Source organism: Patagioenas fasciata, chromosome 1, assembly GCF_037038585.1.
Source record: "Patagioenas fasciata isolate bPatFas1 chromosome 1, bPatFas1.hap1, whole genome shotgun sequence".
Taxonomy (NCBI): domain Eukaryota; kingdom Metazoa; phylum Chordata; class Aves; order Columbiformes; family Columbidae; genus Patagioenas; species Patagioenas fasciata.
Genome location: NC_092520.1, coordinates 189,658,875 through 189,730,963, shown reverse-complemented (window position 1 = coordinate 189,730,963; position 72,089 = coordinate 189,658,875).

Genomic DNA, 72,089 nt, shown 5'->3' with positions numbered 1-72,089 from the left:
GAGAGATCTGATACATCATGAGTACTCTTATAAACTGAGAGATACGATAGAATTCACAACTCTCAATATCACTTTTGTCCTTGCTATCTTGCTGAGTGCAAATGCCTTCATGCATTACATGCAATCAGCATCCCTTCCTTTTTCTAGCTTCAGGTCCTTACAATATACATTGATTGTCTTCTCATTTTCACAGATCTTTTTGTACTTTAACCCCTCATGAAAATATTTTTCTCTTCTTGTCATATTTCTGCTGCTGTAATTATGTATTTCTCTGCTTGGAAGCTCTTTATTATATTTCTGGTTAGTAGTATAGTCTGTCCATATTTTTACTGATTCCATGATTGTCTTAATTTCTAGTGACCTCACATTATCTTTCTCTTAAACTTTCTATCAATATTGGCACACACACAAAAAAAAAAAAAAAAAAAAAAAAAGTAATCCATGTAAAAACTGCAAGATCTCTTTACATGTCTTTACTTGCAGTCTTAGACATTTACAATGCAGAAAGTGCATCAGGAAGAGATAAAAAACACAAAGACATAGAGGTGTTCTGAGAGTAAAGAAAAGTATAATCATCTAAGAGTATATGGACATTTAGAAAATTAGAAAGAGGCAGACAAGGAGAAAGCAAAATGAAAACCACATGTTCAATAATTATTTCTAGGTTATTATATGAACACTGTAGTGTCAGCAGTTAGCATTCTCTATTGGAAAACATTTTGATACACTATTCACTGCATAAGAGGAGAGTTTAAGGGGATCAGGAAACTACATTTCTCCATATTTATGATGTGACTGGAATACTCCCTGTTTCTTTATAGTGATTTTCTGTTCATATATAAGGTTAGAGTTGACCTTTAGGTTTCTAGCTGTGTATACTTCTTATTTTTGTAATTTTCTACAAAATATACAACATTTATTTGGCTACAAAAACAGCAGTGGAAGCCGAGAGTTGAAAATCACTGTTTTAGTCTTCCATCATATGGTAGATACGCATAACTGCACAGTAACAGCATGGAACATCTATTGGAAATCCAATTTATTTTTTCTGTAATTTATCTAAATTCTCAAGTCAGTCAGCTACATGTGGTGTATCAAACTATTGACATGACATTTTTCCAGATTTCTTTATGTCAAAAGAAGCAGTTGTATTTGCTGCAAAATTGCCTGCATGTTAGAGTTACAAGACATTTTAGGAACTAAAAAGCTTTGTTTAAGCAGGTGTCCATTTCAAGGAAAAAGGGATCTGAGATTTTGGAGCTGTAAGGACTTTCAGATTTATTGTCCCTATAACTCATTAGACTGGCAAACAGAGACCTGGGCAGTCAAGGAAATTCATCATGTTTATTTAAGAAAAGAAAAAAATTAAAATGGAGTGCAGCTTCATTTTTTGGCAATAAAAGGTTTGAGTGGCTCCTAATACTCCAGACAATATAACATATTTTCATTTTAGTGCCTAAAGACATTTAGTTATTGCTATAAAAGTGAAAATTACATCCCAAAAGTCAAAATTCCAGTTTTCCTGCAACCTGAGTTTCTCTCCTTGAGATGACGATTTCTTACTCAAATTAGCTGCTTCACAATACTGTCATAGTGGAAAAGTACAAGAAGCAAACAAGTGCTGGCTCTGCTAACAATATGTGTTGTCTAGCCCTAATCCTTGCTTTCGTAGAGGATACAATAGAAAACCCATTTGGGCAAGAGTAGAATGAGGATCTTTTTTTATTAGCCTTGTTTTCATAATGTGTATGACTTAAGAAAGAAAGGTAACTGGTTTTAATTACAGCCAATATCTATTTACATGCTGAATAGGAAGTTAATGGAGAGATATTTGAGAACTCACATGTAGTTTTTCTCTCCAAACTATGACACCATGTAGGCATTTTAATTTTTTAAAGAGTTATCTCATGAAACCAGTGAACAAAATGTCCTACCACATCAAGAATAACCCCAGAGTCACCGAAACGTTCAAGTGACAAGCTATACTTATTGCAGAATTTAAAACACAATACGGAAATTACACACCCAAGGTGATAAGAAAACCCACCATTACACTTATTCATTGATCTGCCCTGTTATATTATGGTCAATTACTTTAATAATTTCTCAAATTAAGGTCTTCAAAACACAGCTACCATGGGTGTTACACTGACAGCAGAGGTCTGAGTTACCCTGGGCCAGACCAGGCACAGGAACAAGGTGAATTTCTTCTGTGTGGTTGTACAACAAACAGCCTTGCAGCAAACACTGTATTTCTTTCTGATGTGTGTCTGTGGTTTTGTGGACAACAACCTAAGTAATTGTTTCCTCCTCAGGTGCATTTAAAGTAATTTGCGAATGCCTCCCAAAAATTGATGTAGGCAAGATTCTAAACAAATATCACACTTCGAAGAAGTTCATAAAGGTGTCTGTTTTCAGAAATAGTATCAAATTAACCTCTGCCTTTCACTGGTCTCACTGATCATGAATGAGGATATTTTTTAAAAATTATTTCTATGCTATATATCTTGCATGTTTGAGTTGTCAAACAAAAATTTATTCATCATTGCTCCAGGATATCATTGAGCCAAGCACATTCATACTTTGAACATTTACTTGCAGCATTCTCAAAGCCTGTGTGACATATCTCTGTGTAAATTTATCTCTAAGCCCATATATGTACAACATACATACTAACATCATGGACATCAGCTTTTAATTATGCAGACAATGTCATGGAACTAAAAAATAAATTGGATTCGGCTGAGTAATGCAATAAGATATGAAGAATTTTCAAGTACAACAATGTAAACTAATTCACAGCTTTGTCCAGGAAGTAGCTGCACGAAGTAGATACTAATGCAAGAGGTCTTAAAATTCTAGCGGAATGCTGAAAAGTAATTATAAACAGAAGGTGTTTTGCCTGCTAAAATATAATGGCACATCTCTCATGTTCTTGAAAAAGAAAAAGAAAATGAAAAAATAGAAAAGAAACAAAACAAAATAAAACAAAACAAACACACAACAACTTTGCTTTTGAAATACCACCCAAGGCACAAAGGGATTTTTACAGATAATGATATTACGGGTGTATTTGCTCCTTGGAGATGCCTGGTGTCTCAGTCCTCATCAGTTAGGCAAGCAATGGCACCACCATATCTCACATATATCCCAAAGGTTATTGTGTGTTTTCTTCTCCCTGTTTCACAGTGAAGGGGAGTAAGTGGAAATAATTAATTTTGGTTGAATTGTCTAATAATGTCCTTCTGAATAATGCTCTAACACATGATGCAAAAGAAAACTAAAAGAAAAATGAGCAATGCCAGATTCTGATTACGCTAACAATGGGTTCTTAAGTATTGTCACCATATAATGGAATGTGAAAGTCTCTCTACTGGTTAATCACAACATTTATTTCAAATATGGATACTTGATAGATATGTCAGTATTCATTCTTTTATCTTGCCCTTGTCCTTGACCTTCTCCAGCATGAAACTGTTGCTTGTGTTGCACTGTCAGCAGCAAGATGACCAAAGTTATGAATGAAGTATGATGCCACCAGATGAGCTTCTATGGATTTTTCTTTGCAAAATGAAAGATGATCAATGCCTCACATCTTGATCAGAATCCCAGTATGAGACTACATGGCTGTTGCAGGTTGTATATTCCTTCTCTAAGCCAAAATAAACTCTGAGTCACTGAATTTAAAATAACTCTATTAAATTCAGTTCAATTGAATTTCTCCATATAAATACCTGGTGTAACTACAAGCAAAAATGAACTATATTTGATATATCTATCCTATATAGATCTGGCTGCCTGGTCCTCCTGTTTACTGCTTAATAGTTAACAGAAAGAAATTAATTTTCAAGGAATTTCAGTATGTCAGACTTTTTAGGACATCTCCACAAGACAAATACATCTACTGAGAAAGGTGCTTTTGATTTCAAAGGTACTATAGCTTCTCACTTTTTTTTTTTTTTGGTTATAATATATGTTATTGTTTCCAGTGGGAAACAATATTCATCCCATTTTAAATGAAAAGTGCCTCTGATATTTGAATGTATTTCTGAAACTGTGAATATAGAGCTGTGCTTACTGTTTCACAGTAATCTACTGAAAGATTATACTGAGGCACAAGATAAGTACAAGTGCCCGAAGTAATCTGGGCACATGAAATAAAAACAGCCAGAGGAAAATGAAAATAATAATAAGTAGCTCCTACTTTTTTTTTCTTCCTTCCTTTGATTAACCATACAGTTTGACTAACAAATCACCTTCTCTCAATTTTGTTGAGAATTTTTTGGATCAAAAATATAAGACGATACATTTTTTTTGTAAATTATTTTTGAGCAGTTAAAGGTAGTAACTATATTTATTCTTTCTTGGTAGCTATGCTTATTCTCATTTTCATACAAAACCACCGCATAATTTGAAACTAAACTGGCTGGCTAAAAGAACTGGATATCATAGACTGGACAGTGCTTCTTAAAATGACATTTTCACATGTGAAGTCAGCAGAGCAGTGGTTCATACAGTGACTGAAGGACAGCCACATTAATTGTTCACTTCTAACTAGATTTATGATATCTATTTTATCATTTATTGCTGACTCCTGTTCTTGATGAGACATTTTGAGCATTGGAAAAGCTGAATGAAGGGATAAAAGCACCTTTTTATCAATGTTTCTACTTTTTCTTCCTTCCGTTATGCATCTGCCCATGAAAGAAGAGATGGCAAATATTCCGTAAATAACACGAGAGGTGATTCAGCGCAGACTGGAGTGATGAAAACTGCCATCCAAGATGGAAAAAGCACATTTTGAAAGCTGTGATGGCTGTGTGGAAACCAAGTGTCAGAGCAGTCAAACAGTCCTGGAGCCACAAAGGAAGAGAAAGAAGTCAAGAACAATCACAACACTCATTGAAAGTACAGAAGGTATCCCAGCAACTTGCAATCCGGAGGATGGAGTCTACACCACTACCTGATTATCCAGGTGACTTGAATTCCAGTTTACTGCCTTAGCCCAGGAAAGAGGTAATATGAGTAGAAGATGATGTGCTTTTGATCTGTAACTTATTTAGCATTCTCCCTTTGGACACGACCTGGAATCTTTTCCCTTTGAAAACAATAAACAGTCTCTGAAAGAAGCTGTTACTTGAAATTCAGACCTAACTGGAGGAAACTCAAGACAATTCAGACAAAGGAAATCTGAGTTTTGCTGACATAATGAAAAAAATATTTTCAGGCATTAACAATGTGGATGCTTGTAAAATGATCAGTTTGGATCATTCTAGGAAATATTTTACTGACTCAAAGTCTTATCTTACAGACTAGGAACATGTGCATGTGTTCCTTAGATCACAAAGGTGAAAAAATAGAGGTCCTCACACTGGATCTGCACCAGAAAAAAACAGCTCAAAACCCCAGCTGAAGTAGTGATTTTCAGGGTCTGAGTTAAAAGGAAAAGAGCTAACCTGCTCACTAGCTAAGTGTACTATGTTGATTGCCCAGATGATTCAGGCAGCAGTCATCTGTGGCTCTGCCTATCTGCGCAATCAGTTACCTGCACAGTATCGTGAATGTACTGTCTCCAGGTTTGGCTCTGTAACAACAAACAAGGACAACTGTGCAGTGTAAATGTTACCCAATTCATCCTGCAGCCCTCAATGAAAATCCCATGGTCACAAAGCCTGGCTGCTAATGCTGAAGTGGTCCCAGTCAAAAGAAAAACAGTGTTGCTGTTCTCCCTTCTTACCAAGGTAAATAATACATTATACCTTCAACCTCACATACTGTGACTTGATGCAGGACTCATAGACAGTTCTCTCTCCTCATAGTGCTGGCAAAGGAAGCGATTCACGTGTGGAAGCGATTCACAATTGGAAGAGGGAGACCACAAGACAAATAATAATAATAAAAAAGTATTATTCTATAGTTTTCTTATATAGGACATGGGAATCGATTCCATAATGAGAGCTGAGGATTTACAGCCCTTTATGATACCACTCCCATTTTTATATATTGGCTTGTCCTTCCCCCTGATTCGTACTGCACATCACTGAGATCTCTGAGGAGTTACAAACTCACATTTGAGTATCCCAAGAGAAGGAAAGATGGACACTGTGAGGAGGACCAAGTGGTTGGATTACTAGTAGACAAATATAGAAACTGAATCCTGCCTTTTACAGTGGAGAGATGTTATGTTGCTTCTGATCATTCATCAACACCAAACATTGATCAACATCGACATCAACAACTATTAACACCAAAGCACTTGGGAAGTAGATGATGCAGGTTCAGTCACAAGCAAAACAGCTAAAATGATGAGATATTCTAGAATACATCTCCATGAATAAAGGTTTGTATTTTTGCATAGTTCACTACCATTGTGCTATTATTAAACACTGTTTCAATTTTATTGAATATTTTTGCATTTTATTTTTTCCTGATTATTAAACTGCTCATTGACAATCTTGTAGTCCATAATTTTAAAACAACTTGAAAGTTACTTACCGTGCAACAAACTATGTTCCCAAATTCTCCAGTTGTGTTACTCATGCATATAGAAACTTCTTGGCTGGTATCAAATCAGCTCTCATATATATATAGAAATGTAAATGCATGTATATAAATATATGTCTCTGAGAGATTATTTGGATATATCTGTGCATATTTCTATATTTAATTTTTAGTTGAACACAAGTCAATTACTATTGAAAGTATCATTGCCAACTTAAGGGAACAGCTGAATGTACCAGTGAAGGCTGGACATTCAAGACTATACATAACTTATGGTTTTTCTCTGTGGTCATGTAGAGAAAGTAGAAGAGAGAAAGCAGAGGAAAGAAAGCACTTTTTTATCTTCATTTGATAGTGAGACTGTCAGAGGTAAGGATGGTTATATGAAAAGATACTTTTTCCCCAGAGTAAGAGAGAAACAGACCTGTTTTACTGATAAAATAGCACGATTTTCTGTGTTTTGCAATGTAACATGACATGAAAAATATCAAATTTACTGGTCTAGTTCAAATGATTTCTGTTATGATGGACAAGCACGGAACAAGCCCACATGAATATTGCATTACCTATTGCAAGAAACCTTTAGGATTGCTAATTTAGTTGCTACTTCATTTGTTAATCAGAAAGCTGGGTTACAGCACATGTAAGTTGCAATGGTGGGTGAGTTGTTCTGCCAAAGAGAGGAAGATAACAAAATGCCTGAAGTCATTGGTATAAATACCATAGAGGTACAAACCTCCTTGATTGGGAACTCATTCCGAAAGTCAATAAAAACTAGATCTGCGATCCAGGAGACGAGAAATAAACAGTCCAGATGTATACCCTAAAGAAAATCTCACTGAGTGAGAGCCTTTCTCAGGAGGGGTGAAAGGTTCAAAAATGAGTAATCGAAATAACTTCTACAAAAGAAAAGGCAATATAGTACATGTTTTACCTTTTTTGAGTTTCTTTAGAGATCATGCAACTTCCCTTTACATCCTTCTTATATTTTCTTCCCCTCTAGAGGGGGAGATATGGTGGATGTGTGTAGGCTGAAAGAAAATAAATGCCATTTGAAGTACAATTTTATTTTAACAACATACACTATCTATCAAAGGTACATTCACAAAAAGGAGAAAAACATAAGCAAGCAAATAATATTCCCAAATGCGTACTTTTTACAATGCAGATAGAATTTATGGCAACATAAATCTATGCAATAGAAACATAAATTATACACAGAGTGCCCAATATCAAAGCTTTTAGAGAAGACATATAGGAAATTTGGAGTGAACTATTTAGTAATTGGTCATCCAAACTGTATAAATTTTAGGAAAAAAAAATACATCTGATGTAATCAAAACTAATACGCCTTGATTTTCCAGTCCAAGATCCTGGCTCAGAAAAAGTTACTTTCATACTTGGATTTCTTTACTTAATGTAGTGGTGAAAAGGTATGAAAGTGATCTGCTGCTGCCTAAGGATGTTCTGGGTTTGGGGATTTTCTCGGCCTGGAAGGGGACAGAAGTGATGGTACAGATTGTGGCTGGTACTAGTATGGACTTCCCTTTGTTGTCTTACATACCTTTTATGTACAAAAAAAAAAAATAATGTATGGATAACTCAGTGTTTGTTTGCTGTAATAATTACTTGCATTGAGTATTTAGTTTTCATAATTATTTTCATTGTATTCATTACTCCTGAATAAATTTTTATTTTGTAAACATAACAATCTGTTTACTTTGCCTTTCAAGACAGGCACACACCCTTCCAAATAAGTATCAACCTTAAGACACATTTGTTTAAAGTTACCATCTCTCCATTTATAAAAATCATAGTTTAACAAAGAGCAAATACTTGTGCGATTATGGTAAATTCTCCAGATGTGCTTCTTGGAGCTGCACCAGAGCAGAGATTCTTTCATGATCTCATGTTGCTTCTATCCTCTTCACTAAGATCTTTTGTCTTGTAACTATTGCAGAAAATAAAATTGTCAGCAACAGCTGTTAAAAATATGTATCACTGGGATCCATTCAAGTCATAAGATATCTTTAACAGTCATTTGCTCTACACAAACAGTGTAGAGCAAATCCTGCACTGCTTAATCAATAGGCAAATTCTTTCTTGCTAGTTTTGAGGGGAAGCAAATGCTTTCAGGAACCTATAGAACAAGGAGACTATATGGCAATACAAGGTGATCAGCATGACTGTATGCTCGGACAAACTTCTCATATTACAGTAGCACTCAGGCAGGCTTCCCTATCCTTTCAAAGTACACACTTTGCAAAGACCTTCTTTTCATAAGTTCAGAGACAAATCTTAACTTAAAAACATACTACTGAAAACAAAAAAAAAGTTTAATGAAGTCCAACAAATTAGAAAATACTAATTCAATAGAGTCATTGAAAAAAGTATGCAGGTTTCTTAGTTGTTAAAATACAATAAACATTTCAACAGCCGTAGGTATTTAGTGAAGTTGCCACATAATATCAAGGAATAAAATATAAGTTTTAAGTTGTGAAGAAGTATTACATTTGAATAAATAAACACTCATTGTTGAATTATGAAGCAGTTTAGAAAGAAGTTAAAATGTTGCTAAGAAAAATAGGTAGCCTAAGAGAATAAATACAAAATTTAGGAAGTAAAAGCTAGACTTTTTTTTTTTTTTTAATAAGCATAAGTAAGGATCATTCAGGTGCTTTTGAAAGCCATTGAATAGAGGAATTGTAATAAACAACTTTAATTATGACAAATGAAGCACAGAAAATATTTAAATGATTTATTCATGCTTTCCCTGAGTGTGGTGAAGTTAGCATTAATCCAGTCCTGTTCTTTTTACTTAAAAACCAAAACAATTAATTATTATATTATTTTTAATAATGATGTAAAATTGAGATCAGAAGATTTAAGAAGAATCAACAATTTCACAAGTAAAAAACACTTTAAGTTGGAAGTACTGATAGAAAATATTTACTAAAATTGTTAGCAGGAATGAAAGAAATATAATTTACATTTTTAACAAAGGAATTGTGTAGTTCCCAATACTCATGGTAACTGTATAATAATTCAAGTGGCCAATACATTTAAAACTAAACCAGAAGAAAAACATAAAACTCAACTCATCAAATGTTGATATCCAGGCTGTTGAAACCATTTGTTCAAGGTAAAGATCTCCTACAACACTCCAATGTTGTGGCTGTAGTGCCTGAGAGAAGCAGCCACCAAAAACCTCAGGTAGTGACACCTAAATGAGACTAAAACCTCCTGCACTAGATAGACATGGCAAGGTAAGTGTTTTAAAACCATCCTCCTTTACCATTCCAAATGGCCTGCCCAATTCTACACACTGGTAAACCAAAGTGAAGATAAGCAGTTCATAGAATCGTGGAATCATAGAATCATAGAATATCTGAAGTTGGAAGGGACACACAAATATCATCAAGTCCAACACTTTGCTCCTTGCACAACTACCTAAAACTAAACTGTATGACTAAGAGCAACGTTCAGATGTTCCTTAGACTCTGATAGCCTTGGTTCCATGACCGTTTCCTTGGGGAGCCTGTTCCAGTGACCAATAGTCATCTCACTGAAGAACCTTCTCCTAAAGTCCAATCCGAGCTTCCCTGATGTAGCTTCATTCGATTTCCTCATGTCCTACCATTGGTCACCAGAGAGAGCAGAACAGGTCCCCCTTGAGGAAGTTGTAGACTGTGATGAGGTCACCCCTCAGTCTTCTCAAGGTGGACAAATCAATTGACCTCAACTGCTCCTCATAAGTCTTGTGCTTTAGATCTTTTACCATCTTGGTAACCCTCCTCTGGATACACTGTAATAGTTTGATGTCCTTATATTGAGGCACTCAAAACTGCACACAGTACTTGAGGTGGGGCCGCACCAGTGCAGTGCAGAGTGAGACATTCACCTCCTTTGACCAGCCATCTATGCTGTGCATGGTGCACCCCAGAATGTGGTTGGCCCTTTTGAATGGCAGGGCACACTGCTGTCTCATGTTCAACTTGCCATCCACACAAACCCCTAGATCTCTTTCTGTGGGGCTACTCTTCAGCCTCTCATTCCCCAATTTATATGTATAACCAGAGTCATACTGCTCCAGATGGAGAAACCAGCACTTGTTCTAGTTAAATTTCTAATTTGATTCCCTCTTGCCATGCAGCAATTATCTAATGTCTTCCTGAATTTTAGTACATGTACAAAATCAGAAAAAAAAAAAAAAAGCTATGGAACCTAAGAAATGTCTACTGTTTCAGAATCAGTAGAAAGAAAAGTTGTACTAAATTTGGAATTTACTGTGAAATACTAAACGCTGTGTGGAATGATCTGCTCTTGGGTGTGAAAGGTAGAGCTTGATCATTGAACTTTTAATTTTCTCTGTGCTCAAGATTTCCTTTAATGTCTTATGTAATTGTATATCCTTTGTATTTTAAAATGGAGCCCCTAAAACTGATTTCTAAGTCACAACAATAAATAGGCTGTAGAAAAACAGTATTAGTTTCTAGAAAACACTGAATAGTTTCAGAAGAGATCTGCTTTTCATAAAAAATAGGAAAGAGACTCAGGAAAAAAAAATGGCAGGCAGAAACAGATAAACAGATATCTAATATGCAATAGATTCTGTATAAAACCAACTCTACAGCAAATTGTTGGTCAAATTTTGAGATCCACGCTGAGAGCTTGTTTATATGAAAAAGATACATCAAAATTGGTTGCAAATCTACCACTTATTTTTTTACTCCACAGAAAGTAGATGAAAGCCAGTTGAGATACACAAACAGCAGTTAAAACCATAAGCAAACCACTGTTAAATGCAGGCCATCTTTCACTCTTCAGTTTTTACCAATGAGAAAATTACACCACGTCCCATAAAAGTCTTTCTGAACTATCCTCCTGACATAACCCTGTGATGCTTAACCTTTCACTCTAACCTTCAATTTCACCTGCCTGGCTCGCAAGTGTTACTGCTGGAGAGAGTCTAGCACAGAGACACAAAGATGATTAAGGGAGTGGAGCATCTCCCTTATGAGGAAAGGTTGAGGGAGCTGGGTCTCCTTATCTCGGAGGAGACTGAGGGGTGACCTCATTCATGTTTACAAATATATAAAGGGTGAGTGTCACAAGGATGCAGCCAAGCTCTTCTTGGTGACAACCCATGGTACAACAAGGGGTAGTGGGTTCAAACGGAACACAAGAGGTTCCACTTAAATTTGAGAAGAAACTTCTTCTCAGTGAGGGTAGCAGAACACTGGAACAGGTTGCCCAGGAAGGTTGTGGAGTCTCCTACTCTGGAGATATTCAAATCCCGCCTGGACACCTTCCTGTGTAACCTCATCTAAGTGTTCCTGCTCCAGCAGGGGGATTGGACTGGATGATCTTTCGAGGTCCCTTTCAATCCCTAACATTCTGTCATTCTGTCTTTCTGTGACCATGAGTTTTGTTTTGTTCTCCTCCTATATTTTTGTTTCATTGGTTGTTTTGTTTGGTTGTTTATTTGTTTTTCTTTCTTTGTTGCTATCCAGTTTCTTGGTGTTTTGGTATTTTAATTCCTTTAACAATTCTGTGTTTTACAACGACCAATGCATTTTCTCATCTTTAATCCCCCCATGTGTCAACCAGCCTCCTGCTGGCTCTGGTTTTACCATTTAGGAATGAGATAATTGACAAGGAATCGATTATTTTTATAAACTAATGAAAAAGCTTTTTACTTTTTGTTTTTTCCTTTAAGAACATCCTTTTGATTTTTACAGTCCCAATGTGTGAAGACCAAATTTACTCGTTCAGATTACACTGAGAATGAATCTATTTTACATCCAATTCCAAGTTTTGGAGTCTGTTAACTGAAATTAAACTTCAATTAATCAGAAATATTGAATATTTTAAAAACAAACAAACAACACAAAACAAAACAATCCCCAAACATTTAGGTTACAGTTAGCAGTTTCTGAAAAATACATATCATAATTACAATTATTTTTTAATTAGAAATTGAACAGCAGGAGGAAGATGGGGACACTTCCTACCAGTAAAAGATCTGTGGTATCTTTTTTTTCCTCTGTCCCTTGTCTTCTAGTTGCCTTGTTTAAACAAATCCATCCACAGAAAAAAGATCTTGAGCAGAGCTCAAGTATGAGGACCTCCAGACATTACTAGTAAAGGTCTCAGCAGTTACACTTCCAATGAACTTACTTGCCTTTGCTGTAGTTCTGAACGGTACAGCACTGTTGGACATACACTGAGATTTCTTATCAGTGTAATTCATCCTGTAGTGCATTTGGCTTCAGGAAAGGTTGACTGAGGTGCTTCTGCACTGCAAAGTCAGACAGACCTGCCAAAACCATAGATTTCCTCAGAGACTATAAGATTTTCTCATCACAATTTGTTTCCAGAGAAATCCTCATCACCTTGCCTGATAAAACTGAGCCATTACTAATACCTAGACTTTTGATACTGCCTCATCTTCTCAGATGTTTGGATGATATTGAACAATGTAATTCTTCAGCCTCTGTGCTTCCTGAAGACCTGCAGTCCTCATGCTCTCTCATGACTAGAACAGAAGGCAGCAGAGGAGCAGAAGCCTTTGACTTTGGGGATGGAGTAGAGTGGTGCCTACGTGTGGGAACAGAGTGGAAACAAGAAGGTAGGATTGGCCACCACAAGGGTACAAACATGGGTGAGGTGGCATTCACAGTCTAGTGACAAAAGGCACATCACCACCTAGTAATTGCACTCTGATTCAGTTTTCTATGTCTGAGAATTCTTTATCAGTTGAAGCAACACTATAATATGTGAACAATATTTAAATATTTAGATTTTTGTATCCAAATACTGGTAGGTAGCTTAGTACAAGCTAAAATTTCAGATCCTGTAAATGCTGAAGTACTGAGTATTTATGAAAAGAGAGGAGTGCAAACTGATATGTTTCTTGGATAAAAACTTTGAAGTTGATTTTTTTTTTTTTTTAGAGAACATCAGTAACAGGTTCCATAATGTACTAGATGTACTAATTTTTTCTTTGTTTTTTTTTTTTTCCACCCCCCCCCCCCCATATGCATAAAACAAATAAAACCAAAAAAACAAAGCTCAGTATAAATCATGTTGCATTGGGCCAAGTAGTTCTTTCGAAGTTTGTTTTACACATTACAAGTTTTATGAAATGGTTTTAAAAAGCCTTTCTGGGCCTTATTGTTGGGACAAGAGAAGAGCTTCCCTGCGATTATCATCAACCAATGGCAGATAGGAGGACCTTATCCTTGTACCTTTTACCAGAATCACAGAATGTTAGGGATTGGAAGGGACCTCGAAATATCATCTAGTCCAATCCCAGATTCTAGTAAGTGCTGTCATTTAAACATCTCTAAAGGAACAAGGATATTCTTCTTCTGATAAGGTGAGTCAGAGTAGTTGTTCCCCATTTATTTGTTACATATATAAAAAAAAAATTGTTTACTTCATCCATCTAAGAAAAAACATTTTAATTAAGTGCCAGCTATAATTTCTTTTTAAACTATCAAAATAGCCATGAACTAGCTCAGCAATGTAATTAATACAATTTTTTTTTTTTTTTTTTTTTTTCTGTCATTTCAAACTATATTTTTAACTTATGGGGACGTTTATCCAGACTTCTATTTACCTGTATACCTACCACTACATTTTTTTTTCTTCTATTTGTATTTCAATCAGATATTTCAGGATGAGAAGAACAAGGAGTTTATCAGGGAGTTAAGGGAACTTTAGTGCCTCTCTGACCTTTGTTAGCTGGGTACAGTGTGGCATACAGAATTGTACAGAAATGTAATGCAGCAGCATCCCTACCACTGTGCTGTTCCTTTTTTCCTCTCACATCGCCATCACAGCTGATTCGGTAAGACATGCCAGATCTCACTGTCAGAAGCAGCCTCCAGTGAGTAGATTTCCAGGAGCCAGCCATTTTGGGTGGCTGTGTCCAAATTCTGACAAAATGTCAAGGAAGGCTGAAGTCAGGAGCCAGCTCAAACCTACACCTTTACAATTAGAATGCTCTAAAACAATTAGAAATAAGCTATTTGTATGTAGTGGGCAAGGAAGGCAGACAATGCTGCTTGCTACCCATTCTTCTTCTGGTGAAGTTGTGCAAAGTTCATATGGTCAAAACTCAGAAAGCCATTCTTCTAACAGAAGAATCCTGCTACTGTCATCTAAAGTATTTTTCAGTTAAAAATACTGCATTCTGTTTCCAGGACTGTTTCTGGGTTGGATAATGCACACAGATGAAAACACAACTGTGGCACACTGATAGAGCATGGGGACAGACACACTTGCTCTGCTTGACCCATTTTTTTGGATAAGATCCTTTGGGAACCACATGGTGTCTTGAAAGAAAATCCTGTCCAACAAGATCAAAAAACCCACATTTTTCTCCTAAATGGACAGAGTCTAGGCACTGGAGGTCTGGAGATGACCTGAAGAGACGACCTAAAGAACACTATATTTAGCATTTCTTATCAGTTAGTGCTGAACTTTTAAAAAGTGCTAGACTAGAATTCAGACTGAAAGTCAAGCCTCTACAATTTCAGCACTGTGATATCTAGCACTTCTACACTTCAGTCTTCTGTCAATTTTCAACACGTAAATAAAAAATAAAAACAGCAACAACAACAAAACATAAGTACCAATAAATAAAATAATCAAACTGTAAATACCAATCTCACAAACTTGCCTAGTAGTCCAAGAGACAAACAGCTTTCTCTATACCATTATTAAGAAAAGTTTTGCAAATTATATTAGGAGCACGGTGACACTGGTCAAACATCATTATTTGTAAATGATGCACCTGAGACCTATTCTAGTCTATTACTCATCAGCACATAGATGTAAGATTAAAGCATATAGATTTGTACCTAAAGTTTTGGGGCTTGAGGCTGGTTCTTGGAAGGGATGTGCACAGATATGTAAAATAGTCAATAACCGAAAACTTAAGGGAATTTAATTTTAGGTTCTAGGTTAAATCTAATTTTTTGGTTTTAATTTTGTCTATTGGATAATCTAAAGAAAAGTTTCCATCTATCTGTCCCACAAAATCGATGTGTTTTGAGATTAGGAGCAAAATTTTGGGGTTTGGTCTGTTATTAAATTCTACTAGTGGAAAGTTGTTTAGGAGAGAAAATGAGCTGTTTAAAGCTCAGCAACAGTGTAACTCTCATCAAAAATCTTCAGATGAGATGACAAAATGTTTTTTCTTTGTTATTGGAGCTCTTGGAAATAATGAGACAAATGGTTCATCACAGTTTATTACAGCTGACTTTCAAGAAAATTTCGTATTATATATTATTTTCTTTTCCTAAGTTAATAAAATGAATGCTTCAGGAGACTAACTCCAGTGGAATAAAATTTTTATAACGGAGTTAGTCAAGGTCAATTAATGTCTGTCGTAATCATTCTCTGTTACCAAACTGACTGTGAAGTGACAGTGATGTTTACTTGAAAATTGTTTGTTTTAGTTATTCCTTGAATAATTTCAATAAATAGTTTTCTAAGAAAGGCTGGCTGTGAATAACTAGCTGTGTTTTGCATGTAGCAGTAATTCTGCTCTTTGATTGATGGTTGAAGCATTTTAAATAGGAAAAAAGGAGACAGAAAATGATGCATTTCATCAGTCTGAATTTAAAAAAAAACCTAGTTCTTTCAGTTGTAATCTGGTGTGCCTTCACAAATTAAAAACATCTTTGCATCTGTCACTTTTCTGTATACTCTTTGAAGAATTCAGTATTAGCAATAGTATTGTCAACAATTTTTACTATTACATTACATCTTGTGAAGAAATATAATAAGCGTCTAATATTAGCAGTAAAGAAAAAACATCATAGAAAGACAAATCTTGTGAACTCCAGAGAGTCTCCATAAGTCTATTCAACCGATGACCATACAAGAGATCAGGAGATTGTAAAAAGGATCAATGCTCCAAGGTAGGATTTAAAACCTAACCTGTAATAAGCTTTGTCCATTAAAAGTTGGAGATCACACCTCTCATTTGGTCCTCTGCCTAGCAAACATATTGATTGTGCTGAAGTGAGGATAAAGATGAAAACATTCAACTTCACTTTTGCTCTCTAAAGACTTAAGCTTTGATCCAAATATAATGCAAATAAATGGGAGTCTTTTATTGTTTTTCAAGGACTATATGTACCTGTAGTGGAAATCATCCTTACAGAAGGCAAATTTCAATCCAAATATCAGATTTTTTAGGAGTGGTTTTATAAAGTACAATTTTGCAATTTTTTATGAAGAGGCAAAGAAAGTATATGGAAATATTTCAAATAAAATTTTTATAGTAGCTGACTTTTCTGGAAATAGACATACGGTTTTATGACTAGAAAGTATGAAGAAGAAAAACATTATGGGGTTAACTGTTGTGTTTATTTATCTCGTGAACTGTTTGTATCTTTAAAAAGTTTGCAATGATAAATACAGGAAAGTATATTATTGATCTGAGGTGTTTGAGAATACATGAGATTCTAAATTAGTTTGAAAGAAAGGAAAATCATTCATTATTTAAACAAAGACTTTTCTACCCTAACTGAATACAGAATTACCCTGGTAACATCAGTACAATAAGTCTAGATAAGGAACAAAAGAGAAATATGGTCTGAATTTTTTCTGTTGCAGTACACAATTTTTGCTACAGAATTTTTTCAGTTTTGAAACAGTAGGTTAAGTCAAATAAAATAGAACACCTTTAGGAATCTTCTTGTTTTGAATTATTTTTAATAGTGCATTGCATAAATATAGGGATATTAAGCTAGAATGGTAATTCGTTCTTATTAAACAGACAGTTAAAAGACTTCTATTAATTTAATCAATCTACCCTTTTTAACATAACATAGGCTAAACAAAATAAATATGCAGAAACAAATTATGCCTTTTTTCTTCTTTAGAAATGTGATAGTCTAAATCGAATCAACTTAATTTTCTAATTTTTTACTTATGGACATGAGAAAAATAGACTATGCATTTTTAATGTTGTTGGTGCTTGGTGAACACTGAGTGAGGCTTGCTGGTTCATGCTACCTGATATAAAAATCATTTTTCTAATAAATAATTAAAATATTTTGTCTGAAGTTGTTTTTTCAGCACAAGATCATTTAACTTCAATGCATCCGTGATTTCTTGGAAGATCCTGTCTTCAAAGAAATCTCGAAGCTCCTGTCTACAACACCTCCCCGTACTTAACAAAAGTCGTAATGTGGTTGGTATTGCTTGTGAACAATAGCTGAGCATAGATCCTCTGGTTAGGTTCTTTGGCATCAATTTTAATCTCATATTATCTAAAAGTATTCATCAGCAGCTAATTCAGTGTATTTAATTTCCATGGGAATATTGCAGTATAAAAACATTAAATTAGAAATACAAGTTAGAAGAAAATGTTATAGTATTTTTTGCACCACTGATTATAATGTCACTGTCATTTCATTCATAATCATTCATTCATTCATAGTTGCATATTACTTGTACAAAACACTATATCTAAAATGAAAATCCACTTCAAAGAGTGGTGTGGTGCATGGAATCAAGGCATCTGACAGTTTCCACATGAAATGCTTCAGTTACATAAATAAAGCATATTTTTACCTTCCAGTCTGTAGTAACCTGTAATTAAACCCTATTCCAAGTGAAAAAATACGTTTTAGTGTCATAAGTACACAGCTTCTCTGAATGTTATCCTTCTTAGTTGTCCTTTAAATGTATTAAATAAACTTAGTAAACATTTTAGTTTGTAAACTTGGTTATCTGAAACCCTAAGAGAGTTGGGAGCTAATTATTCATCCTTTTTAGCAAACATTGAGGAAAATTATCCAGATCTGCTGGGAGATTTACAACTGGCAGAAATCATTTACAAGAGAGAATTCTCTTTTGACATTTTTCAATCAAGGAAAGAAATAGAGTGGATAGACAGACACAGTAGCATTTTGGTCATGTGCCAGTGTTTACATTATCATTAAAGCAGAATACAAGTACAATAAAACATTATCATCCCTGAAACTTGAATGACTGACTGCTCTTGAATGCAGCTGAACTGAAGACACTAACTATTACTGCAGTCTAAGTATGTGAGCTAAGAGAGTCCTGGATAAGGCAAGGCAAACTCAGCGTAGGGTTTGAGCTGTCTTCTAGATTTCTCCCTCCCACTGGCAATGTAGTCTGTCTCTGACACTCACATCTTCCTCTCTGAAGGCTGAGATGATACAAAAAGAGGTTCTGTGGCAGCAGCAGATGGAACAGGAATGGTTCTAGAGGTTGAATGAGAGACTCTTCTTGACCAGCAACCTGCATCCAACAGTTAAAATAAAACATGCACAGAGAAAGGGAAAATAAATAAATAAATAAATAAATAAATAAATAAATAAATAAATTCAAGTACATACTCCCTTACTTCCAGCAATTCTTGGGTCAAGAATTCCTGAGATGAAGTGTAAATTGCTCGAGGAATACATCTTCAGTGTGTGTCTTGGAGGTGTTAAAAAGAGCTGACACTTGTGGGAATTAAGCTTCGAAGTTCAGCAGCCTATCTGTGGGTCTCTCTTGCCAGCTCCAGAACAGTAATTCCTTTATCTTTCATGCGTAGAATAGTGCATCAAAAAAAACACATGTTCAAAATGCTGATTCCAGAAATCTCAGAGCTGGCTGGAGCTGGCTGTCCAACATGAAGGCAGCTTCTGGTGTCTTCTCACAGAAGCCACCCTTGCAGCCCCTTCCACTACCAAAACCTTTCCATATAAACCAAATACACGACATTCCTCACTTTTATGAGTCACATACTTACGAATTTTCATTAAAATATACATTCATCACACAATCTTATATCAACAAAAGAATACCCCATATCAAAACTGAAATAGCATCATCACAACACTGAAAAAGATGGAAAATTTGTGCACAATTCCTTGTCCCTTCACCACAATTACAACAAAAACTTCCCAGAATGCTCAGTCCATGTTTTGCCCATAATGTTGCCCCATTCTATCCTTATCTCCAATTCCTTGAAAGCTCCAGATTGTGTGCCAACAACAACTCTGGTGAGTTGACCTTATGTGATTATCAGGTGCTCACCAAGCTACTCTCTCACTCTCCCTCCTCCGGAAGACAGGGAGATGAGATGAGAAAATATCTCCTGGGCTGAGATAAAGGCAATTTAATAAATAAAAACAAAAGCCACTCAAGGAACAAAGGAAAGCGAAAATATTTATTGCCTACTTCCCATAAGTAGGTATGCCCAGCCACTTTCTGGGAAGTAGGGCCTCAGTACATGTAGTGGTTGCTTCAGAAGACAAACACAGCAATAACTAATGCCCCCTCTCCTTGTTTGTCTCACCTTTCATTGCTCAGCACCACGTCATAAGGTATGGTTATCCATTTGGTCAGTTTGGGTCATCTGTCCTGGCTATGGCCCCTTCCAACCCCTCACACACCCCCAGTCTCTTTTTTTTTGGAAGGATATGGTTTGGTGAGACATTATTGATGCTTATGAGCACTGCTCAGCAGTAGCCAAAACACTGGTGTGTTGTTAACACAGTTCTAGTGACAGGTACAAAGTACAGCACTATGAGGTCTGCTATGGGGAATGTTAACTCCATCCCAGACAGACCCAATACAAAACCAAGAACTTGTGTGAAACAAAGTACTTCCAAAGCCCAAATATGAATCTGTTGGCAGAGCTGCTGACTGCCAGTGAGATTTGTGGGTTTTTTTAATTAATCTACACAATATAGAGAATATATTATCCACAGACATTGAACACAACATTTAAAAATCACCTACATGGTCACACCCCTCTTAGATTTATATTATCAATTTACTGCAAACCATGTTCAGGTTACCATTGGGGTTCTTAGCATTAGCAACATCTGGAAGTCACATCTTGGTATCAGACTATTATCTGTACTTTGAATATAAGGTAAACAATATATCATTAAATGAACTTAAACATTAAGATCTGGTGGCTGCTTAAAATTCTTCTCTGCCTTTCTAGGTAATAGCTAAATTTGTGCAGGAATCAAGAATATGGATATTTTAGAGGTCATGTTCATAGGTGCATCATGAGTGCAATTCTCCTCTACAAAGGATTAATCATCATTCTAAGAGCATTAACTTCTTAGCTCTGGGTCATTCTTTCATTCCATTTGTAAGGGTCAAAATGCAAAGCAGCAGACTGAGGTATCAAAAATAAAACTGCTACAGAGGCAGCTGTGCTCCAGGTGGCAAGTGGGCGGCTCTAAGATACCACATGTAAGAACCATCAGCATCCATATATTTTTCACTTTGATCTCATACTCTCAATTAATATTCTATCAGGTTAATGCATCACATACAAAGATCAGTCATGCTTATGAACCTCCTCTTTTGCATGAGACCTGATGACAACTGTCTCAATTCTAGCAGTGTCCTCCAACATTTATCTATGATAATCTTGCTCAAAGACATGGTCAGCTACAGAAGTCTTGTTGCTGACCAATACTTGACTGTACTTTGTTAGTAAAGGTTCAGCGGTAAGGTTTGGTAAATTTATGACCATTTTTCTCTTACTTGCCTCTTCTTATGCTTGCCTCTTCTTATGTTTGTCTCATGGTGGATACAACTTCTCTTGGGTGTTTTTCCATCATGACAGAAATTATTTATTTTGAGACAGGTGGTAACAAATATCAGGCTGATGTTTTCTGATACATCTGTGCATCAGACCAACTTGTCTCCATTTCTTCTCTTCCTGTTAGGAAATACGATAAGCAGTTGCACTACACTACCGTCCAAAGCCTCCCACTGCATTGGTGCAATGTATTTAGCTTCTCTGTACTCCATGACCTGGGACTCCTTGTTACTTTTCAGAACACACTGCTTTTATTACAGAGGAGGAGAGACTTGCCAAGCAATCTGCTCTTCAGCTTCACAGTTCACTTCTTTGCAGGGGAAGGCTGTAATCATGTCGTCTCTTGATTTTTGTTTCTCTCTCTGCACAACTACTCTCGATTTAATCTTCCCTTAAAGTTCATGTTTCCTTGACCTTGGATCATGCTTTCTGGTCTCTACCAGACATTCTTCAATCACTCCACGGATTTTTTGATTCAGAGACTCAAATTCAGATTGAGGTCTTTCAGTTGCCTTTCCCTTCTGTTTATCTGTTTGCCAAGTTGGTAAATTTTAGGTCAAGTATTTTTTTTTTAATAGTTGATACTTAAAACATTAGCATGAGAATTTGTTCTTTGACTGGCATTTATGTATATGTGTATATGTATATAATTACGTTTTGTCCAATGGAAAGAAACTCTTGCTTTTATCTTCAATTTTACTCTAGCACAAACATTCAGCCCATCTGTTCAGTGCATTCTTCCTAACATCGCTATTAAATGGCCTTAAACAATCCATTTACCGCAGAAAGCTGCTGGTCAGCCACTCTTTTACCCTAAGGAACAGTAGTTTGACAAGTGACCCTGAATTTCTTCCAGTATCATATAGAGCAAAAAAAGAACTGGCCCTAACGCAGCTGTCAGGCTTTGATTCAGGAATGAAGACTTTCCAAGGCAGGAGCTATCTATCAAAAAGGCAGTCCCATACTCAGGGAAATTTATCTGATCTAAAGCTGATAGAGTGTGAAATCAAAGGTTGTGAATGACTACTCAAGGGAAACCAAATATATTTCTATGGGGCTGCAGTACAAATGGCGTTGGTAACAGGTTGTGGCAGAACAAAGGGCAGCTGAATTAAATACCAAGATCTAGCATGTTAGCGTTACCTGATCAAAGAAGCATTAAGAGGGCACACTGACATCATGAAAATACACCCTATAACTTTTCTATATTAAGCCACTGATTATCACTTTGCTTTGTCTTCGTCTCATCAATTTATCTGATAGAAAGAGTTAATCCCCAAAATACCAGGAGGATGCTCTGGCTATATAATTGTTCTGGCTGAAGACTCATGTAACACATTCTTACTGTGAAGGTCTAATTCCTTTGTAGCAAATGCTGTCATACAGGAAGCAGGTTAAGTACTGACAACTGTTCACTGTACCTATGGTTTTTGAAGACATGGAATTTCAAATATAATAGAAGACTGTTCAGTTCTATCTTCAAAACGTTGAATGTAATGGAACACAAAAACATATAGTAGCTCCATGATTATTAGTCAGTATTTTTCATACAAATGTGTAAAATGTGGATTTAAAAGTACATTGACTTATCTTTCTAGGTTAACGCTGATGAAGATTCAAAGTTACAATATATTCTTTTTTCTTTGTATGCGTTTTTTAAGCATACCCATTATTTTTCAAATTTTCAGGAAAGAATTTCTTAAATGTTTGAGTTCCTATTTGTGATTATTAATTGATATGTTCTAATTTAATGTACTGTGAATTAATTATGTTGGAAAATCTAGAGAAGGGCATATGTATATTTTTTGTGTAATATATCATTCTAATTAAATAGTGTTACATGACAAGCAGAACTTTATGGTTCAAAATAGTAATAAGGACATTGTTCTAATAAACGTATTGGGATAGAGGAACAAAAGTGAAATGTTTTATAAAAATAGTTTCAGTATTAATATGTTGGCTGTGAAGAACCTAAAAAGGTAGAAGAATGGAACTAATACATAATGTTCTTGTTATATAGTATCTTAAAGAAAGATTTACATATTAGAGGATGGTTGGATTTTACAGCAAGTATTTCATCTTGAGTAGCATTGCTCATATGCAAAAACACTGCCAGAAAATGACCTCTGTAAAGGTGTAATAGAATCTCTTACAACAATGTCAATATAAGACCCATTATTGTTACTTTTTCTTTTTCACACTATCATTTAAAATCAATATTACAAAATTAAAACATCGTTAGGAGATCATATGAACTGATAGTATGAAAATTCTCAAACAAGATTTGATTGTGCTTCCACTAAAGAAAATGGTAACATTTTAATTATCCTTCCTGTAGTCATCTTTGCAATTTTCAGGAAGTACAACAGCATATATTTTGCTGTTGAGGTGTTAAACCCTAATCTCTTCAAGATTTTATGTTATTATTCATTAAGTTATGTTCCAGTATTATGAGATAAATATACCATAAATAAAAAGGTAACAAGGGAGAGATGAGAGAGTGGTCATGATACTTTTTGCAATTAAGAAACATTTGGGGCAAATGAATAAATTAATAATGATGTACCAAATTAATTAAATTCCTTTTTCCATTTCCTCCACTAAAATACCACCTGTGAAATCATGTCATTTAAATGTCTTCCAAATTAAAATCTTTAAATAGCCAACTTAAAGGGAAAAATAAATTCAGAATTAATTTACTCAATTTTTCATCTATCTCAGCTCTTTAATAGTGAAATAAACTATTTTGGGTCTGACCAAACAAAACATTCTATTCACCATCCAAATATCTTAGTTATTAAATTTATCATCCACTGCTCATTGTTCTCCCCTTTTACCATAAAATGAAGAGAAAAAGATGTTTCAGGAAGTCTCCACATTATTTTCTTAGTCCAGGAGGCTGAAGAAACATTTAGTCATGAAAAACATCTGATGATACCTCTAAACATGAGTATCACAGTGTCCACTACACAAATTATTAAGCAGAACTTTATGAAGATCATCTTCTATCCCTGAACAGCCTATTTGTCTGAAGTCATGTAGGAAATCAGTTATTTCACGTCTTCGCTTCTTATTTCACCTTTTGATTGACTTTTTACTCCTCTGGGATGTATTTTGAACAGATCTTTTGAACATTCTGTAGAACATATTGGCCCTAATATCTGGTTCTCTGGGTATTTCCCTTTTAAAAATAGTAGCAATAGTCTCATTACTTAATATCTGCTATGAGTAGTAGCAGCAATTGTGAACATGAGGTATTCCTGCTGTAGTTTCTTTCCTGAATGCTCCAATACTTCTTTTGCTGGTCTTCCAATTTTTGACCATGCCCAGAAGTTTAATGGAAAGGATTATTTCTTTCTACCAATCAGTCAAGATAGCGATGGCATGTTTCCTACAGAATGCCCGAATAGTTTACCTGCTTTTTAGGAGTTGGTCCCAAATTTTCCTCACTCCACTTCAGAATTTTTAGTGCTATTGGTATATCCTGATATAACAGTAAATGATAATCATTCCTTGTACACTGTTTAGCACCTGAAATGCAACAGTTTCTGCTTATTCTTTGGTAGATACTTCTCATTGCCACATTCCTTCAGTCATCCAAGACAAAAGCAGGCAAAAGCTAATTCTTCACCCCTCAAACACACAACTCACGCAGACATTTCACAAATATTTGTCTGGGTATGTCAAGGTAACCCTACTGTGTTAAAGTATGTGTCTTCTGAAGATACTCTCCACTGAACAAAACTGGTGAGATTTCTAGACACAGTGGACTATCACTGTGCAGTGGTGTTGCTAGCAGCGTATTTTGAAGATCAGCCTGAAACAAAACAGACAAGTGTAGAAAATTCAGCCTCTAGAAATGTCATAAACTGCATAACACTGAAAAATATCCCTAGGAAAACAGTTAAAGAGAGTTACAGAGTTCCTTGGGAACACAGATTCTAGGACTGGTTCCCCATTGATACAGCTGAATTACATTTCAAAAACCGCAGATTTGATATAATTGAAAAGTTAATTTTTAAGCATATCATTATGGTACCTTCTGTCATAAAGATGCAGAACATGTTTGCAAAATAAAACCTATTGTGTGATGTTAATGAAGACAAGAGATCAATAGTTATTGTGAAATGGAGAGTGTGATAAACCTGAACAGACATAATTGTGGTGATGTAAAATGTGTCAGTGTTATTGAATGCTTCTAAAGAGTTCTAGTTATGCCTTTTAACATGTGCACTTTTCCCAGGAAAATTCTGAATGTCTACAATTGTTTTTCAATAAGTACCTCCTTTGTTCAAAATCAGTACTGTGCAAGTGTATTCACAGATCAATTTGAAACTAAAATGTGAGGTTTATTCAATTCATTTGTTATAATGATTTGGGATACTGAATTTTATTATACCAAAATTGGATGTTTGGAGTTTCCATTTTCATGCCAGAATGAGAGTATTTTGGCATAAATAGAGTTTTGTTTTATTTTTGGGAAGGAAGAAATGTCTTTATAATTGTTGGTCATAGATAAGTTTTCTAATTAAACATACATACATAATTTTTACAGTGTTAAAAATGTATTGTGAGACAACTATGCTGTTAACATAAACCAGCTATTTTGAGAATACATGATGGCACAGAATTATTGCAAATGTAATTTTTTTAAGGTAATTTCAGAAAAGAGTTTTCTGATACACTTAGATTATGTCTATCTAAGTTTTAATATTGAAACTCATTAGTATAATAGTGGAAAACACATTTTAGAAATCTTCTGTTAGAATAAGTGGGATTTCAGGTGTCCAAAATGTAGATAATAGATCAAGGAAGTTTTGAATCTGGAAAATTAAATTAATGTATAATTTTGCTATTTTTGCTACCATGTTCTGTCTGGAGAAAGATTCTGATCTTGTTTGGTTGGTTGGTTGGTTGTTTTTTTAAGGCATTATCATTCTCAGACATATGGCTCTGGTCCTATACTACACTCAACTACTAGAAATTACATTTCAGCCATCAAGTCATTGATTTGCCTTCCCTTGAAATATGTTTCTGGGAATCACCACTGTCCAGACACAGTAGTTCTGGGAATTAAATTGCAAAGCAGCAGGTCAAATAGGTACATATGAATAGGAGTAGAGTAGATATCCAAAGATACAAATGTTTCTCTCTTAATCTGTAGAGAACATCTATTCTGAAGGTCCTTGCAGAAGATCAGCTTTCAAATAAGTGTAAGCGGCAAAATCTTAATAAATAAACCAATCTGTAAACTAATTTAATGAGGATTGTACATCAGCAGAAGAAAAAACAGCACTTAGGACAAATGTATTTTAAATAAGGATACCAGAGTCTCTGAGCCCATGACCAGAGACAGGAAGGATGCACACATTGCCTGTTTCTAATCACTAACATGTCTGACTCCTTGCATACGCATATTTTTCTTTGGTTATTACAGAGTGAATCATATGTGCTCTCCAGACACACAAAATGAGAAATGCTCTGGACTTTAGCTGGCAATACGAAGGACATATCCACTTAGTATTTTGGATGGGTAAGAAAGACATTAAGATTAATTTTCTTGTGACCAGGATTACTTCTGCTCTTTTCTGTATTCATTTTACGTCATCTGGGTTCAGTGTTTTTTCCTTCCAAAATTTTCAAAGATGTATCTTGTTTTATTCTCACATCATTATCTCTAACATTAGTATTTTACATAATAGGCTTTATGTGTTGTTTTTTTGCATTATGTTCAGCTTTATGAAATCATAATTCTGGATTGGTTGCTATGTGATCATGTCATGTTATGCCTATGTTTTGTCTTCTGCATTATTTCTACAGCCCTTTAACTGTAATACCCTGACATGGTGCTTCTAAATCACTTTATCCTGAAATCAAATTACAAGAAAAAGCTAGAGAAAAAAACCTCTCATTCTCCTGGAAGAACTGGTTTGGTGTTTGGTCTGATAATGTGTACCAGTTTATTAATAGAGCATATAGATTTGATAGCTTAGCTACGTTTCTAATAAATAAAAGGGATTAAAAAATCCTGCATCAGTGTAGTAGTCTGATTATGAATTTAGAGAAATGTAAGAATCAAAGAGATACAGTTCTCATATCAAAGGTAATTAATTTACTGTGCTTTTTTATAATATTTGCAATTTAACAGATAAATAAAGCTAAACACTTTCATAGTACTTAGGATATTGAATAATTTTATGGCACACTCGTTGAGTTCATTGTAAATTTGGTTTCCATGAAAGACTTGAAGTTTTAACACTGACACTGAAATGATTATGAAAGTCTCCCAATACATTTATCAGGTAGCAAGTATCATCTTTATCTTGCAGGTTAGACTGTGGTACAAGAGATGTTACATGAGATAAAATTTGCACATGGAAACATAGAAATATTACAAGAATATTAAAAAGAAAATAGAATACATATAATGTATTTTATATATTTATAAAAACATGTAAGTATATAATGAAACACAACATAGAATCCATGTGTGATTATGTGCATATGTATAGATACATGTATTTTTTGAATGTTAAAATAAAAAAAAAAAAAGATGATTCAGGATATGTTAAAATGAAACAAAATGGGGTCTTCAGTTATTTTGAGTATTTGATTTTTCTCCTATACCTTTTATTTAGTAGGCTTTCTGCAGGATTTGCTTCTCTGCATTTCAAATGCAAATTCTGATGTAAATTATCTCAACAACATGCCAAGATTAGCAGCACCCCCCCCATAGACTGTGCAGAGAGAATGTAAAATTTTCCCAAATTCTTTAGGAAAGCCACAAGAAAAGTAAGCTTTCACTTGGCTGAATTTGAACCCCAGCTGAGAATGTTCATGTAATTTGCAGTAGATGATTTATCTGATTTCTATGCTCCCTCTTCACTCCACTACCCTCCAAACTCTGAACCTCTTGATCAGTGATGCAGAGGACAATATGAAGTTATTCAGACTTCCATGACAAATTGCACAATCTTTGTTCTTGGCTCCCCATGCATGATACTCACCATTCAGCTACCCAGTTTTGAGGTCCCTCATGCTATATAGAACTGCAATGGATCTTCAAAATACGCAGTAGCAGAGGAACACACATGTAAAACTGCTCTCATCCTATTACTTCCGTACTACTGTCTGGCACCACCTCTAAGACACAGTTCCAGATGTGCTTATAGAGGCTCCATTATTGCACTGCAGTGTGGAAAAATTACTGAAGGGACAAACTAAACTAATTGTTGAAGGTACATGTCTTGAGAGTAAAGTTATATCCACATCCTTGGCAGATAAGGCAGCTGCTCGACATGTAAGGAATCTACTCTGCATGGTTCCCCCTTACCAACTTGGCCTGCATTCTTGGATGTTGTTATGCGGGGGAAGCCCAGTGTGCTGGCACCAGAGTATGGAGGGTGGAAAGGCATGGAGATACCACAACCAGGCTCTGTGTATAAGGTAGGTATAGGAACTAGATGATACTGTGAACATAGCTACTGTCAAGTAAGAGATAGATATTCCATTCCATCCAAAATGCTAGCTGCTGAGACAGCAGATGTGTTGACATTTTTCCTGTGGGTGAAGTCTGCTTGTTATAATCTCATTATAATACCAAAACACACATCCATCTCAAAAGATACCCACCTACATCATGTCCTTATTCTGTCTTGAGCATGCTCCTTGAATTCTTGTAACTTTGTACCATTAAAATTGAAGCAAGAGAATTTTACACCACCCAATAAAATGGTATGTATGACTAGGGTCACTCAAGCTCCACCTAAAAGTAGAAAATAGTATAAAATACCCTAAAAATTAGGGTAAATTAGGGATGACACCATCACTGAGAAGTCAAGGAGACAGCATTGCAGACTTCTAGGATCCGTCAACAAGCTGAGCCTATCTTCACCCTCAAAAGGAGACTTTTAGATGAGATTTGCACACTTCATTATATCAAGTGTTTGCCCAGGAAACTTAGACTTGAAGCTTGTGTTTGTAATCACATGAGTAGCGCTATATAGTCGTCTTAGAACTTATATATATTTGGCACCAAAGTGTATTTTGCAACTAAAGTGTAATTTTTGCAACTAAAGTGTATTTTTTGCAACTAAAGTGTATTTTTTCAGACAGTGTATTTTATCATTGGAAATCTAAAAGAAGTTGTACCTGCTGCTTCCATAAAACCTCATTATTTGTGGATCTTGTTGTGAGAATTTCTCACTGGATGAGCTCAGACTTATAGTATATATATTTACTATTCTGGAATATGTGCAAAAATGTAAATTCAATGACCATAACCCTGCACTGTTAATGTCCTGGTTTTGTTAAAAACAAGACAAGTTTCTCTTTTAGTAAATTTTCCTTTCAGCTAAAGTCTTCTTAGCAACTGCACTTTTCTAAAGCAGGATACATGTTTTGGTAGGCATAGCAATGGAATGCAAGGTCACTGGTAAGGATGTATGTCCCATAAGTGGCCAGGAGGAGTGAACTGAAACAGGTGACTAAAACTGATCAACTGAATATTCCATCCCATTCACATGATATTTCATATAAAAATGGGAGATCATTAGGATCTCGTCCGTTTTTCAACTCTTGGACTTCGGCTGACATTAGGAGAGGACCTTGTGAGTCGTCCCTGCGAACTGACACCTAGTGACAGACTGAATCTTGTTACAGTTTGCTACAGAATCCATAATCATGTGAATTCAACATAACACTGGACTGGCTGTTGAGCACAATTGGGCTTATAGTGCTGACTTAAGGTCATTTGGTGCAACTGGGCATCACTCAGCTGTTAAGCTCAGCTGCCCTCAGCTTGCAGTGAAATACTGAGGACAAGCTGGAATGCAAGGGAGTACAACTTCTGCCAACTTAACCCTCTTAATGCAACACTGCAGAGACTCAGATCATAGAGAAGAGCCACATACAAGTCATTGCTTCTTTTAGACTATCAGCACAGAGTTGTTAAGTCAGGGACATCTCATATTAAGGTCTTGATCATAACTTCATTTTTATTGTTTTTAATGTACCCACATGAATCCAATCAGTGTCTTTTAAGTATCTGGAGGAAGGCTTATGAATGACTACATGAAGGCAGAATATTACAACACCAAAACTGTTTCGTTTTTTTTGGCCAAATCCCTGATTACTTTTTTTCTCCAGGCTGATTGTGATGCAGAAAACAAGGGGAACAAGAACTCTCAGGCAGATTGAGACTTATGGAACACCAGTTCCATTTTATGTAGCTTTTATTTATTTATTTACAATAATAATAATAATAATAATAATAATAATAATAATAATAATAATAATAATAATAACAATAACAATAACAATAATAATAATAATAATGTCATCGATCCTTTTATTTAAGATGTTATTTTGTTTGATTATTCCTCATTTTCCCACAATGCAAAACCAGTTGTTGAACATTTCTGAAGATCATGGGATGGAAGATATTTTGAAAACATGATTTCTTAAGCAAAACTTTAGAATACAATATAGCAGCATTCAAGGTTATACAGTAATTTTAAACAAAACAAATTGTTGCCCACAAGAGTTGAAACATCAAGAATCACTAGCATAATTTCCTATATAAAACTAAAAAATGTGGTAACATTTGGGGGCCAACAACTGAGTAAAAGTTTCTTCTGTATATTATTTAATAATTTGAACTACAGTGATGATTTTCCCAATGTCTGTACATGCATATGCCACAGTAGGTGATTTGTGCTAATACAGATTTAGTCCTGTACATATAGTAAGTGCATAATTACTGTAAGCCAAACATTTGTTCATTGCTGTGGAAATGCAATAATTTAAATGTATTTGTATTCTGCAGACCCTATTTTCCCCCCACTTAAGTCAATACAGACAGTAGTAGTTAAGTATGATGACTGGATCCAGTTCAGTGATGCAAAACTAACTAGGCTGAAAGTAACTCCTGCAATTCAGAGAGCTTGAGAACCTCAGCTCCCAGTGCTTTTGGTCACTGTTCTGGAGACTCTACAGTTCTGAACACCAGGCCCCTGATAATTCACTTAGTTAGTGGCAATGTCTAATATGAACTACACAGTGAAGTAAGCTTAGCTCTTGGGTCAAAATTTGCGTCCAGGTACAAAACAAATATTGTCCAAGTGAGCCAGAGTGCTGCTCTTTACATAGTAGCATTCACCTATGCAATCAACAAGATCATTCTTTTTTACAGGACAAAAGTATTTTCTTCTGTTTTGTTTTGGTAGTTTTGGGGGGTTTTGGGTTTTGTTTGCTTTTTGTTTTGTTTTAATAAGATGATAATTCTATTCAATTTTTCTTTCCTGTTCTCTCTGCTTCTTCCCTTTCTTTGTTTCAGCTTTGTATCACTTTGTATCACCCCTATAATTCTGTCCCCACTTAGAAAGTTGAGTATATGCATGGGAAACATGATTACTAATGCCAAGTCAGAAGAGATTACCATGATGAAACCCAATGGTTTGGATTCAAATACTGACTTTTTCACCCTTTTAGGTTCAGAATACATCATAACCTCACACAAAAAAAATATTTACCCTTCTCTTAAAATTTCAAGTGATGATGAGTTGAACTCTGTCCTTGATAATCTGTTTCAGTTTTGATTAGTCACTTATTTACATCCTGCTATGGTGGTGAATTTGTGTCAGTTCAATTTCACGTCACTGCATCTTTTTATGCCTATGTTAGCAATAGTGAAAAAGTCTCACTGTCCATCAGATATCCTTTTCATCTGTAAGTACTAAAATATAATGCTCAAGTCATCTCTCAGCTTTCAGATGAGTTGGAAAAAAACTGGGCTTCTTAAGCTTCAGGTGAATGATTCGGTTTGTAATTACTTAATCATTTTATGGCCATTCTTATAACTAGATTTACTAATTAATCTCTATTCTGAAAAGAGGACACAAAATCCAAAGTCTTGCTCTAAAAAGTAGCAAGATCATTCCCTGGCTTCTACTGGATATTCCACTTACATATCTCCAAAGACTTCACTAGTCTTTTTTTTTGCCACAGCACTGCACTATGAGATTTTATTTGGGACAATAATAAACTGCTGGTTAATTCATCTTCAGAGTCAATGCCCTCCTAGAATCTACTACTCCGTGTTTCTAAACAAGTAGTCTTTCTTTCTGGTTGCATTTTTTCTGTATTTGACAGTATTTTATAAAACACTTTTCCAGATTGAGTTATGTGCTTCCTTCTAATATTATATAGAATGGAGGCTAGATCTTACACCTTTATTTCAAATACAGAACAGGAATATTTACTGGCATATCTGAGGGGTTAATCATGTCCATCTGTACTGTTTTCTATATATGATTAAGAGGCCATCCTGATATGTTCAGGAGCATGAATTTCAATGTCTTTGTATATTAAGTGAGATAAAATGCATATTTGAAATGAATGGCTCTGTTTTAATCATAATAATGTACAGTGCTTTCTGGGTTTTAAAAGCAGAAGCAAAAATGCTCTAGTCAGTTTACTAAATGTCCCTGCACAATCATTATCCCCACAGCATGTACATTAAACTCCAAAGTTTACCCCAAAGTCATAAAGCTGCTCACTAGAAGAGTCGGAAGGAGACTTCAGGTCTCCTAACTTGTGTTTGCTATGGAATGTATAAACTAAATGGTGTAAGTAATTAATAGTGTTGTTAAAAAAAACTAGCCAAACTGGAGTTTTAGAAGAACACTTGTATTACACTCAGATTTTTCTGTTCTTTTAATAAAATTTATTCAGCTTGACACAATTTTTTCTATTTTCTTTAGCATGTATCTGCTGTCTTAAATGCAACGGAAACAGGGAAAAGTACGTAGAAATATGGGGAAGGAGAGAAATCCTTTCTCTGTTCCATTTGTCATTATTAGTTAACTTGAAGAGACAGTTGCAAACCTGAGCTAAACAGAGGGGTGGATCACCTGGTTGTGTAGCTGTGGCACTGATAACGTTCTCTACCATGCTAAACAGTGTCATTAGGGGCATGATCCACCTTCCCCATCAAAGCCACTCCTATATCATGTATATTGAAATTGCAAAATAAACAGAGCTGTGTAGCCGTGGCCAGTTTTGGGAAAGTTGGAGAATGGAGGCAACAAATTTATTTGAGGGAGACAATGAAGGTGACTCAGTCCAAAGTCCTCCAAGACTTCTAGGAAGAGCTTTTATGCAGTTTGAATCTGTTGGTCAGCAGGCAAGCAGGATAATTTTGTCCAATGGTAGAGCTGTCAATGCCAGTGAACCTACTGACTGCAGTGGGTATGTTCCTCATCCCACTGTTAGAAATATCACAGAATCACAGAATGTTAGGGATTGGAAGGGACCACAAAATATCATCCAGTCCAATCCCCCTGCCGGAGCAGGAACACCCAAATGAGGTTACACAAGAATGCGTCCAGGTGGGTTTTGAATGTCTCCAGAGAAGGAAACTCCACAACCCCCCTGGGCAGCCTTTTCCAGTGTTCTGTCACCCTCACTGTGAAGAAGTTTCTTCTCAAATTTAAGTGGAATCTCTTGTGTTCCAGTTTGCACCCAAATATCCCTTCCTCTTCCTGTTTTCTGACATGTAAGAACACAATTACAAGGGGATGTGAGTACAAGGGAGAAAGGGAAACAGCATCCTTCTTCTGACCCTCTAGTGAGGAGGTGTTGCACTGAGTATTTTGCTAAAGTAAAAAAAAAAAAGCATTAGTCATCTGTCTATTTAACAATTTCATTAATCAGGTAAACTATTAAGATAGTGAGTGAAGTCAATGGAATGTGTCGTGATAAATTAGAAAATAATATATTTCTTAATAACAATAATATAAGTTTTATGTTCAAACTGCTTGATTATCCTACAAAAGTCAAAGAAAGTATAAACGTATTAAATGTCATGCTGGTTATGAACTGTCAAAATATTGCTGCAGACCATTATAGCTTCTGCAGAATCCATGGAAAATCCTGTCATGAAGAAAAATCTTTCTGAGATTTGTTTTTCTTCAGGCAAAAATATAATTGATTTTTAAATAGTTTAGAGAAAAAAAATACTAAATAATTCTTGTTTTCAAATGGTCACAGCATGTTTGATAGAAATATAGCCCTGAATAATGAAATAACACTTATTTAAGCAGCTTGCAAAGGACATATTAGTCATGCCTCAATAAAAAATGATGTTTGATGCTTATTAAATTCCCAGTTCATTTGAGAACTTAATTAATTTCTTTGGTATTTAATTTTAATTTGGGAACTGAATTTTCAGAATTATGCAGAATTTTATGATGTGCAAAACTTGTTTTATGAAGCTTTCACTCTGGTTTTAAAGTTTCAAGCAAGTTCCACTTTTCTCATCATTTTGGTTAGTGTTTATTGACATGCTAGAATGAGTTTCTTTTCATCTCATGCTCTTTCTTATGTTTCCTTCCAATAGAGGTTTATATGCCTTGGATGGATTTTTGCAGAAAATACATTTTAAGTTAGGTTGTTGCAAATTTTTATGTGAATACATTTTATGTACTGGAATGGTAAACCAGTTCAGTAAACAGAGGACAGATGTCCATACAGTACAGAAATCACCTTTAACTAGATGGAGGATGGAAGGTGCTAGGAACAGATGCCAGATGCAGACTAGAAATTAGAGTGGTGATAAACAAGAAAACACAAGCGATCAACTTTAAGAGAAAGCAATATATAACATAGGCTAACTAGAATATACTTGAACTAACAAATACATACTTTTAAGGTAAACAGGATAATAGAGGGAGATTGGAAATTAACAGGTAAGAATAAGGCATTAGTTTCATAAGAGAATATTTTAAACATCATATCAAAAGACCAGTGTGATCAAGTGACATCTGGTCAGGGATGATGTGGTGTAGAAGAAAGAGTGTAAATTGCTGTCTACTATATGTCCAGGAAATCTGGTAGTAAGTTTTGTCTTATTTATAAACAAAATGTTAGTCTTATTTGAAGAGCAGTGAGCCTTTATTCCTACGACTTGTAATTTCATTTCCTCTAAGATATATTCTCCTAGAAATCTTTCTCTCAAATCCATTTTCGTCTTTTTAAATGCAACCATTTTTTCCCTAGTCTTTTTTATACCTCTTTTTTTATCCAGGTCTCTGCTGCCTGGGTCTGATATTCCTCAATGAAACTTTACCTGGCACAGTACATATCTACACATTCTCCAGTATTTGGAGAATAAATCATCTGAACTAAAATATCAGCTCTATTCACATTTATCAGGTAAACAAGAAATACCCATGAGGTGAAGGGGTGGGGTTTACTTTTTGCCAAAATATTTGCACAGTCCATTAGTGATGTCTTCTTTAATACAGTTCAAATCTCTCATTTGTTTAAGCCTACCAAAATAAATGATTGCTTATACTTCTACTTATTCCTCAGAGGTCTATCATAAAAGCCATAGTGTTCTTTTTTTACAGTCTACATAACATAATGTACTGATTGATTTGGAGCTGGCTGGCTTTCTGATTCTATCCAAAAGAAAGTGATAAACCTGCTACATTATTGATGAAGTGCTACAGCAAGAAAATAGTTAAACACAGTTCCTTTATGTATTGTCTATTTAACTAAATAATTTTTCCAGCGCTCAGAATTTCCATCTTATTCTTGTTTGCTTTGATTCTCTAATATTCACATACTCATTTGCTAACTTTAAAAATATTCTTAAATATCTCTCAGAATTTTGAAATCAGCTCCCTAGTTATGAGCTGCAAACCTATGCATTTCTTCTTCACATTTGCTTTTTTTATCTCTGCACCCAGGACAATCACACCATAGAGTACGTCGAATAAACAGAAAAGGAAGAAATCTTTCAAGAATGCAGAGGTCATCTTTCTGGAAGACTACTGCTTAATTTCTTTGTAGACCAGAACACAGTTAACATTAATATATCATCACAGTTTATTTGATAGACCTTGCTGTATTTTTGCAACACAAATATTCGGAGATAGTTGCCAGACATTCTTTAATTTCCCAATCTGTGAAGCCAGGCTTTTGAGCCCCACATATGTTGGAAAGGTATTTTTACCACACTGTAACGTAAAAATACTTCGGCTTTTATTCTGTCATTAGAAGTTACCTGCACTAGCCTTATGTCCATCCTATTTTCATAAGTCTGGACACTTCAAGAAAACAGACCAAATATTTACAGTTCTTTCCCAAGAAAACTGCAAGCACAGTGACCAGAGAAGTGGAGGGGAAGGGAAATGTCAGAACAAGAGAATGCACCCTCTCTTGCTTTCCTCTCTCATCTAAACTAACCTCCTAACAACTACACCTGTAACATTTCAGTGTCTGGCACACTTAATTCATGCAGTCCCCAATCTTTATACAGAGGTCTAGAGCAGTATGTGTCTTGTGGTTTAACCCCAGTCAGCAACTAAACTGCACAGAGCTGCTCATTCACCATCCCCCTGCAGTCCCTGGTGAGATGGGAGAGAGAACTGAAAAAGTGAGAAAACTCATGAGTTGAGATAAAGACAGTTTAATAAGAAACAAAAGCCACACACACAACTAAAGCAAAAGAAGGAATTTATTCACTACTTCCCATGGGCAGGTATGTGTTCAGTCATCTCCAGGACAGCAGACCTCTATCACGTGTAATGGTTACTTGAAAAGACAAACATCATCACTATGAATGTCTCCCCACTTCCTTCTTCTTCCAGCTTATATATTGAGTGTGACTTCATATGGTATGGAATATGGCTTTGGTCAGTTGGAATGAGCTTTCCCAGCCGTGTCCTCTCTCAGCTTCTTGTGCACCTGATATGGCTCAAAAAGCTGAAAAGTCCTTGACTACGTGGCAACAACTATAATATCCATGTATTATCAACGTTATTCTCATTCTAAATCTAAAACACAGCAGTACACCAGGTACTAGGTATAAAAATACCTCTATCCCAGCAGAAACTAGGACGGGTCTACTGCGAGGGATGACCTTTAGTAGCCTAAAAAAGGCACAACACTGACTTACTATAATTGTTAATTTTTATTACATGGAATTCCAATATCCAACGATTTCTCTCAATTATTTGGAGCCAATTATCTCTTATTTTTAAAAATGTAAAAGAGTAGTTACTTTTTTATTTTTTCCACACAACACTAGAACCAAAGATTTGAAGTGAAGAAGATATGAGAATGGAAGATTAAGAGCAAAGCTCTGTGTTGGCTACACTGTTAAAGGACTCTGACCTCCCTGGCTAAGAAAGTTAGGGAAACCTGAACAAGCTTCATATCTGCTGTCCATCACTACTTACTACTATAGTGACTTTAAAAGTACAAAGCTGCATGTTTGTGGCTTGTTTGTCTTCCTCAAATATGTGTTCCAGCTAGGATTACAGTTTGGCTGATAAGGCTTTATACAACAGATTAGACAGAAGAGCAGTACTGGATAGCTGTGGCTCTGAGACCAAACTTATTTGTGAAATTTCTGGCAACACAGATCAAGGTGAGAACACAGACTGTTGCTTGAATACAGAGGAATGTGTGCTTTGGAGCTACAAAGTTGAAAAATGTGGATTTGACTGCTTTGGCATGCTATTATAATGAAAGGTCATACTGTGATTCTTACACAAGTTGTGGTTCTCCTATCTGAAGCAGCTAGGAGAGGAGCAGCTAAGGACTTATAAGATGAACGAGCAAGTTAGGGGCAAAAGGAATAGCTCTTTCATATTCATCGGGCTTTGACTGCATCATGGTCTGTGATGAACCGTGAAACCCAGCCTGTGCTTATAGCCAGTTAATAGTATTTTTATTTAATTGCCTGTCTGCTCGAATAAATATTGGTTTAATGTTTTTGTATGCTGATTTTATTTGAAGAACAGGGGGCAATAGTGACCAAGTTAACTTAACCTTGGGATCGTATTTGCACGTGCTTTTTTAACTGGCAGCCTTTCTTTATATACACACACCCTCGCTTTCCAATCTTTTCCTACACTAAGAATATTAAACAACTTTGTTTCATGAATATTCATATTAGATAGTGATAAAATAGTTACCAGGTTGCATGAAAAGCTGGAATAATTGCCTTTTCAGACAATTAGCATTCTTCAGGAGAGTGAATTGATTTATCTACCTCCAGTGTAAAATAGCCTGCTATGTTAGATTCATGGTTTTGAAATGCTCAGAGCTCTTGATGTTGCAGGCTACTGTGTATTAACAACTCCCAGTGAAGGCAATAGGAACTGAGAGCTCAGAAATGCAACATTTAGGATCGTTTTAAGTTCTGAATATTGAAATATACAACTTGACTACAAGTGAATTTTTAATACTCTACAGCTGCCTCCATCCTGTATCAGTGGGGATATATACTCCTGTGAATCTGCTTCTCTCCTATTATGCATCACATATGAAAACATATGATCACATACATCAGTTGGGAGAGTAGACTCATTCCCTGCCTATTTTACATGTAATTTAATTCTCCTGCCAATAACCTATAAAATATCCCTTGCACAGCTCCTGTTTTACTGTGGTTTTGAAATCTGCAGCTTTATTAGACTAAAGTATACAACAACTCAACATTTTGTGGTTTCCTAGGTTAAATTTCTGAGAAATGTGAAAACACTGTGTTTTTCAAATACAATAAAATCTCCAGAAGCTATATAACTTTATGTTTATTAACAAATCAAGAGGAGAGCACATAGATGAAATATTACTTTTCCCAAGTTCTTTTACTGATTTTCTTTTCCTAATGTTTTCCTGTGTCCTGCAAAAGTTGCTTGTATTATTAGACAAGGATAATTTATTATTGATACTTATTTCTGAAGTTCTTCTAGAAGAAACCAACAGTTTATCTACAAGAAAATAACCCCGATCTTGGACACAAGGTCAGTCTCGCATTCTGTATTGGCAGGAGTTGATAAATTCTGTGGAATCCTTGGCTGAAGGAAGGAACTAGTCTTCAATCTTAGTACATGCCAGGTCTTCTTGAATGAAAAGATTCTTACAGAGCTTTGAGAATGGAGAAATAATAAAGATGACTGCCTTATGCTGAACCTTACAAAAATGTTCCTCTTTTTCAATTGAACTCTTTCCCAGTGTTCTGCATGCTCTGAATTGGGTTTGGCTAACGCAAAAGGAAAATGCTGTTGAGTGGATATGCTAGTTTGTGCTTATGAGTAGTTATTTCAACAGAATTTCACCAGACTTCCATTTAGCCACCTTTCAGAATTCATATATCAGGTCTCCAAAAAAAAAGTATGTTGTTCAAGTTTCAACTGTAAAAATAAATACATTCAACACAGAACATAGGCAGAAAATAACAATAAAAAGGTAAACTGCTCACAGCACTGTTGTGTAGTCCATACCATGGACATTGCAGCAGAAAGTTTAGGCAGGGGCTAAGTGCCTTTTTAGTGTTAATTGGTTATGAGTATTTCTGCTTCCCTTCATTCCTTCATGCTTATCTCTTCATATACCTGACCCATCCTGTGAAAGATCTCGCACATTTCATGTAAAATTTATCTTTTACTACTATGTAAACATCTCTTCCCAAAATGTCAATTAGCTGGACTATGTTATAACGTGTAAATTCGTATATACATATCTATATGTACACATATATATTCTAGACTAATGTCCATTTATTGATGCTGTCGTGCATGCATGTCCTCAGGCAGCCCTGTGAGTGTTCGGCATGACTGACCCCAGTAGTGCGCCCAGAAACACATAACAAAAGGAAAACCCCAATCACTGCATAAAAGAAGGTGACTACTTTAAACTTTATATGTTTATATATATAAAAATATATATATTTATAATATATTCAAGAAATGGATGTCAGCCGATCACAGAGCAGTATGCAAACATGGGTTATGTTGTTTAACAAAATAGCAGCTCCCTGCCATAAATTGGAAGTGCCTTGTTATAAAATGTTGGAGAAACTAAATGGTGCCCCACTTTGTAGGCGGGGGAAGGGCCTTACTGATCTGATGTTCTCCTGGGTAAAGCAGTAGGAATGGCTGCTCCTGCCAGGCAGTCACAACAGATGAGGTGACTGGGGGAGGCAGAGTAACATCTGGGGCAAATGGTCCATGAGACTGGGAGTGTGGGACTTCTGCCAGAATCTGGAGATCAGGCATTGTCAGTTCTTTCCTGGTTTATCCATGGTACCTGCATTACTGGTCATCTTTCAGAGAAAAATAGCAAAATATCCAGATCAGTGAAGAAATTTTGAAGGATTTCCGAATTTCTAAAACCATATATGTTTTGGTTGAGGCTCACAAGGTTGTCTTTATCATGACACAAATAACACTCTTCTCTCCATCACCACTGAACTTGCTTTCTCCATCTCCTAATAACTCCATAGGCTGTTCAGTATCGTATATTGTTTCTCTATGTAGGCTTAAATCAGAGTAACTCTCTTAAAGCAGTTATTTATTATGGTTTGCTCCAGAGAGGACATGCATTGATCACATGATGGGACAATTTTTGAAGTTTGAAATAATAGATATTTCTAACATTTCTTTTGGAAGAAGAAATATTTTTTTCTTTTAATCATTCCTATTCTTTTACATCTTTTATGATCAGTGATACATGAAAATAATGAAATTATCAAAAAATACAATGTACTTACAAATTTTTATCTCCAAAGGCTGTCACACATTCACTTTAACGTTCAGTAAAGAGGTAAATTGTGTATAATTATATGTTTAGATTGCATGCTCTATTATGTTAACTATCTCTCCCTCTAGAAACAAACATTCTAGAATTTTAAGACAAATCCCATTTCTGACTTTCTTATTCGATATCATTAAAATTTACTCGCATTAAGCCAGCTGCAGAATTAATACAATGCTGTTGATACGTCATCTTTCTCAGGCAGTATTTTGCTACTGGAGTATTTCTGTTCTGAAGACAAATACGAACCTCAGTCATGACAGTAGTGTGCCAACAACCATCATGAACTCTCAAGAGCTTGTTAAAATCCTGTTTTATGGAAAAGGCATACAGGAACATCAGGTAATACAGGCTGACACCCAGGTCTATTTCCCTATCTGATGAGACCTAAATCACAGAGATTGTGGCATTTAATCTCATGAAAATACTGGGAAGAGAACTGCCACAGACACACATCCTCTGCAGGTTCTCATCATGGAGATGTAGGAGAAGGTCTTGGGGTGGTACCAGCTTACTGAAGCCTGGATAGAGAGGTGGAATCTTTCTGGGCCTCCAGAAATGTTGCTCTCTCTTGCTGTGAATAGCACAGCAAACAGTCATACAGCTTCATGCAGAACTTATACAGCCCATAGGAGTTAAAAGTTTCTGCCTTTAGAGAAGTCTCTGACTACAGTGGTACTGACGAAAAAAGATCTCCTGGTTCTTAGGGGAAAAAAAAAAAAACATCCTGAAAACTTAGCAAGGAGGGATATAAAAGGAAAAAAACAGACTTCTGATTACAGAACTTCCCAAATCTGGGATTATATTGCTTTTTGTTCTATAACATTATGACAAACATCACTCTATCTACCAATCTGGTATAATAAGTAATTCACCTGTTACTTCAATTCCAGGAAAGATATCTCAAGAGAACAAAACAAGTCTGCCACTGATTTATCTCACTCCACGGTTTTCTTAGCTTCTTTAGCTCACATTAAAATAATAGATTTTTTTAAAAGAAGTCCCTTATCATAATATAAATAATTTTAAATATTTTCTTCATACGCAGCACATAAAGACATTCAACAGAAAATAATTTGGAAAACAGAATGTTAAATTGTTTACAAACTTAATCAATAAACTCTTTAAAATCCCATCAGCAACAATTCATGTTTTCCAAATCTGGAAACAACATACTTTCTAATGTCAAAATTCTCATGTGAGAACATGCAGTTGGTCATTGAATTCCACAGGCCATTTTTGGTTTATGATACGGTAGTAAATAAACAAGAAGTATAAATTTCCAACATGGCATTTTAAACAGGCATTGAATAGCACCTACTGAGAATAACCAAATTCCTTAAACAATTAGACATAAAGCAGTGCATTTTTGGCCAATGTTAACCCACCTTGGGTAGCAGAATAAAACATTAAACTGAAGACTCAAGTGATTCTAGCCTACTGTGAAGTATAATAATGTACCTGAAATGCACAATGCCTACAGCAGTTTATTGTCTTTATAGTTTAGAATTCATACAGAAAAAACAATGGAATCTCACTAGATTTCTTTGATAAGGGTTTGACATTACAATCAGAAAGCCCTAGTTAAATCTGAAAAGCTACATTATTTTGCAATAAAGTGTAAGGCTTCATTCATTGCATTCATTGTCAGATCTCCCTTTGTCTTTCTCTTGATAGCAGTGTAGTTGTGATTTTTGTTAAACAGAAAAGGGCAATCACACAGAAGTTTGTTGACAACTGTAGTAAAATGTGAAGTTTTACACAGCCCTTTATGGAAGAATAGCTTAAATATGTTTGTCTTGTCACTGGTTATTGGTTAAAATATAATGTTTTAATCAGTGCAAGTATAGTTAGTGAGCTCTTCCAGGACAGAATGCTTTGTAGGTCGTACTGTTTATTGCTTTTGTCCAAAGTTTTGGGTGAAAGCCCTGAAGTATGGTCTTCAATATAATGTAGAAAGAAATAACAGTCAGCTAATATTGTTTAGCTTTTCTCTGCAGGTCTACCGGTAACATCTGTGACATTATACTGTGCTCTCACAAGTGGATCCCAAGACAGAAAAGACAGCCTAAATCCTGAAATACTGAGAATAAAATATTTGCATAGTTGTCATCTGTGTTTCATAGCAACCATAACAATTCACATACACATAGTTTTACATAGGAGGAAAGCATGTAGACTATACTTGCTGAAAGAAAAACTTCTATAGAAATCAATAAATAGTATCTCATGAATGAGTCATAGAGATATTACCATTGTAGAAGTATTAAGCCGGGTGACTGCAGATGCATAATAATTAAAAATAACTATGTCTTCCGTCATGCAATCTTGCAGCAATGCTTTGGGACTTTGGGATTTGGTATGTCTTACTGACAAAAATGGAAGGTGTCTTTAGAAACAGCTATTATGTTGATACAAGATCTTTTTTTTTTTTTTATGTTCTGAAAGAATAACATGAAGGACGTGTTCACAACAAATTATACATTCATATTTTTCATTAAGTCATGCTTAACTTTTTTTTTTTTCTGCTATACAAAGTCTTATCTTTCAGTGGAAGAATCCTTTTGCATTTTTGTATCTTTAAAATGGTCTTTGGACACCATTTGTTTCCAAAAGACAGAAATGCAATTTGCAAGGAAGACTTGTGTATGAGCAGGCAGTGAAAATTATTAGAAAAGGGATGAACATGTTGCTGACTGAGTTGATAAGGATTCTCAACTATCAGAAGAATTAGAGATATATTGTGAAGGGAAAATTAATATGAATGTATGTTCCTCATATTTGTATAAAAACAGTCTACTGCATATCTCCAAACATTGCAGCAAGAAATTAATGTAACGTTTTCTGACTGTATCATCTGAATCATATAGATTTGCCTAGCTCAACATCATAAAAACATACCTCCATTCATCCATGTCAAATGAACATCTGTCAGCTTTTGTTACAGAATGATGTTGCCACTCCATTAAATCATCCTTTATTTATTAATGAGAGTATTTCCAGGAAGGTAGGCTGTGTATGTGTGTTTATAGTCATCATTTCAGCTAGGACATATCTATAGAGCTTGAAGAACACAGTTTTCATTCAAATGACGAATAAATTTAGGTAGTCTGTCTGAGATTTAGTACAGATACATAAATTGGGAAATTGTCTGAATAGTAGCAATGTTGTCCTGCATTTTCTGTTTGAGGGGAAGTGTGTCTTGCAATGTGAAATGTTGCAATCTAAGACAACGATCTTTCACTTTGTATTAGAAAAATTAATCTTGCAAGAAACACATCAAGGAGAAAATACCTGATTCTGTTAATTGCAAGTCTTTATAAGATCCAGTCCATAGTCAAGTACTAGAAATTTTATTTGCCTTTTATAATTATTTCTGTCTTATACATATGCTCAAAATGTTAAATAAAAGGGGAGAGGAGCAGTGTTCAAACTTAGTAGCAAAGTTTCATAATTCCTAATATTACATACGACTTGTACTCTATTACATTAATACTGGAAATTTGTACAGTCCATTTCAAACTACATTGTCTAGAAATGCTGTACAGACACCGTTGTTTTGCAGACCAGAAACTAAATGCAACCACCTTCAGCACAGTGGATCAAGAAAAGTAATCAAGGATTCCTGGAACTTACTCAAAAGGTTCAGTTTTTGAGAGCTGTGCAGACGATCTCTAAAAAGAGAAAAGGATAAATTGCCCCTGAAGTTATAAATTAAACCTTAGCTTTCCACAGTCCTCCAGCTCCAGAACAGGAGCTTAGTTTACTTCTGAAGCTAGAAAATTCAAAACCTATCAGTCCTTTAGGATTTCAAGGCTATTGTCAGAATTTAGTCTGCTAGCACTCAAGTCATGACTACCTACTACCTACTACACTACCTACTGGGAGGAACATATATATATAAAATAAGCATTATTCAGAAAAACAATAATTTCCAGACCAAAATATATTGGAATATACTGAAAGCTGGAGACTTTTCACAGTAATATGTGAGTCCTGATCAGCAAATTTTTAAGCAGAATGAACTTGGGGACAGGAAAAATGCCCATTCAGAAGTGTCTGAACTGAGAAGCATTCATTCTCTCTCATCAGCTCCACCAATTCTCTATAATCAAGGGCCTCCTGCTGAACTTCAGTCTTTTCCTGCAGGCCTAGATTTATTTCAAGGTAAACCAAAGCTTGGCGGAAATATTACCTATCTCAGTCTGACATGCAGTTTGGATTCAACAAATATCTGAAATTAAGCCCTGGAGCTAAGAGACAGTCCTGTGAAGTAGCCTGTGAAAAATAGTACCCTCTCCATGTTATTATAGTTCTGTGTTAGATTATTTTTAAAAGTTTGAGTACATATTACCATACTGATAGATATTTCTGCCAAGATTTCCAAATTCACTTTTATTTCAGCAGACTAAAAGAATAGATTCTGCTGCAATGCTTAGAACTGGATCCAATGTATTGGAGAAGATAGAAAGTGGTCAGATGTGGACTCTGCTGATTTCTGATACAAGTAAATCACTGCCAGTGTTGCAAAGCTGTTACCTCATAGCTTATGAAAGAAAGCAGTGGTTTATTTAGCTTTCTTTATGCAGTAAGATTGCAAATGGAGGATCTGAAGTAAAATCCTTGATAACAAATGGGTTGATATACGAACCAAGAGGCAAAGCTTGATTTTTCCTGGTATCAGCAAAACATAGGGGCTGGAAATACTTTGTTTTGACATGTAAACTTAATAACTGATGAAGGATAAAAGTACACAGCAGGTAGTTCTACAGTGACCTTTACTATGATATTTTCATGCTAATAATGGTAAATAAATACAAATATAGACTTGTACAAGGAAGAATTTCCAGCAGTGTTGTAGTTTTTGTTTTCATTGGCAAAAACTCAGAGCTAGTCAAACCTTCACCAAGATAAATTTCTAGTATTTCACTTGCATGCAAGGACTTAAACAAAATGTATACCTGATTATTAAGAACTCAGTTAAACTAAAATATTGAGTTTACCTGAAAGAAAGGGATCCCAGCTGATACTCTAATACTGCTTTTGTTCTTTATTAAAGAAATGCAGATTCTTGAATTTCTGAAATTGTAATTTATTTGTTTGTCTGTTTGTTTCACATTCTCATTGAGTGAGAAAGGTAGATTTATGCAAGAAAGATGACGAGTTGAGCTAACATGTATTTCATTGCTAGCATAGTATTTACTTTCCTTCAATGATCTGTCCTTCTCTCCTTCTTACTTAGTACTACAGTAATGATTGCTATTAATATGGACATGTGATTTTCTAAGATCATTCACCTGACAACCAAAAAGGCATCTTAATAAATACAGTAGAAGCCTTTGTTACAGTTTTTTTTCCATCACAGAAATATTCCATAGGGTCTTCTGTTTGAAGATTCATTGTCTAGCTGTGCCTTCTGCCGCTGTGGTAAAGGCAGCTGCATTTGTGGCTGAGTTATAAGATAGGAGTTCTTAAAGAGTGTACATTCATATATATCACTGCCAGCACCCAGCTTAGTACATCTCATATTTAACAAGGTCTGCATAAATCTCTCTACACCTAGGTTCCCCACTTCTGACAGTTCCAGACAGTACGGCCCAGGAAAGCTGACCTCAGATCAGATCCCAAACTCTGTGTTTCTCCTTCAGTATATTTATTTTTTCTGCTGCCTTCCAATTTGTCATCCAGTCATGGACAGATTATATCTGTTAATTTAATGTCTTTGATAATTAACACCATGAAATTATTTTGAAATTCTTCAGCTGATATAAAAATATCGTAAGGATAAAGAATAGAGCACAAAATGGAAAACATCAGCATGATGGTCACACTCATCAGTTCTCTATCACAGCTCAATCCTGTGCAGAAACTCTTCCTCTGTCACCCTTCCTCCAAAAGGCATGAAGAGAACTAGGTTAACAGAGGATTGTGATGGATGACCAAATAATTTGGAACTGCAAGGAATGACAAGGAATTACAAGGAAAAACATCATGACCATCAGCCTGGAATGACCCATCATCCTTAGAAATGTGAAAACTGAATATGTAAAGTAACATTGCATGTGACTACATTGCTTCTTAGTTCTGATTTAGTGTGTGCTTTTATAGTTAAACTCCTGATTATCAACAATTCCCACATTTTACTACATTTACAAAAGCTACTGCTACTCCTGTTTGCAGGTCCAGTCAGTAGCAGGACTGAACAAGCATTTCAGAGGGACAGATATGCATGTATTCACACACATACATGAGTTCACTTGGTAAGTGTACACACAATCCAGTCTCTAATTGTCACCACTTAGACTTTCCAACACACACATAGAAGAGTGACATGACAAACCAAAAGTAGTGAGGCTCAATCAGCGTACTGACCAGCCACTTGCTTACATACAACTGCCCTCCTCCCTCTTCTTCGTTTTCCCATAGTTGTACCTGTCCCACATCCACCTTGATCCACCCTTTCTCCACCCTTGTCTCTTCTCGAATAAGCCATATGTAATTATTTTTTTCTCCAGTGGTCTCAGTTTTGGGTGTACCCTTACCCAAATAATCCCCACAATTATCTGTGAATCTTGGCTGTTTCTCACATAACTCCCCCTTAGCCGTCTGTGCAATCCAGCCATTCCTCACAGCACTAGCTGTAACTTTTGCCAGCTTCTCACTGTGTTATTTGTTATGTTCAGCAATTTCTCATGTCATGTTCTGTGGTTTCTCAGGGGCTGCTCGGATTGTCAAATCTCATACCGAGACTGCATATCTTAACACTCAGCACCAAACATTTTACTTTATGGTTCTGCTCTTGTTGAATGCCATAGCTTAGTAACATTGATGAAGCTGTTACAATCATTAAGTGTCATGGTAAAGGTAAAAAGAGAATTATTATTCTCATAGTACACCCATGCATGTATACCCATTAAGGGTGATCAGTATTGTGTTTAGCAATTCACCAAATAGAAAAAGCAACATTCTCCACAAAAAACAATTTAATTGAATGGAAGGGTGTGTGCAGGGAGTTAAGAAATGCACACAAGGACTGTATAAATGTATTTGAGGTGAAAAATAGTTTAAATTGTGGCTGCTAAAAAGTAGCAGACAGTTGGGTATAAGTTTATGTACATGTGGGTGAATTGGGACAGTCCAAAACTGAAAGTATGAACTCAAAATCAGTGTCCTGCTACTTGCTGGCTGCAACTGGTACTGATTTACTGGCTGTAAATTTTGGTAACACCTTGACTAAGCATAAGTCACTTGTCCTGAATCCTCCGATTAATAAAGAGACATGAGACAGAACTGTTAGAAAGCTGATCACGTGTTGTGCTTCTGCACCTGCATGTTTTAAATGGCAGAAACAATGGGGCTTATATCCAGAAATGAGAGCTGATGCATTTAAGAAGGGTTCCCAAAAAGAAGAAGTAGTCCCAGAAGGAAGAAGCGGGGCAGGAAAGAAGAAAGTAAAAGTCCTGAGAGGAGGCAAGATCTTGTAAGTGGAAGAAGATACAAGAAGTCAGACAGCTGAGCGGAGACGAATGCTGGAGGATGCTGAGAAACCTTGACCATTAATGCCCAAGACTAGTAAGCTTATGCAGATACACAGCATGAACTGACATGACTTTCTGCCAGCCTTCCTTCACCAAGTGCAATCCCCCTTTGGGCAGGGGAAGTTGAGAGAAATCACTGGGGTTGGGAGGACTTGAAAAAATGTGGGTATGAGATAACCAAGTAAGTTTAAAGCTCTAATCTAGAACAGAATCATAGAATCATAGAATAGTTTTGGTTGGAAGGAACCTTATAAGGTCATCTAGTCCAATCCCCCTAAAATGAGCAGGGACATCTTCAATGACATCAGGTTGCTCAGAGCCTTGTCCGGTCTGATCTTGAATGTCTCCAGTGACAGGGCATCTACCACCTCTCTGGGCAACCTGTGCCAGTATTTTACCACCCTCATTGTAAAAAAATTCTTCCTCATGTCTAACCTGAATCTCTTCTCCTTTGATGTAAAAGCATTACCCCTTGCCATGTCATAATACACCCTTCTAAAAGTCACTACATATTAAGCTACTCAGGTATAGTTACACATGGATCTACATGTGAGCTAGAAGCTCTACTGAGTTGTCTAGATGGTAGTATGTAGTTATGTTCAGACCCTCCAGAACACCTTGCATGTTCTCTAGCTGCTACCTCAGAGAGAACCGGGTCTTCATTAGAAACTATGTGGTATCTGACATATCTGGTAGCTGTGTCAGATGTCCTAGAGGAAATTAAATGGCATCCAAGCTTTAGGTGTAGGGAAATTAATGCTGCTTTGTTTGTAATGACAACTTGTTCAATGGACATCTAGTCAGTACAGGCAATGGAATCCAGAGAGTGACCTTCATTACTAGTGAGCTGAAAAACTCTGTACTCTGAATCAGCAGATCTCCATTGTCTACAGCAGAAACTCTGACACAACTTTCGTGTAGATGTCCAAATTTAGATACCTGAATCTGAGTAAGTTTAATAATGAACACTAAATAAAGGCTATGTGTCCTGGATATAATCCTGCTGACAGAATTAGTTTCATACAGCATTCAGGTTAGAACTTTATCATTTTCAATAAAATAATACTGATAAAAACCTGTAACGATTAAAATAATCTTGCTATATGTCATGAAAAATATATTATTTTTGTTAGTTATGCCATTCAGCCCAACTACACAACCAATATCTGACAACAGTGTGCCTTGCTAAGCACAGACTGTTGTATTTTACTGCTTAAATCTATAAGGAATATAGATCCTCTGTGTCACTTGTTTTGTGCCAGTTAGTATTCTTCTTTCATTTGGAAAAATTCCCATCACATTATATATAATAGGAAATAAGAGCATGGATGGATTTATTACCATGTAAAATTAAGGACATTAATTCAGATCTTCATATAGCACAGAACATTTTTATTATTAATTAATGTCATGGTTTCTGAGCTAAAGATTTTGTGACAAGTTATTCTCTTGTATTACTGAAGTCAATAGAGTTACAACAAGAAAGGGTTTGATTTATGTATATATGAATGCCACATTTCCAGCAGATGCATTTGTTCTATTCTGAAAAGAGAAAATAGTGCAGGAAAAATTCCCAGCTGCAGGGGAAAAAAAAAAAAAAAGACATTTATTGTGAAATTAACATCTCGATTTTTTTCTTGAAGTACATTCCTCATCATTCCTCATAGAGTTGCTTAGTAATTGTCTTTAAAGTTTCCAGTTATTGGAGAACAAGTCCGATCATTACTTGGGAGTATGTTCTGTAGCAGCTTTTCTCTACCAGCTAGTAATCTATGGAGGTTTACAAGACACTGATGCCATATCTTCTCTTATTAAGCCTGAACAATATTTAACATTTAATGAGAAGCTTAGTCCCTGTGTATATATTGTCATATACCATTTCTTAAGTTTGAGGAGATGAAGACATCAATATTTCACTGATTTTCTAATACCCAGTGACTAAAACTCCCCTTGCTGTTGGTCACAAATGTAACACATTATATCCACTATTTTAATAAATAATGATAAGAATTAGAGTGTTCTCGTATTGCAAGAATATGAAATAAGATGGCAACATGGGAAGTATTGAAATATGTTAGTATTTCCATCAAAATTTCCAACTCAAACCAAAATAAAACCTTAAAACTAGAAAAAGAAGGGCAGATTTAATTGAGGTACTATAACATTTTAAAGCTTTCCATTGTTTCTCTGAACAACAATGAAAAATTCAAAGACGCCTGAGGATGGAACATGAGAAAATGATGATGAATAGCTGATGAATTATTGACAGGACTACAACACAAGTATGGTTCTGCATAGAATATTGTAGTCCCACAGAAAACAAACACCGAAAATTGTAACAGCATTACAACATTTGCTCTTTTCTGGAGATCTAAAGGTTCATTTAGGCCTTCATTTTATTTTCAATTACAAAAGTTCTTACTGTTTTAAGAAGAAAAGAACCCAAATAAAAATCATACAAGAGAATAAGGGCTCTACATTTAAATAAGAATCTTGTAATTCGCCTTTCTGAAATCGGACTAAAAGTTTTCTATTCAGTAGTGTGAATTAGGAAGGGGGCTTGGGGAAGAAGATGAAAATCCAGAAAAAGTAAGTATGGAACTGGGAATATATGCCCGATCTACAGACCATATCATGGAAATTCTAAGATGATGACAAACATCATGATAATAAAGATAAATTAAGTTTATAGAGAACACTAGACTGAACCCAGATTTTTTCCCAATCAGTAGAGATCCCTTTGTAAATCAACATTGACAGTGGTGTGTTACCTAGACAGTCCATGGCTGTTGGTTCTGCCAGGTGAGTTTGTGTACAGCAGAGAAACCACCAGATGAGGTTCAGGCCTCATGAAGCCAATGTTTGAATGAAAGGCGAAGGCATGTGGAGATATCAGGGATGTGAGGATCTAGGGAACTAGCCTATCACTTATCTTCTTTTTTCATTTCACAGACAGCTGACTCTCTTCATAGGTTAATGATAATGACTGAGAATATTATATCTAGAACAGTATGAAAAAACTCAGAAGTGGACAAATGTGTAAGTGCATAACACTTATTAACAGCTGTAAAAAAAATCTAGCCATTTTCCTTTGATGAGCTAGGTGTAATAGCCTATTATTGTTCAGAAGTCAACATGTTACTGTATCTAAGAACATTTACCTTTACCTTGTTATACACACTGTTCTTCTTTTTTATTAGTTTGTTTACAGAGTTGCAAGATTTTGGTACTTTACAGTGCCATCTTCACCTTTACAGCATTGTAAATGACATATGGATGTTTCCTTCATCTCATTAGGTATTGAACTTTTCAGCTAAAGTAAACAAGGGAATTGTTCAATGAGTGCCTTTCTTCTCACAGAAAGTGCATTACATCAGTATTTAAATTCATTAAGGCTTGGCATGTTTTGCTCAATTCTAATAAAATGAGAAAATTCTACATAACTCCTCATACCAGCTCCAACAATAACAATTCACTTGGGCTTAATTTCAAAATGTTGAAGACTCATTAATTCATTTTGGTTTCCTTAGAAAAATTACTTACACTGGTTTTCTTCTCGTTGTTCCTGTTTAATTCCCAGAAGTGTTATTTAATTGGCTATGAAGGAATTTATAACTTAGCTTCATAGCCTCCATACTCAAACCAGCACTTAAAAACTTCTTGAAGAAAAAAGCTACATATCTAATGGTAAGATCTGTTTCTTATAGTTAGTTTGGTTAGTTCCGTTCATTAGTTCCATTCAGAAGTACCATTCAGTTCCACTCCATTTGGAGTTTGGTTTTAGTTCAGCCTTTTGTTGTTTTGCAGTTATCCTTTGGTCTTTCTGCATTTTGCCTTTTTGTTCTCCTGTTGAGATTGGCTGTTAGAGACTGTAGTCCTCTCTCTCCTTTCTGAGACTGTTTCGATGTTACCAGAGTTCCTGAGCAACTGAGATGAGTATAATATATTACTATTACTATTACTATTACTTTTACTATTACTATTACTATTACTATTACTATTACTGTTATTAAACTGTTCTTGTCTCAACCCATGAGTTCCTCCTATCCCTTTTGGTTTTCTCCCTCATCCTACCTGGGGACTGGGGGGATGAGTGAGTGGTTACCATCATCCTAGTTGTGGGCTGGAATTAAACCGTCACACTAGTCAACAAGCATGAGGTGTTCTACATAGTCTTTATGAATAATCTTGGCTAAGAAACCTGAAGACTTTTATTAATTATATTGTCTATGAGCAATAAAACTATAGTACATAATTTAGTTTTGTCTCTGAGAGAACAGAGGGTTCCTAATGGAATGAACATGGTGTCAAAAATTTTCATATTCCGTCATGATATCCAAAGAACACATCTGGCCAGCCAACTCAAGTGTTTCTAAAACTGAAGAAGTGTGGTTGGAGTCAGAAAAAAGCCCTTTGAGATTGGAAGGGTCCTTGGACTGACATTACCTGTAGGGTCTGAATGGTTTATGACACTGTGGAAACAGGAGTTGCCAACCAGTTTGATAAGGCTGACTTTTGTTCATCTCATTATCTGAATAATATTAATCTTTAGAGCTTCTTCAGAAATCCTTTAGGAACTTGAAGCTGCTGCATTTTTATCTTTCCTTCACTTACTAACTGTCTTTGTCTCAGCCCATGACTCTTGCTTTTCCTGTTCCTATTGCCTACTATGTACTTCTGGGGTAGGGCAAGGTAACTGAGTGGCTTTGTGGGGGTTTAGCTGCTGGCACAGGTCAACCCACCACACCAAATCGATAGTAACATCATGCAGTTCCCCACTTGTGCATCTGCAAATCCATGCATGTACACACAATTGTATCTCTAGAATTCCATTCTTGAGCAGGAAATCTGTACTAAAGTGAATGGATCTGATTTTAGACCAACCCCTGCAGGAAAAAAAATGGCAGTTTACATTCCAGTTTAGTCGACAGCTAAAGACTGATTAAAATATATTTATGAGGAGCAGAAAGAGAAAAATGACATAGTGTGCATCATTTCCTGTGTCTCCACTTATAGCCTAATAGTGTATCACAAAGTCATTAATAAGGATAATTAATTAGTACTAACAATAAATCTTTCATTTTCCTATAAATTTAGAAAAAGTAGTGCTTCAGGCTGATGTTAGCTTCAGGTCAGTATGTCTGATTTGAGCTTATGGAGGAATAGATATCTAAATGTCCCCCTATACCTGCCAGAATGGGAAATAAGAGAAAAAAAATTAAAAACCTGAAGTGAAATATTTTGTGTTGATAAATTAAAAAGTCTGCTCTTGCCTGCCTGCTTGTTCCCGTTCAGCTTTGTGCTGTACCTTTTCTTTACCCCATGAACATGAAAGTCAAGGTCAAGCCTCATCTAGTTATTAGAAAGATGTGATCGAGTGTGACTGAGCTGCAGTATACAATATTGCCCTTCTTTTCCCCCTAAGTAGTCTGCGGTACTGGGACTGAAGCCTAACAAAATGCAGCAAAGTAGATAATTCACAGCTTAGAAGTTCATTACTGGATTTGGGTTGCTATGAAGCTCTATGTTTGATGTCCCTGAGGAGGTTGGTTGCTGAGACTGTCAGTCATTTACTGTCTAGCAGTGCTGCTTCAGAAAGTTGTTTTGTCTGGGAATCATCCTGCAACTAATACAATTTTTAAGGACAAAAAGCTGGTTTTTAATCTAATTTCTTCTTCAAAATTAAATTGTTGAGAGACACTATAAGCCAGCTACATTCTCAATGAAATTTTCCCCTATTTCACCTATTTCAGCAATGCAACTCCTCCATGTTGCTCTGAATATACACTGTTTCTCAATTATCTAGGCATGTCATTACTTGGTAGCACTTGTCAACAGGAAATAAACATGTTTCCTCTTCATCTTCTGAGCATTTGAAACAGGACTGCTAGTAAACCCCTTATAGAAGTGCAGGTAGTGCACACAAAAGCTTCAAATAGGAAAAACTGCTTAAAAAAAAATGGTTAGTTTTGTTTCTGTGAGGGTAAAAAACACTAAGGAAGAGTCACCTTGAACTATATGGACCCCATCCCAGGAACTGATGATATAAAATGAAGATCACTTAGCCCCTACCAGAAGTCAGGAAATTGATCTTTGCTGTCTGACATAGCAGATTGTCAGTAAACCATTAGTTTTCACAGATGCATTACAGATTTCTATACCGTGACTGTCTTCTGCTTATTAGGGAATTGGTGGAAACTAGAAATTAGCAAACTGTTTCAGAAAAGAAAGGATAGGAAAAAAAATGTTCTTGCTAACACATGTATTCCCGAAGTTTCTCTAACTCTGTTATGGGAAAAGGCAATTTGACTGAATTCTTTTGTCTGTCTCAAACTGGTCAAAAATTTTCCTTTGCAAAGGCCATCAGAACTTTCAACAAAATACATGCAAGCAGATCACTTTATTCATTGTCATTTGTGTAGGTGATGTAAAATGCTCCCCAGATGAACACAATCTGGAAGAAAACATACTTTTGATTTTATCATAATCAGGTTACTTTTGTGAAAGATTTTTTTTTTTTCACATAAAGATATACCTTTTCACAGAACAGATTAATATACCACATTTCTTTCTATATGCAAACAATCAGCACATGTGGATACCTGCACAAATGTTTATTCAGTTTGATTTGCTGAACCACATTCTAAATGACATGGAGTAAACCGAGACATGGATAAAGAAGCTGCAAATGACATGGAAGTGAGCATGAAGAACATAATCAAAAATAGAAGGAACTGATGACTTTTGGGGGACTTCAGGAATAGAAGCAGTTAGCACTCCTGTGTTTCAGAGAACCACTAACGTATATGGTGGTTTTACTCAGCTGAATAGAGAACCTTTTATGATTTATTAGTGTCTAGTGAGTGCTCATTTTTTAATTAATTTAGCACTGGTTTCTAGAAAAGGTAAGACACTTGTATCTTTTTGTTCTCAATGAACAAAAAGAGAAAACCAATGTAACTAAAGGGGTATACATTGAAATTAATAGGGAGGAAGTAGGAATTTAGAGGAATCAAGTGTACAAATTCATCATAGAATTCCTTGGCATGGGTATAACAGGGAATCCCAGGGGTCACATTTTTAACAGAATTCTGAAAGAGCTGATGATAATAGTGCTAAGGAAATAAAAGTTACGTTAGGAATGATAGTTCTGTTTACAACAGCAGAATAAATGTATATCCTTGTATTGCAGGAAATAAGCCAATCATTTGCTAGCTAGGATTTAGAAAGAAAGAAAATGCTCCCCTATACTGATTTTTCAAATCTTTTTCACTGCAGGAGCCTTTTTGCTTCTTCTGAGGCATCTGGTACTGGCCACTATTATAGATGGGTTGGCTGGACAGGGCAAATTAACTAAATTGGGCTGGCAGTTCTTACATTCTTGTGACATCTGGTGTTTCTGCCATGTTACTGATATGTCATTTTGACAAATTATGTTACATCATGTGATAATAACTAGCAACATCATAAAATGTAAGCGATGTAATCTGAAGTGACTCCGCCAATTTAAGACAATCTGTTCCTTTGTATCATCTGCCTGTTACCAATTTAGAAAGATAGGAGGAATGAAAAAAAGGTCTGGATCTAACCTTTAAATTGTATTATTGTTTCTACTCCAACAGGTTTACTTCTATAAATACAGATGTGAGTTACAAGTTATGAACAATGATTTAAGAACAGCTAAACAGAATGCAAAATCCTTCATGGAGCCAAAAACTGGGAGAAATTCATTTCCTGGCAGCATGAGATTATCATGACTGTATTTACTAATTTCAGCTCTGTTCATGATCTGATTCAAATTCTCTGAATACTGAACATACGATGTGAACTGATTCAAAACTGATTATGCTGCAGGGTTTTGAGGACTAGTAGCTTAATTCCTGAGATGAAAATATAATAAGAATGAAGATATTAAGTCAAAGAACTGGTATTTTAATTACAAAGGTGTAATATGGTATTTAAAGAAAAGATAATTGATCTTTATTTGCCAGAGTGCCTTTTTGCCATGAGCTATCTGGAGTACATTCAAAGATTCAGATTCCTTTAATTTACTTATCCAGCTACAGATTTCTAAGAAGCTGATTGATTTAGAACTGATTTTAGCAGTAAAATACATCCAGAGATGTCAAAGAATACACTTATGGATGAAGATGACTCTGGATATGTCTAGAACCTCTGATTCAGATGCCTTTCTTATAACAGATTTTAGGGTTGATTTTTTTTGGAAGGATGTAGGTGGAATGGAAAGGAATGGTTCTGGCTTTTATAGTGAGTGGGCAACAATTGAGCTGTAAAATAAAACTGCTGTCATCACAGTTGTATCTAATCCTAAGCTTAATGTGAATAGTTAGAGAACAGTGACTAAACAAACACCTCTATTAAATACCTGTATATGAAATAAATTAAAACAGAGGAACAAAGCAAATATTTCTCTTCTTTTTAGGTTTTAAAACAACAGCTAAACTGATCACTAATTAGAGAGCATGATCATTGATTGTCTTTTGCTCCAAATCACTTTCTAAATAGGAGGCACAGGAAAATCCACCCCTATTTTTATATTAGAAATCAGTGATACTATCTGATATTTGAAACAGGTTGACTGGAGAACCAGAATTCAATTTTCTGAGAAATGTGGACATTCTCAATATTGCACATTAGTTAATTGATCAGAACAAAATCTAGATAATACTTGCATTTTCATGGAATTATACACATTCTTGATAATTAGGTATTCACCTAGAAAGTGTGACTTTGGAGACAAGTCATGTATTTGTTAAAATGCTATTTTATAGTAGGTTTGTACATCTTGAGTGAATACTGTAACCAGTGAACCACTGGGTATATGAAAGATTTCTTCAATAAACACTTTGAATTTTGTTGTCAATTTTGTTATCTCCTACACCGATTCATTATATATATTAAAAAATCTTAATTTATTGGACACTTTTTTTCTTTTTGCAAGGTTAGGGTGGGTAGTCATGTGGAAAGAAATGTCAAGAAAAAAGGTGAAAAATTACTATGGTCCAAAGAAAGGGCAAAAATGAAACAGTTAATGAGTTATTTGAATGGAATTTGCATGTGTTTGAGATGTGAATATGAGAGAGGAAATAGTAGCAGAAGAGCACAGTGTTATCTCTCACCCCTTTCTGAAGGCAGTGAGTTGAAACTTGGTATCCTAAGTTAAAAGTCTGTGTGCTACTTTAGATGGTTAAAAGGTAATTCTTGCAATGGTCTCATTAAGCATTGTTAGATTTTAAGAAAGCAAGGTTTATTCCACAGAGTACACACCAAAGGGGTGTGTGAAAGAGGGAGCTGCCATTTAGTTTTTCTATTTTTGATAAGCAATGTGCTATACATATGCCATTACACTTTTTCTTAGAGATTAATTTTTGGTAAAATTACATGCTATTAAGAAGGGGAATGAGTCATCAGAAATTCCCAACCAGACAAACACACTGGGAGTAATTGCTGAACAACTGGTTGCTCGTGCACTCCACAATTTAATAACCAGTTTATTTAGGTGTATTCTTTTGGTTGCCTTCTTCAACTTTAATTGACTGGATGAACAAAGAACCTTACTCTCTATCAGGAGATTTCAGGATTCAATAAAATAGATTTTCCACCAGAAATCTTAAAGTAATATTAAATGGGCTGCCTAGAAAACAATCTGTCCATATACTTTTTTGTTTTTATTTGTATTTTACTGCCTTCTAGAAATATGGATAATGTCACCCAGGTCTACCATAGGTCACCAATGTCTTACATGTACAAGTAGCATGAGATTTGTCCTACCCAAATAAGATACTTCAGGCTCCTTTTATGGTAAGAAAATTAAGAAATTAAGAAATTGAGAAAAACACACCTTGAAGGAGAGTTATTTTTCGTAGGCACCTGTCTTAGCAGGAACTGGATCACCACTCCTCCAGGTGTGTATTTTTCTCGCCTAACTTGAAAGTGCATGTAGGGCAACAAGGTGGACATTAGATATTTAAATTAGACCTGATGAGTCTGAACCGAGGTATGAAAACATCATATTCCTGAGATTAGGACCCAGAGACCAATACAGGAAAATCATGTCACTCATTAATTTAGCAGTTGTGCTAACTTTCCTGGATTTTTAGGAACATCTAACTGTTATTCTTCATGTTATGTAAAGATGTATGCATAATTCTGTATTTACTCTAGAAAAAAATAATGCCAATCTATGCCAGTATTTTAGTAAAACGAACGCTCTGGAACAAGTTTCAGGGACATGTATTTCCCTACATAAACAGAAAAGCTAAATTCTTTATGTCTAGAGACTTAAAAAACAAATTAAATTACACAATCCAATTCTAGAGTTGTCAGTTAAGTAATATTTCTATTTGCTAGAAGAGGAGTTTTAATAAAGTCACAACTGATCTGGACCTCTAGGATTAAGTTGTAATTTAAAATAAAATTATAAAATTCTATGTATATGTTATATTGTAATAAAATACAGAAAGAAGCAAAATGGATTCCATTCCTGCCCTGTATGTTTCTGAAGAAAATGTCAGTCGAATATTTCAAGTCAAAACTCCATAAAAATGCAAAATATCAAACATTTATCCTCACTGAGTGATATTACTCTGCATTGTTCAATAATTTTCCAGAAAGACAAAAACATGTGCAATCTGTTGCTTGTGGGTTTTTTTTTTGACTACAGGAAGTCTGCAGGCATGCTAAGTACTGGGATTTCCAGATATTATAGTGCAATGATATTGAAAGGCATGTCTCATGTATTTCTTCATGAACACAGAAGAAAAATTCTTGCCTCATTGAAATATAGCTCCAAGATTTCAGCTGAAATATTTTAGATAATGCCCATCCAAAGTAGATGTGAAGGAGGGAAATAGTGCTAACATCCAAAAATTAGAGGTTGGAAAACAACTGGCAGAAAACAAATATGTTCTTTGTGTAGAAAGAATATAACACAGTTTCTCCAAACTGGCCATTCTTCCAGTATAACAATAAGAATGAAAGCTGGAGAAGCTGTCTGAGGACTTTCACAAGAGCTCGAGGACTTTCACAATAGCTTTAGAACTTTTTAAGGTTCAAGGTTCATGATTTATAAGTTCTTATATAATTACTTTCTTAACTGTTTGGATTCACATGACTGAGTTTTATTACGAAGGTCTGGAAAAGGCAGCTTGATGATTTCAGCCTGCAGCTGACTCATAGTGGAGCAGAGTATTTCCAGTAAATTTTGGTTTTCTTTCTTGTTTCTGAAATTATGTTTACATAGTTATAAACAGTGCATTACAGGGATTATAAGTATATATTATACTGTCAAAATAATTAATATTGCAAAAAGAGGTAATTTTTCCACATAAGTAATTTTAGAATAAAATGGTAATAATTTTTATTATCTTATAATGAATAGCTTTCATCCATGATGTTATTATAGACATCAGAAGAATAATTTTTCTTTGTCTCTCAATTTCTCACATTTGGAAGCTCCTGTAAAATGCAGCATCTTCCAGGATGTATTTATATTTCAATCTCTTTTTTTTTCGTAAGTGTCTATAAGCAACGCAATAATGACCTCCAATTCTCTATTACATCTTTGATATGGATGAACTCCTTTGTCTCAATCTTTGCCAAAAATTTTCATTGCTTCTGAAAGCAGGAAAGATAGACAAAAGTGTTATGAGGTCTATTTAATATTATAAATTATATCCCTGTTATTGAACACTCTTATTCTAACTACTCATTATGTAAAGGATTTTCTTCTATCCTGTTGTACTTTAAAATAACTACACAGAATGGAATTTTTGCTTGAATGATTTTAAAACTCTATGTGCTTTTGGTTTGATATTTCAGAAAGGAAACTCCTGTTTTAATAGGGGGAAATTTTTTCACCCATTTTCCCTTTCCCTGAAGCATCTCTAATTGCATTTAGCATATCTCAAATACTAGAAAATCAAGAGTTTAAACTAGTTTTGTTTTCTTCACCTCTTCAAGATGCGCGTGTGATACCTATGTAAAAATATTACTTGATATTTACAGATATGTCTTGTGATCTAACATGTAGGAAATAACATTAAAATTTTTTATAATGATTATTATCATCACATATCAAGGGCAATTAAGCTCAAAACTTTTCAGTAGGAGTTTCAGGAATACGAAATAAATACCCTTCATTTACCACTCAAATGCCACCTGCATATGAAGAGGCCTATCTGCACTGAGTAACGAATTAAGCAGAGGATTAGCTTGGGTCATTGAAATGCCTGTTACTACTAGTTTTCTGTCTATAGCTTTGACCTAAACTATGCCTCTGAAACACTTATGCATATGGATTCTACCTACCAATATAGTCTCCAAGAGTTACTGTGCTTACATGCATGACTCTGCTCTGAGGTTTGGTTGGCTGTGTAATGCCTGATCACAAGGAGCTTATGAGATTAGATATCTACACTTTGGAAGATTCATCAAAGACTGAGATTCTATAAATGCTTTATCATCCTGGGAAATCAGCATGGTATCTGCATAAATAAATCAATAATAATAACAAATGCAATGTTTCCAGTGTGCTCTGCAGCCTTCTTCAGTGAACATCTTTCAAGGACAGCTGCCTGGGGAAAAATCATGACAGTACTGATGAACACAGGCAGACCTACATCAGTCTGGATAATTCTGGGGTGTTGGAGTACATGTTCCTATCTACAGTGTAAGATATTTAAAATCAATTGTTCATCAATTAACAGCAGCCCAAGTACAGAACAGTCACCATGATGACTCTATCATTTCAAATAATGAAAAAAGTTGAGAAAAATGTGATATGTTCATGAAACAGGCGCAACCAGAACAAAAAGTGAAATCCATTAAATTAATTATTTGTTCCAAACTGTCAGATTACTATGATAATTTTTTCCAGCTGTATATGTCTTTAGGTTTTTGTATTTATTTTAAGACAAGTCCCTCTACTAATATGTTTCTTTTTTATTAAAAAATAAATCCAGAAACCAAAATGAGAAGACTGAGAAAGATTTTGAGTAGAAGCACAGTGAATCAGGCTGAGAAGAGTAAAAATATCTTTCAGATACTCTTGCTTTACTTCTTCATTGCTGTAAGTATGCAACTATTTTTCTTTTTTCTTCTATTTGTTATCACTGAGCTCTTTAATCATTTCTGTTGCTCTCTGGACACTTGGAACACAAAAAATCTATGTCTTGTACAAGCTAGATTTCTCTCTAAAATCACAAACTTTAAAAGAATTGCTGAAGGGTTTGTGTTTCTCAGCACACCTACAGAAGGACGAAAGAAGAAGTTTGCTAAGATAACTCAAAGCAACTCAGACAGGATTTTATCTATGTGGACACTGAGTATAATGAAATAATGGGATTACAGGGGATGTATTCTATCATTCTCAATCATGGGAAAAAAAATCATGTTAAATATTGTTGAATTGTCACAGTGAATCTGTTCATTTAGCAAAATGTCCACATGGTTCAATTTATGTTGAGGATACTTCCAAGATATTAAAAATAAAAATATTGAAACATAAAAATGCTGTGAGAGAAAATGACATAAAACCCACAGTATCACATTCTAATAGCTTGAAACATTTGGTGTCCCTAATGTAGCTCCAATTGCAATAGATCATGCACGGCAATTAAAGAGATGAAGTAATAGATAGAGAAGACCAGGATAGAAATAGGTTTCTTTGGATTTATAATTTTGAAATCAGTTCCTCAGTTTGAAACTAATGAAGAAACAGAATCATACAAGCATTTGGAGAACAGATGAAAGGGGAGATGTTGAATTTTGCTGAAGAAAGACAGGACTCTGCTGGAGCTTGAAGAAAACATTTATTTCTTGTCATACCAAACAATCACCATCTCCAGTATGTCACCTCCAGAAAGAGGCAGTAGAGGATACCTGTGGAAGAGGGATGGGTCAGAGTCAGCAAGATATTGTGGTACTTTGCAGAGCCCACTCCCAGCTCCCTGCCGTTGCTATCTAAAGGACTTCCCAGTTCAGAGCTTGTATTTATTAGTCTCAGTGACCTTTATTTTCCCTGCTTACTCAGTGAATTTTTGCATCCATGTAAATTATTTGCTCTCTATAGCAAGGAGTCCTAAAACATAAATAAATGGGTGAAGAAGTGTCTCCTTTTTCTTGTTTTAAATATCAACTGCCATTTTGATGAGATTGCTTCTAGATGTTTTATTAGATGGAGAGCAAGAACAATAGGTTTCTAATCACTTGCTTTCTGTCATATTTTGTTTTTTATCATACTGTTGATCAGTTGACTTTTTATCAGCCTGGAGAGTCCTGGTTTACTTGGTCATTCCTCTTAAGGAGTGTGAGAGAGATGACCCTCTTCTACCAACCTCAGGTTTTGTGAATACATCCAAGAATGATAAGGTAGATCACCTTCCTCCTGACTATCAGATTTTATCCTTCTTTAGTTATAAGTCTTACATATGGCTGAAATATGTGATTTTATAGATTTTAGAATACACAACCATTTTCCAGGAAATTTGTCTCACAGATAAAATATGTCCTATTTTCTATTCACCAAGTAACTTCACTATTTTTTTTTCTTTTAAACATCTCAGTCGTACAATCAGGGAACAGAAGATAGGGCTGTTGAGCTGGGGTCACCTGTCACTCACTCATCAATGGCAAACTACATGTAGCAGAGTGAAAATAAGCATTCAAAAACTCGTATTTCTTTCTAGTAGGCTATTTCATCAAGGCTAGCAACACATTGAGGCTGAGAAATTTGTCTTACTTTTTGAACAATAGTGAATGAGAAAGAACAGAGATATTTTTCTTCAGTTATTTATATGGAATAATTTACTGGGTTCTCAGTAAGTATGCAGTAATCCTGGGTGAACACTTCATTCTCCCTGTTGAATACCCTAACCATCCATATCCCCTTATATGTTGCACCCTTTCCTACACATCTTGCAGAGAAACTTATTCTACTATAGCAATGTCAAAAGGACTACTGTGATTTTCCTTCATTCTGTTGTTTTGGGCTTTTTGTGTGAATATAGTCGATCTATATTAGTACATGTATTGCATACAAATTGTATCTATATTGCACGTAAATTGTATGTAATTGCACGTATATACAAATTTTATTTACCAGGTTACCTACTTGAGTAACACACCAATGATTTGAAGCCAGATAGTACAAAAATAAAATAGACCTGTATTTTTAAATTTATTTGCCCTCCTCATGGCTATGGACCTTAATTCTTATAGGACTATCATTTCTTTCAGGTCTTCTCAAATCTTCTTAGGCTTGTATACTAACATTATTACGAGGAACTGGCTAGTGAATTCATTGAAAATTGAACTTCAGGTCATGTTTCACTTTTTCACCATAACACCCTAAATAAACACTATGCTTTCTAAGGCTGTCTGTCATTTGTGCTGTCTGTGCTTAGAGTTAACTTTAACTGGAAAAGTCACCTTGAAGCTCATTCAACTCACTCTTAAAGAAGCATGGCATGCTTAATTCCATAATTCATTCTTAACATGAATTGTGCTTTATATCCAATATGACTCATGCACAGATCAGCTGTCACCACCTGCTAGAGACTGTTATGTTCAGTGGAAAGTAAAGGAATTTTTACCATAGTTAGAAAAAATTTAAATGATTTTACAGCACTACTTTTTAAAGTCCTTATTTCGGGAATAAAAAACTTGTCTAACCTTGATTAAGCTGATTTAAGTACAGTCTGAAAAGAAATGCCAGTTTCATTTTCTTCACAGTATGGCCATTTATAGCCCTGTTTACATTCTGTTGTATGAGATGTTACTGGCAATTGTGGTGAAATTCTACATTCCAACGATACTCTGTGTTGGAAATGCATCAGAGGTTAATAAGTGAAGCTGTTTAATGTAAAGGTACACATTGTTGGATAATGGCAGTAAGAGAAACAGGAAGCCAAAACAAACAAATGCTGTCAAGGGTCTGAAGGTATCATAAAGCATCCACAAGGCTATAAAGTAACAGTTGGTCTTGTATATTAATTAAGAGAATAAAAAAAACCAACCCTGTAAGACAGGAAAATTGAAAGAAGGAATTTTTTTTTATAGTCTTTGACTGCGAGTATCTCTCCTGATTCCCTACATAAATTCTGCCATCTCCCCAGTTTGGCAATGAAAATGGAGGCTATAAAAAAACTGAAGGTTCACTGATACAATAAAGACTAAGCATGCCTAACTTAACTACCGTGTATGTTGCCTATGTTTAGAAAGCCCCAAATCTTACTAAGTTCTTTTATTATCATATCATTTTTAGCACCTGATTCACCATTTCTTCTGCCTAGCTAGTTTTATGAAAAATAGTAATTGCATTGTACATTAAAATTTCATATATATTTCTGCATAATTTTACTTTGAGTCAGTATGCATGACAATCTTTTCAGCATTTGTAAGTTTTGCTCTGTTCAGCGACTCCAATGGCTTGTAAAGTATTTGCAGCCCAATCCTAGCATTGGTATCTTATTTGGATGAAGTTAGTATCATGGTCCTATAATTTAGTATCTCACTGTAATTTGGGTGAGTTCGTCACTGACATAGCTTCTCAGAAAAGATGTGGGACTGAAATTTGTATATTTATATTATGTATTAATCAACCCTTGCATAACTATTCACTTTCTCTATTAAAAGCTATTTTTATACCATATTCATTATTTTTAGAGTGTAAACAAAAGAGTTCATTTTTCTCTCATTTTTCAAATAGGATTTCTCACCTACTCTAAAAGAGTTAGACCAAAGTTAAAGATTTGGGTGCCAGTGTTATTCTTCTCCAAAGGATCTATTTAACATTCCAAAGAGCATCACTCTCTTTCTGGTTCAGCATTTTATTCTAAAAGATGTACCTGGGAATGATCACCAATGTTTGACTCTTTCCAAAAAACAATGGTTTATTAATATAATAGAGAGGCTTTCAGTATTACTTGAAAATTAGTTCCAGTTTAAGATTTCTTTCACTTGCTGCAACTTTTTCATGTCATTACACTGCAGAAAATAATAAGAATTTTCACTGCTGATCTTCTGCAGGGAACAAGCAGATCAGAAAATACTAATTTTTTACATTTAATAACTCTGAAAATGATGTGTCATGAAACAAAGTTGGATCAAATATAGGTTATATGTGTAGTGTGCTGATAGAAATATTTGTTTTCAGTCTTGTCTACCCAATATAATAATATAATGCCTTAAAATTCCTTCCATGAAAATCTTTTTTTTTAATGCTGTGAGAAATATCAAGTTATTCTGACATGCTCTTTTTCATATTTCTGCAATAAGAATAACTTAATATGTATTTTTATAATCCCTTAGTTTTCAATAGTACGAAAAACATACATTGTTAATTTTTCCATTTAAGTAAGGACTTAGAATAAAATCCCAAACCAAAGGAAAAGTGGACTTTCATTTAAATTTAAGGCAAATTCCTATTGGTGAAAATGTGCTACTGTTAACATTGGTAAATGTTGTCCTTCCTCTATTAACCACATTCAATAGATTGGTAGTAGGTGTGTTTTATCCATACTGTATTGGTTTCTGGTCCTAAACAAGGCAAATAACTAATTCCAGTCAGTCAGACACTCATTTGTTTTGTATGTTCTCAAACACTAACAATGAAATACATTTGTAAACTGCATTTCCAGAGGAAAGTGTAGTAACACTTTTGAAGCATTTTCTATAGGATAGAAGTTGACAGGAACCTCATGAATTTCAACTAGGGGAAGTGCAAAATGTGGCACCCAGGGAAGAACAAACCTATGCACCAGTATATGCTAGGACTCAACTGTCTGGGAAAGTAGCTTTGCAGAAAAGGACCAAGGGATCCTGGTGGACAAAGTTGAACACGAGTCCGCCATGTTCCTTTGCTGCAAAGAAGGTAAATGGTATCCCGGGCTTGTATTAAGAGGAATGCTACCAGAGGGTCAAGGGAGGTGATGCTTCCCCTCTACTCAGCACTTGTGAGGCCACACCTGGAATACTGTGTCCAATTCTGGGTTCCCTGGCACAAAAGACACATTGCACTACTGGAGACAAAGTTCAGCTAAGGGCCACTAAGATGATTAAGGGATTGGAACAGCTCTAATATGTGGAAAATTTGAGTGAGCTAGAGCTGTCCAACCTGGAAAAGAGGAGACTGAGGGGTGATCTCATCAATGTGTACAAATGTCTGAAGAGAGAGTGGAAAAAAGGAGTCAGGCTCTTTTCAGTGAAACACAGTGACAGAATAAGAGGCAATGAGCACACATGGAAACACGGAAGGATCAGGAAATATTTTGTTTGTTGTGAGGGTGATCAAGCACTTAATAAGTTGCCCAGAAAGGTTATGGAGTCTCTGTCTTCAGAGGTATTCAAAAGCTGTCTGGATATGGTCTTGGGCAACATGTTGTAGGTGGCCCTGACTGAGTAGGAATGTTGGACCAAATAACCTGCAGAGGTCCCTTCCAATATCAGCCATACTATGATTCTGTGAAGACTGTTTTGATGTAATGAATGAAATAGCTTTCCCATAAAAGATGAAGTAGAAAAGTCCTTATCTGGTGTGTTTTCTGACATTGGTATTGTTGCTTTTCCACATCTTGATTGAAAAACTAAGAGAAACAACAGGAGGTCATAAAATATTATCTAGTACTGCAATGGGATCCTTCATGCTGGTCACCTCAATGAAGAACAAATGTAATACATATATAATAGCAAGAACAGGAATGACAAATTGTGAAAAACAAACCTTTAAAAATGACAACATCTTTTATACTCTGGATAAAGCTAGTATTATCTTTTTGTCCAAAGGTGAGCTACTCAAAGTCACTGGCAGCAAGAGGTAAGTACACGTAACCAACAAGATGTTGCCACATTTAGGTTCTAAAAAAAAAAAATTTCAGTCCCTTTCCAGAGTTTAACTTGCTCATCAACACTAGGCTCAGAGAAGCCAGGTTTCCCTTTTTACTGGAGAAGTGTGTTAAACCTGTTATTGTCATTATTTAAAGAGTAATTATAGCTATGCCTGCTGGTACAGTTCTATTATAATCCTTGTTTTTCAAGAGTTTATGACTCAGTGAATTTAATTCTTACTGGAATGGAACTCAGCTTACAAGGTGTCAGCCTCGTTGCAATTTGTTACTAAAAGCTTATTTAAATTAATTAAACTGTACTATTTGACATTATGATCCAAAACCAGAACGTTCTTATCACAGATTTTAGATGGTTGTTCAACCTGCTCCAGGGACACAGTTTTAAGATATTGTAAGCAATTAGCCATAAACCTTCAAATAAGAACTTCTTGTCTTCTTCTATGTTGAAATAGTTTAAGCAGCAGATTTATTTGTCTTTAAAAAGAAGCTACCACAGATCGTATTTTTAATAAGGTTACACATACACTACTCTTGTATGAGACAGCTGGTACACACACACCAGAGAAGCAGATTATTTCTCTAATTAGAAATGTTTCACTTTTCAATGATGGAAACCTGAAACAAGTTCACCTGGCCATGAAGCTACAGTACAGATTAGGCCAGGTACAGTATAGTCAGCATGTCCTTCAATAACCTTGCTGTTATGTTTCTACAATGTCTACACTGTGTCTTGGAATAACTTTTTCCACATTTCAGCTGATTCAGCTGCATTTGATTTTAATTGTGGTTGAATATCAGAAGCCTTTTAGGGTTTCTTTGATCTGGAAAGGCAAATGTGAGTAAACCAAGAAATACTGAGAGAGAAAATAAAGAGACAGAAAATAATATCTACTGAAATTGCCCTATTTTGCACATCTGTAAGTGTAATGAAGTAACAAAGTCCACCTAGAACCTTCTAGAAATATTTTCTGCTCTCAGTAAGACCAACATAGCTGCTTTTTAAATAATTCCCTGCATGAGTGTTTTGAAATATAATTGCTCCAGTCTCGTTCCACAAATTTCCTATTCCCTTTCTTTAAAATCATCTGTCATTATCTGCACTCCTTACTCTCTGAGAAAGATAAAACATATACAGTCATCTAATTAAGTAAAATAATTATGTAGCATGCTTGAGAAATATGTTCCCTGTAGTAAGGACAAGATGTAGGTCCTGAGGAGGAATTTTAAGAGCTTGTAGGTTTTTCAGGCAGCCTCAAGGCTGTGAGCTTCATGATGTTCTGTTTGTATGAACATGTGTGGTAGAAACAGAAGTTTGTGGCTTGAAGTGGAAGACTATCACTGTTACAAAGAAACTAACTGTAGGAGATTAGAAAGTTTTGAAAAAAAAAAAAACAAACCACAGTTAATGATGTAACAGGGAAGGAACCAGAAGAGAGTTTAGAGGAGGGATCTGGACAAGGAGCTAACCTCTCAGTGACATCTGGGCACTCCAGTGCCTTATAGTGATTACCTCAATTGTTGTGTGTCAAGGTAGTCTGGGATTCTACAACAGCATAGCCACATTGATACAGTGCTTGACAGGTTTATACACTTTGCTTCTCATTTGGACTGCTGGGCTTGGTTCCGTGTCCATGTCACATATGCTCCCTGGATCCTGAAGTTGATCTCTGCACTTACTGAGGTGTCTCTTTGCTTTACTGAATTGCACAATTTCCTTACTTGTAATCCTTCTTCCTTCTCCAAGTATTTTGTGAATGTGAAAATCAGGAATGAAAATGAAAGCAATCTGATTAATGAAGAAATGCTGAGTGTCTAGGTACAAGAGTGAGGTACAGAAAAGAGGTTCACTTGTGAGGGAAGCAGCAGTTTTAAACACAGAGTACAAGAAAAGAAAATAATCAAATATAGGTCACAGGTGAAAGGGTAGATTGACAAAGAGTTCTGTGTTAAACTAATGATGGCACACCCCACCCCTTGGTTTATCATTGCCATGAACATAAAATTTACCTTGAACCTGACATCCAACATTGTCTCAGTTCAACACAGCAAATTAGAGATAGATAGTCACAAACTGGGGAGGCAATGACAGTCTCTATAGTTGAATGACATCTCCCTTCACACTTCTGAATAGACTTTTCTAGTAAGTTTAGTATGCTGAAATTTAAAGGAAGCACACTCTATTATTTTACATGATCTCTCATCTACTTTAAGAGTTTTGAAGTCAGTTGTACAAAATTAATTGAGGAATTCCAGGCATTATGATTGTTACAAACAAGCCATAGAAATTCAATGTTAAATCTACATGCATCCACACCTATTACATGCAGTTGAGAAACAGAGAAATGGGAAAAGTGAAAAAAGTATTTCAGCTCAGAGATATTGTGGGTCACCCAAAAATTGTTATAATCTGCAACAAGGACACCTGGTCAAAGTTAGTAACTGAAATCTGCAATATTACTATAAGAAAAAAAAATAAAACCAGCTGATGCCTGTTGAGGAAAAATCATGGTTCAGTCACAAAAAAGGAGAACAGGAACAAAATGATTTTATAGTGTCTTTACCAGTATGTGAAATAGATTGCAATTTGTTAAGTTGGGTATAACTTTCTGGTTTTAAGGAATATTTCATAGAATTTATTTAAAGATTAAATTGTTTCCACCAAATAATGAAAGCAGCCACTGCTACATCACTAAAAAAGAAAAAAAAAAAAAGGCAACTGAAAAATCAATGTTTTGTGTGCTGTGAATGGGCACATATAATATGATATTAAATGTGGGAAAAAAATTCATTTCATAATCAGGAAAACAAAGAGATATCCAAGGGGAGGGGAGGGAAGGAGAGTCTTTTTGATCCCATAATGCTCCGAAGCCCTTGGTGATACTTCTAGGTGCAGATGTTGGGAGTGTTGCAATACTGCACTACAAGTACTGACTTTATAGATGTATATACGCAGAGCACTACTCACAGACACAGTGGTGGTATTATCAGTGTTTAGAAGTTTAACAGAGCTATTTTGTGATTTTTGAAAAGCTGGAATGAATTCAGAAAAGAGTATTAACAAATAGTGATTTGGGTCCTGGAAAATGCATCATATTGTAAACTAATATGTGTAACATAATGCTCAGCCTGCATAATTTGCCTAATAAAAGAGTATGGGACAGCGAGTATTGGTAACATGAACACTGGTATCAAATGGGCAGTGAATGGCGTAAGGAAACAAAGTCAAGGGAAGTTTCAGTCAGGTCAGCTAAGAATAAAAATCATGCACAGTGGATTTTTTTTTTTTATTTTTTTTTTTAATCATAGTGACTCCCTGGAGCTACTGAGAGAGCAACTCATGGGACTTTGCATCACTTGAAGTGTTTATATCAGGATTTGATAAATTTCTGAAAAAAAAAGTTTCAAATAGAAATTATGTTCTTAATAGGCTGAAATCTTTCAACCATTTTATGCAAGAGATCAGATTAGATGGTCACAGTAACCTTTTTAGTAAGTGCACATATAGCACAGTTTCAGTTTCATTGACAAATTCTTTTGTTTTCTTGAGGATCTTGGTAATTTTCCAAGATTGAAAGCTGAAAAATATGAATTCTTATTTTTTTTCTCATTTCCCAAACGTTATATTTTTTGTTGTTAGTGCACTTTGAGAATATTTTCACAGGTGTAGTTGCAAAGTATTTAAAATTAAAGCACCGCTATACTAACAGGAAATCAATATGTTAAATTCAATTTTGGATAAATTGAGTGGGGTTTTTTTTTGGGAAAATATTTGTTCATAGTCACAAAATTTTGTTATTTAAACAAAAAAACATAAACACAAATAAAGTTATGACATCCACCAAAATACGTGATCTTTCAATTTTTGAAATTGTTCAAGGTGATGTTTTGAGGGATATCTAAATGAAACAACAAAAAATACAGTAGATCAAATATTATCCATATTCATGTTTTGCATACCAAAAATTGTACTCATTCCGAATCTTGGCAACTTTTTACTATTATTGATGTTTTAATATAAAACTATTGCATATGTTAATTACTGTAATTAACATGTGACATAAAAATCTTGAACTCAATCACAATTTTAGACCTTTTTGGTTTAGAGTCACATATTTTGTACAGGTTTCTGGAAAATGAACTAATTTTTCAGTAAAAAGAGATTGTGAAATTTGTATTATGAATGCATTATTTTCCAAATAGTTCATAAATACCTCATACAATTAAAATGAAATTGTAAAAAACTGTATACTTAGATTGCATGCTTGCACAGAAGAACAAAGGCTTAATGTTATTTAAGATGTTTTTGCTGTTTCATAAATTTCATCTCTTTCCAATTACAGCATAAAGTTCAATATTGTATTTTTTGTCGCCAACTACCAACTTCGTAATAGCATTCTATAGAATGCTTATTAAGTATCCAACTTCTTTTTTTTTTTTTTTTTTAATATACAACTATAAGCCTGACAATGAATACAATCAAGACCTATTGCTTCTGTTATTCTTAGTACAACCCCAACATGTGATTCCAGGCTAAGTGGAATTAATACGCATTGGATCACTGGCTCAGGACTCATGATGAGGGAGACCCTGTTACCATAGGTGCCCTCTGGATGTGACCCTCAGAATAAATCTATGGCGTACAGATATTTTCCTGGCTGAAACTGAGAGGCAGAGCCTTTGTAACTCAAAGGCAGACATGTCTGAATGGTTAGATTTTGTGTTGTTTGTACTTTATGTAATTTACATGTATTTATCTACTTCTCAGTCATGGACTTTCAAAAATTTCAGATGATTTCACATCGACACAACTCTTCAGGTGGTGTTTCTTATGTTTAGTAGTCATGCCTGAATTAGCTTTGAGAATGTACAACTCCAACATCTTAAACTGTTCAAGGAAACCTATTTTTTCTTCTGTAGAGATGAAACAACTACCCTTGTTTCCATTTGGGGGAGGTTTTTTTTTTA